The 69,355-nt window shown below is 57.1% G+C and overlaps 1 long non-coding RNA gene across 1 annotated transcript; it reads left to right on the top strand.

The window, feature by feature from the left end:
* Nucleotides 1-29,950: 29,950 nt before the first annotated feature.
* On the top strand, nucleotides 29,951-32,205 carry LOC146758114 (uncharacterized). Its single transcript, XR_014935111.1, has 3 exons — nucleotides 29,951-30,054; nucleotides 30,357-30,480; nucleotides 31,381-32,205. It is a non-coding gene; the product is annotated as an uncharacterized LOC146758114 (long non-coding RNA).
* The last annotated feature ends 37,150 nt before the right edge of the window (nucleotides 32,206-69,355 follow it).

Below are 69,355 nucleotides of genomic sequence, written 5' to 3'. Positions count from 1 at the left end.
GGCAGAAGGTGGAAGTTCTAGGGCGGGAGGTGGCACTTGTGGGGTGGAAGGTGGCATTTGTGGGGCAGGAGGTTGCACTTGTGGGGCAGGGGGTGGCACTTGTGGGGCGGAAATTGGATCTTGTTGGGAGGGAATAGGTACTTGTGGGGCAGGAAGTGGCTCTTGTCGGGCAGGAGCTTGCACTTGTGGGGCAGGAGGTTGCAGTTGTGTGTCAGGAGGAGGAAGCTGGGCGGTCAGTGACACTTGTGGGGCAGGAGGTGGATTATTTTGGGGGGGAGGTGGCAGTGGTGTGGCAAAATGTGGCACTTGTGGGGCAGGAGCTGGCACTTCAGGGGAATGAGCTGGCACTTGTAGGGCAGGAATTGGCATTGTGGTGCAGGGGGTGGTCGTTGTGGGGCAGGAGGTGGCACTTGTGTGGCAGGGGGTGGATGATGTGGGGCAGGAGGTGGCACTTGTGGGGCAGGGGGTGGATGATGTGGGGCAGGAGGTGGTCTTTGTCGGACAGGAGGTGGCACATGTGAGCAGGAAGTGGATGATGTGGGGCAGGAGCTGGCACTTGTGAAGCATGAGCTGGAATTTGTGGGGCAGGAATTGGTACTTGTGGGGCAGGAGGTGGAAGTTGCAGGGCTGGATTTGGCATTTGTGGGGCGGGAGGTGGCACTTGTGGAACAAGTATTGTCACTTGTGGGGGAGGAGGTGGATGATGTGGGGCAGGAGGTGGTCTTTGTGGGGCAGGAGGTGGCACTTGTGAAGCATGAGCTGGCACTTGTGGGGCAGGAGCTGGACTTGCAGGGTGACAGTTGGAACTGGCGGGGCAGGAGGTGGCACTTGTGGGGCAGGTGTTGGCACTTGTGGGGCAGGTGTTGGCACTTGTGTGGCAGGAGGTGGAAGTTGTGGGGCGGTAGGTTGCACTTGTGCGTGGGAGGTGGATGTTGTGGGGCAGGAAATGGCACCTGTGGGGCAGGAGGTGGCGCTTTTGGGGGAGGTGGTGGCATTTGTTGGGCGAGAGGTGAAACTTATGGGGCAGGAGGTGGCACTTGTAGGTCAAGAGGTGGAACTAGTTGGGCAGGAGGTGACACTTGTGGGGCAGGAGGTGTCAGTTGTTTGGCGGGAGATGGCACTTGTAGGGCAGGAGGTGGCACTTGTGGGGCAGGAGGTGGCACTTGTGGGGAAGGAGGTGGCACTTGTATGGCAGGAATTGAAACTTGTGGGGTGGGATGGGGTACCTGTGGTGAAGGAATTGGCACTTGTGGGGCAGGAGCTGGCACTTGTGGAACAGGAGGTGGATGATGTGGGGCAGGAGGTAGCAATTTTGGGCCGGGACGTGGCACTAGTGGGGCGAGATGTTGCACTTGTTGGGCGGGAGGTGGCACTTTTGGGGCATAAGGTGAAAATTGAGGGACATGAGGTGGCACTTGTGGGGCAGGAGTTGGCACTTGTGTGGTAGGAGGTGGCAATTGTGGGGCAGGAGCTTGCAGTTGTGAGGCGGGATGTGGAAGTTGTGGGGCGGGTTGTGGCAGCTGTGGGGCTGGAGGTGTCACTTGTGCAGCGGGAAGTGGCACTTGTAAGGCAGGAAGTAGCACTTGTGGGGCAGGAGGTGGCACTTTTGGAGCGTGAGGTGGACGATGTGGGGCAGGAGTTGGCACTTGTGGGGCGAGAGTTGGCACTTGTGGGGCAGGAGGTTGCACTTGTGGGGTGGGATGTGGTACTTGTGGGGCGGGAGGTGGCACTTGTTGGGGGGGTGGTGGCAATTGTGGGGCAGGAGGTGGCACTTGTTGGGCGAGAGTTGCAATTGTGAGACGGGAGGTGGCAATTGTGGGTCACGTAGTGGCACTTGTGGGTCAGGAGGTGGTACTTGTGGGGCGGGCGGTGGAACTGGTGGGGCTGGAGGTGGCACTTGTGGGGCAGGAGGTGGCAATTTTGGAGCAGGACGTGGATTATGTGGGTCGGGAGGTGGCACTTGTGGGGTGGGAGGTGGAACTTGTGGGGCGGGAGGTGGAAATTGTGGGGCGGGAGGTGGAACTTGTGGGTCAGCAGTTGGATTTGTGGGGCGGGTTGTGGCACTTGTGGGGCGGGAGGTGGCACTTGTGGGGCGTGAGGTGGAAGTTGTGGGGCAGATGCTGACACCTGTGGGGCGGGAGGTGGATGTTTTGGGGAAGGAGGTTGAAGTTGTGGGGAGGGTGGTGGCACTTGTGGGGCGGGAGGTGGCACTAGTGGGGCAGGAGTTGGCACTTGTGGGCTGGGTCATAGCACTTGTTGGGCAGGGGTTGGCACTTGTGGGGCAGGAAATGTTACTTGTGGGGCAAGAAGTGGCTCTTGAAGGGCAGGAGGTGGCACTTGTGGGGCAGGAGTTAATTCTTGTGGAACAGGAGGTGGCACTTGTGGGCCTGGAGGTTGCACTTGTGAGGCGGGAGGTGGAAGTTGTGGGGCGGGTGGTGGCAGTTGTGGGGCTGGAGGTATCACTTGTGCGGCAGGAAGTGGCACTTGTGGAGCAGAAGGTGGCACTTGTGGGGAAGAGGTGACACTTGAGGGGCAGGAGCTGGCACTTGTGGGGCAGAAGTTGGCACATGTGGGTCGGGAGGTGGCACTTGTGGTGCGGGAGGTGGAACTTGTGGGGCGGGAGGTGGAACTTGTGGGTCAGGAGTTGGATTTGTGGGGCGGGTTGTGGCACTTGTGGGGCGGGAGGTGGCACTTGTGGGGCGTGAGGTGGAAGTTGTGGGGCGGCAGGTGGCAATTGTGGGTCAGGAGGAGGCATTTGTGAGGCAGGAGGTGGATGATGTGGGGCAGGAGGTGGCACTTGTGGGGAAGTAGGTAGCACTTGTGGGGCAGGAAGTGGCACTTGTGGGGCAGGAGGTGGCACTTGTGGGGCAGGAGGAGGCACTTGTGGGGCAGGAGGAGGCTGTTGTTGGGCGGGAAGTGGAAGTTGTGGGGCGGGAGGTGGCACTTGTGGGGCTGGATGTGGAAGTTGTGTGGCAGGATTTGACACTTCTGGGGCTGCAGGTGGCACTTGTGGGGTGGGTGGTAGAACTTGTGGGGGGTGAGGTGTAACTTGTGGAGCGGGAGGTGACAACTGTGGGACAGGAGGAGGCACTTGTGGGTCGGGAGGTGGCACTTTTAAGGCAGGAGGTGGCAGTTGTGGGGCGGGAGGTGGAAGTTGTCGGCACGATTTAGCACTTGTGTGGCTGGAGGCGGCACTTGTGGGGCGGCAGGTGGCACTTGTGGGGCGGGAAATGGAACTTGTGGGGCAGCACGTGGCACTAGTTGAGCAGGAGGTGGAAATTGTGGGGCGGGAGGTGAATGATATGAGGCAGGAGGTAGCAGTTGTGGGGCAGGAGGTGGCACTTATGGGGCAGGAGATGGTATTTGTTGTGCAGTAGGTGGCACTTGTGGAGTGGGAGATGGAAGTTGTGGGGCAGGAGGTGACACTTGTGGGGCGGTTGGTGGATGATGTGGGGCAGGAGTTAGCACTTGTGGGGTAAGGGTTGGCACTTGTGGGGCGGGAGGAGGCACTTGTGGGGCGGGGGGTGGCAATTGCTGGGTGGGAAGTGGCAGTTGTGGGCAGTAGGTTGAAGGTTTGGGGCAGGAGGTGGCACATGTGGGGTGGAAGGTAAGAAGATTTGGGGTGTGACGTGGAAGTAGTGGGGCGGGAGGTGGCACTTGTGGGGCGGGAGGTGGCACTTGTGGGGCGGGAGGAGGCACTTGTGGGGCAGGAACCGGCACTTGTGGGGCAGGACGCGACAAATGTGGTGCAGGAAATGGCACTTGTGGGGCAGGAGTTGGCACTTGTGAGTCAGGTGGTGGCACATGTGGGGCGGGGGTCGACGTTGTGGGGCAAGAGGTGGAACTTGTGGGGCAGGAGGTGGCCATAGAGGGGCGGGAGGTGGCACTTGTGGGGCAGGACGTGGCACTTGTGGAGCTGGAGGGGGCACTTGTGGGGCCTGAGGTGGCACTTGTAGGGCAGGAGGTGGCATTTGTGGTGCGGGAGGTGGAAGTTGTGATGCAGGAGGTGGTACATGTGGGGCGGGAGGTGGAAGTTGTGATGCAGGAGGTGGTACATGTGGGGCGGGAGGTGGAAGTTGTGATGCAGGAGGTGGTACATGTGGGGCGGGAGGTGGAAGTTGTGATGCAGGAGGTGGTACATGTGGGGCGGGAGGTGGAAGTTGTGATGCAGGAGGTGGTACATGTGGGGCGGGAGGTGGAAGTTGTGATGCAGGAGGTGGTACATGTGGGGCGGGAGGTGGAAGTTGTGATGCAGGAGGTGGTACATGTGGGGCGGGAGGTGGAAGTTGTGATGCAGGAGGTGGAACTTGTGGGGCGGGAGGTGGAAGTTGTGATGCAGGAGGTGGTACATGTGGGGCGGGAGGTGGAAGTTGTGATGCAGGAGGTGGTAAATGTGGGGCGGGAGGTGGAAGTTGTGATGCAGGAGGTGGTACATGTGGGGCGGGAGGTGGCACTCGTGAGCAGGGAGGTGGCACTTGTGGAACTTGTAGCAGGTGTAACTTGTCTGGCAGGAGGCGGCTCTTGTGGGGCTGGAGATTGATGTTGTGGGTCAGGAGGTGGCACTTGTGGGGCAGGAGGTGGATGATGAGGGGCAGGAGCTGGCACTTGTGAAGCATGAGCTGGCACTTGTGGGGCAGGAATTGGCACTTGTGGGGCAGGAGGTGGCACTTGTTGGATGGGAGGTGGACGATGTGGGGCAGGAGTTGACACTTGTGGGGCAGGATGTGGCACACGTTGACAGGAGTCGGCACTTGTGTGGCGGGATGTTGAAGTTGTGGGGCTGGAGGTTGCACTTGTCTAACAGGTATTGTCAATTGTGGGGGAGGAGGTGGATGATGTGGGGCAGGAGGTGGCACTTGTGGGGTAGGAGGTGGCACTTGTGGGGCATGAGCTGGCACTTGTGGGGCAGGAATTGACACTTGTGGGGCAGGAGGTGGATGATGTGGGGCAGGAGGCTGTCTTTGTGGGGTTAGAGGTGGCACTTGTGGGGCTGGAAGTTGATGATGTGGGGCATAAGCAGGCATTTGTGAAGCATGAGCTGGCACTTGTGAAGCAGGAATTGGCACTTTTGGGGCAGGAGGTTGAACTTGTGGGGTGGGAGGTGGAATTTGTGGGGTGGGAAGTGAAACTTGTAAGGCAGGAGTTGGCACATGTGGGGGGGGAAATGGCACTTGTGGGGCAGGAAATGGCACCAGTGGGGTAGGATTTGGAACCTGTGGGGTAAGAAATGGCACTTGTTCGGCGGGAGGTGGCACTTGTGGGGCAGGAGGTGGTAATTGTGGGGCGGGAGGTGGATGATGTGGCGCAGGAGGTGGCACTTGTGGGGCGGAAATTGGAACTTGTTGGGAGGGAAGAGGTACTTGTGGGGCAGGAAGTGGTTCTTGTGGGGCAGGAGCTGGCACTTGTGGGGCAGGAGGTGGCACTTGTGGGGCAGGAGCTGGCACTTGTGGGGCAGGTGGTGGCACTTGTTGGGTGGGAGGTGGACGATGTGGGGCAGGAGGTTGCACTTGTGGGGCAGGAGGTGGCACTTGTGGGGTGGAAATTGGAACTTGTTGGGAGGGAAGTGGCTCTTGTGGGGATGGAAGTGGCTCTTGTGGGGCAGGAGCTGGCACTTGTGGGTCAGGAGGAGGAAGTTGGTCAGTCAGTGACACTTGTGGGTCAGGAGGTGGATTATTTGGGGGGGGAGGTGGCAGTGGTGTGGACAAATGTGGCACTTGTGGGGCAGGTGGTGGCACTTGTGGGGCAGGTGGTGGCACTTGTTGGGTGGGAGGTGGACGATGTGGGGCAGGAGGTTGCAATTGTGGGGCAGGAGGTGGCACTTGTGGGGTGGAAATTGGAACTTGTTGGGAGGGAAGAGGTACTTGTGGGGCAGGAGCTGGCACTTGTGGGGCAGGAGCCGGCACTTGTGGGGCAGGAGGAGGAAGTTGGTCAGTCAGTGACAGTTGTGGGGCAGATAGTGGATTATTTGGGGGGAGGAGGCAGTGGTGTGGACAAATGTGGCACTTCAGGGGAATGAGCTGGCGCTTGTGGGGCAGAAATTGGCACTTATGGGGCAGGAGGATGTCTTTGTCGGTCAGGAGGTGGCACTTGTGAGCAGGAAGTGGATGACGTAGTGCAGGAGCTGGCACTTGTGAAGCATGAGCTGGCACATGTGGGGCAGGGATTGGCACTTGTGGGGCAGGTGGTGGCACTTGTTGGGTGGGAGGTGGACGATGTGGGGCAGGAGGTGGCACTTGTGGAGCAGGAGGTGGAAGTTGCATTGCAGGATTTGGCATTTGTGGGTTGGGAGTTGGCACTTGTGGGGCATGAGGTGGAATTTGTGGGGTGGTAGGTGGAACATGTGGGGCTGGAGCTGGCACTTGTGGGGCAGGATGTGGCACACGTTGCCAGGAGTCGGCACTTGTGTGGCGGGATGTTGAAGTTGTGGGGCTGGAGGTTGCACTTGTCTAACAGGTATTGTCACTTGTGGGGGAGGAGGTGGATGATGTGGGGCAGGAGGTGGCACCTGTGGGGGGGGAAATGGCACTTGTGGGGCAGGAAATGGCAGCAGTGGGGTAGGATTTGGAACCTGTGGGGTAAGAAATGGCACTTGTTGGGCAGGAGGTGGCACTTGTGGGGCGGAAGTGGAACTTGTTTGTCATGTGGCCACAATTGTTGGGCGGGAGGTGGCACTTATGGGGCAGGAGGTGGAAGTTGTGGGGCGGGAGGTGGCACCTGTGGGGCTTGAGGTGGATCTTTTTGTGCAGGAGGTGGCGCTTGTGGGGCTGGAGTTGGATGATGTGGAGCCGGAAATTTGTAGGGCACAGGTGGATGTTGTGGGGCATGATTAGGCACTTATGGGGCTGGAGGTGGCACTTGTGGGGCGGAAGTGGAACTTGTAAGACAGGAGGTGGAAATTGTTGTGGTGGGAGTTGGAAGTTGTGAGGCAGGAGGTGGCACTTGTGGGGCGGGAGATGTAACTTGTGGGGCAGGAGGTGGCACTTGTGGGGTGGGAGGTAGATGATGTGGGGCAGGAGGTGGCACTTGTGGAGCAGGAGTTGGAAGTTGCAGAACAGGATCTGGCACTTGTGGGGCAGGAGGTGGCACTTGTGTGGCGGGATGTTGAAGTTGTGGGGCGGGAGGTGGCATTTGTGGGGCAGGAGCTGGCACTTCAGGGGAGTGAGCTAGCACTTGTAGGGCATGAATTGGCACTTGTGGTGCAGGGGGTGGATGATGTGGGGCAGGAGGTGGTCGTTGTGGGGCAGGAGGTGGCACTTGTGGGGCAGAAGGTGGATGATGTGGGACAGGACCTGGCACTTGTGGGGCATGAGCTGGCACATGTGGGGCAGGAATTGGCACTTGTGGGGCAGGAGGTGGCACTTGTTGGGTGGGAGGTGGACGATGTGGGGCAGGAGTTGGCACTTGTGGGGCAGGATGTGGCACACGATGGGCAGGAGTCGGCACTTGTCTGGCGGGATGTTGAAGTTGTGGGGCAGGAGGTTGCACTTGTGTGTCAGGAGGAGGAAGTTGGGCGGTCAGTGACACTTGTGGGGCAGGAGGTGGATTATTTGGGGGGGGAGGTGGCAGTGGTGTGGCAAAATGTGGCACTTGTGGGGCAGGAGCTGGCACTTCAGGGGAATGAGCTGGCACTTGTAGGGCAGGAATTGGCACTTTTGGTGCAGGGGGTGGTCGTTGTGGGGCAGGAGGTGGCACTTGTGGGGCAGGAGGTGGAATTTGTGGCGTGGTAGGTGGCACTTGTGGGACAGGAACTGGCACTTCTGGGGCGGGAGGTGGAAGTTGTGGGGCAGGAAATGGCACTTGTGGGGCAGGAGTTGGCACATGTGGGACAGGAGGTGGCACTTGTGGGGCAGGAAATGGCACCTGTGGGGCAGGAGTTGGAAACTGTGGGGTAAGAAATGGCAATTGTTGGGCAGGAGGTGGCACTTGTGGGGCGGGAAGTGGATGATGTGGTGCAGGAGCTGGCACTTGTGAAGCCTGAGCTGGCACTTGTGGGGCAGGAAGTGGAACTTGTAAGACAGGAGGTGGAAATTGTGGGGCGGAATGTAAAGTTGTGGGGCAGGAGGTGGCACTTGTGGGTCAGGTGTTGGCAATTGTGGGGCAGGAGATGTAACTTGAGGGGAGGGGGTGGAAGTTGTGGGGCGGGAGGTGGCACTTGTGGGGCAGGAGTTGGCACTTGTGGGTCAGGTGTTGGCACTTGTGGGGCAGGAGATGTAACTTGAGGGGAGGGGGTGGAAGTTGTGGGGCGGGAGGTGGCACTTGTGGGGCATGAGGTGGCATTTGTAAGGCGGGAAGTGGCACTTGTGGGGCAGAAATTGGCACTTATGGGGCAGGAGGTGGCACTTGTGGTGCGGGAGGTGGCACTGATGGGGCAGGAAATTGAGCTTTTGGGGCAGGAGATGGCACTTGTGGGGCGTAAGGTGGAACTTATGGGGCAGGAGGTGGAACTTGTGGAGCAGGAGGTGGTACTTGTGGGGCGGGAGGTTGGAGTTGTTGGGCAGGAGGTGGCATTTTGAGGCAGAAGGTGGCATTTGTGTGGCAGGAGGTGGCAATTTAAGGGCACGAGTTGGAAATTGTTGGCAGGAGGTGGAAGTTTTGGGGCAGGGTTTGGCAGTTGTAGGGCGGGAGGTGGCACTTGTGGGCCAGGAGGTGGAAGTTGTAGGGCAGGAGGTGGCACTTGTGGGGCAGGAAATGGAGCTTTTAGGGCAGGAGGTGGAACTTGTGCAGAAGGAGGTGGTACTTGTTGGGCGGAAATGGGAACCTGTTGGGAGGGAAGAGGTACTTGTGGGGCAGGAAGTGGCTCTTGTGGGGCAGGAGCTGGCTCTTGTGGGGCGGGAGATGACACTTGTGTGTCTGGAGGTTAAACTTGTGGGGTGGGAGGTGGCAAATGTGGGGCACGAGGTGGCAAATGTGGTGCAGGAAATGGCACTTGTGGGGCTGGAATTGGCACTTGTGCCACAGGAGGTGGCACTTGTGGGGTGGCAGGTGGATGTTGTGGGGCAGGAGGTGGTACTTGTTGGGCGGAAATTGGAACTTGTTGGGAGGGAAGAGGTACTTGTGGGGCAGGAAGTGGCTCTTGTGGGGCAGGAGCTGGCACTTGTGGGGCAGGAGGTTGCACTTGTGGGTCAGGAGGAGGAAGCTGGTCAGTCAGTGACACTTGTGGGGCAGGAGGTGCATTATTTGGGGGGGAGGAGGCAGTGGTGTGGAATAATGTGGCACTTCAGGGGAATGAGCTGGCACTTGTGGGGCAGAAATTGGCACTTGTGGGGCAGGAGGATGTCTTTGTTGGTCAGGAGGTGGCACTTGTGAGCAGGAAGTGGATGACGTAGTGCAGGAGCTGGCACTTGTGAAGCATGAGCTGGCACATGTGGGGCAGGAATTGGAACTTGTGGGGCAGGAATTGGCATTGTTGGGTGGGAGGTGGACGATGTGGGGCAGGAGGTGGCACTTCTGGGGCATGAGCTGGCACTTGTGGGGCAGGAATTGGCACTTGTGGGGCAGGAGGTGGATGATGTGGGGCAGGAGGCTGTCTTTGTGGGGTTAGAGGTGGCACTTGTGGGGCAGGAATTTGATGATGTGGGGCATGAGCTGGCATTTGTGAAGCATGAGCTGGCACTTGTGAAGCAGGAATTGGCACTTTTGGGGCAGGAGGTGGAACTTGTGGGGTGGGAGGTGGAATTTGTGGGGTGGTAGGTGAAACTTGTAAGGCAGGAGTTGGCACATGTGGGGGGGGAAATGGCACTTGTGGGGCAGGAAATGGCACCTGTGGGGCAGGAGTTGGAACCTGTGGGGTAAGAAATGGAACTTGCTGGGCAGGAGGTGGAACTTGTGGGGCAGGAAGTGGAACTTGTTTGTCATGTGGCCACAATTGTTGGGCGGGATGTGGCACTTGTGGGGCTGGAGGTGGCACTTGTATGGAGGGATGTTGAAGTTGTGGGGCGGGAGGTGGCATTTGTGGGGCTGGAACTGGCTCTTGTGGGGCAGGAGGTGGAAGTTGTAGGGCAGGAAATGGCACTTGTGGGGCAGGAATTGGCACTTGTGGGGCAGGTGGTGGCACTTGTTGGGTGGGAGGTGGATGATGTGGGGCAGGAGGTGGCACTTGTGGAGCAGGATGTGGACGTTGCATGGCAGGATTTGGCACTTGTGGGGTGGGAGGTGGAACTTATGGGGCAGGAGGTCGAATTTGTGGCGTGGTAGGTGGCACTTGTGGGGCAGGAGGTGGCACTTGTGGGGAGGGATGTGGCACTTGTGGGGCAGGAGTTGGCACTTGTGGGGCTGGAGGTGGCACTTGTGGGGCAGGAGGTGGATGATGTGGGGCAGGAGTTGGCACTTGTGGAGCAGGAGGTAAAAGTTGCGGGGCAGGATTTGGCACTTGTGGGGCAGGATGTGGCACACGTTGGGCAGGAGTTGGCACTTGTATGGCGGGATGTTGAAGTTGTGGGGTGGGAGGTGGCACTTGTGGGGCTGGAACTGGCTCTTGTGGGGCAGGAGGTGGAAGTTGTAGGGCAGGAAATGGCACTTGTGGGGCAGGAGGTGGCACTTGTGGGGCAAGAAATGGCACTTGTGGGGCAGGAGTTGGCACTTGTGGGTCAGGTGGTGGCACTTGTGGTGTGGGAGGTGGCACTTGTGGAATTGGAGTTGGCACTAGTGCGGCAGATGGTGGAAGTTGTGGGGAAGTATTTGGCACTTGTGGGGCAGGAGGTGGAACTTGTGGGGCAGGAGGTGGTCCTTGTGGGACGAGAGGTGGCACTTGTTGGGCGGGAGGTGGAACTTATGGGGCGTTACGTGGAAGTTGTGGGGTGGGAGGTGGCTCTTTTGAGGAAGGAGGTGGCACTTGTGGGCCAGGAGATGGAAGTTGTAGGGCGGGAGGTGGCACTTGTTGGGTGGGAGGTGGTAGATGTTGGGCGTGAGGTGGCACTTGTGGGTCGGGAGGTGGCACTTGTGGGGCAGGAGGTGGAAGTTGTGGAGCGGGAGGTGGCATTTGTGGGGCGAAAGGTGGCATTTGTGGGGCAGGAGGTTGCACTTGTGGGGCAGGAGGTGGCACTTGCAGGGCGGAAATTGGAACTTGTTGGGAGGGAAGAGGTACTTGTGGGGCAGGAAGTGGCACTTGTCGGGCAGGAGGTGGCACTTGTGGGGCAGGAGGTGGCACTTGTTGGGCAGGTGTTGGCACTTGTGGGGCAGGAGGTGGAAGTTGTGGGGCGGTAGGTTGCACTTGTGCGTGGGAGGTGGATGTTGTGGGGCAGGAAATGGCACCTGTGGGGCAGGAGGTGGCGCTTTTGGGGGAGGTGATGGCATTTGTTGGGCGAGAGATGAAACTTATGGGGCAGGAGGTGGCACTTGTAGGTCAAGAGGTGGAACTTGTTGGGCAGGAGGTGACACTTGTGGGGCAGGAGGTGTCAGTTGTTTGGCGGGAGGTGGCATTTGTCGGTCGGGAGGTGGCACTTGTGGGGCAGGAGGTGGCACATGTGGGACATGAGGTGGCACTTGTGGGGCAGGAGTTTGGACCTGTGGTTTAAGAAATGGCATTTGTTTGCAGGAGGTGGTACTTGTGGGGCAGGTGGTGGTATCTGTGGGGTGGGGGTGTAACTTGTGGGGCAGGAGGTGGTGATAGAGGGACGGGAGGTGGCATTTTATGGCGGGAGGTGGCACTTGTAGGGCAGGATGTGGAAGTTGTGAAGCGGGAGGTGGCACTTGTGTGGCGGGAGGTGGAATTTGTGGGGTGGTATGCAACAGATGTGGGGCAGGAAATGGCACTTGTGGGGCAGGAGTTGGTAAATGTGGGACAGGAGGTGGTACTTGTGGGGCAGGAAATGGCACCTGTGGGGCAGGAGTTGGAACCTGTGGGGTAAGAAATGGCACTTGTTGGGCAGGAGGTGGCACTTGTGGGGCGGGAGGTGGTAAATGTTGGGCAGGAGGTGGCACTTGTTAGACGAGAGTAGGAACTTGTGGGGCAGGAGGTGGCACTTGTGGGGCGGGATATGGAACTTATGGGGCAGGAGTTGACACTTTTGGGGCAGGAGGCAGATGTTGTGGGGCTGGACATGTCAGTTGTGGGTCGGGAGTTGGATGATGTGGAGCAGCAGCTGGCACTTGTGGGGCAGGAGGTGGAAGTTGTGGGGTGGGAGGTGGCATTTGTGGGGCGAAAGGTGGCACTTGTGGGGCAGGAGGTTGCATTTGTGGGGCGAAAGGTAGCACTTGTGGGGCAGGAGGTTGCATTTGTGGGGCAGGAGGTGGCACTTGTGGGGCGGAAATTGGAACTTGTTGGGAGGGAAGAGGTACTTGTGGGGCAGGAAGTGGCTCTTGTCGGGCAGGAGCTGGCACTTGTGGGGCAGGAGTTGGAATTTGTGGGGTGGTAGGTGGAACATGTGGGGCAGGAGTTGGCAATTGTGAGGCAGGAGGTGGCACTTGTGGGGCATGAGCTGGCACTTGTGGGGCAGGAATTGGCACTTGTGGGGCAGGAGGTGGAACTTGTGGGGCGGGATGTGGCACTTGCGGGATGCGAGGTGGCACTTGTGGGGCAGGAGTTGGCACTTGTGGGTCAGGTGGTGGTACTTCTGGGGCAGGATCGGGCACTTGTGGGGCAGGATGTGGAAGCTGTGGGACGGGAGGTGGAAGTTATGGGGTGGGAGGTGGAAGTTGTGGGGCAAGAATTGGCAATTGTGGGGCAAGAAGTGGCAATTGTGGGGCAGAGGGTGGCACTTGTACGGCAGGAGGTGGCACTTGTGGGACAGGACGTGGCAATTGGGAAGGACGTGGCACTTGTGGGGTGGGAGGTGGCACTTGTGGGGCAGGAGGTGGCACTTGTGGGGCAGGAGGAGGCTATTGTTGGGCGGGAGGTGGGACTTGTGTAACAAGAGGTGGAAATTGTGCGGTGGGATGTGGCACTTGTGGGGCAAGGGGTGGCACTTGTGAGGCAGAAGGTGGAACTTGTGGGGCAGGAGGTGGCACTTGTTGGGCGAGAGTTGCAATTGTGAGACAGGAGGTGGCAATTGTGGGTCACGTAGTGGCACTTGTGGGTCAGGAGGTGGTACTTGTGGGGCGGGCAGTGGAACTGGTGGGGCTGGAGGTGGCACTTGTGGGGCAGGAGGTGGCAATTTTGGAGCAGGACGTGGATTATGTGGGTCGGGAGGTGGCACTTGTGGGGCGGGAGGTGGAAATTGTGGGGCGGGAGGTGGAAATTGTGGGTCAGCAGTTGGATTTGTGGGGCAGGTTGTGGCACTTGTGGGGCGGGAGGTGGCAGTTGTGGGGCGTGAGGTGGAAGTTGTGGGGCAGATGCTGACACCTGTGGGGTGGGAGGTGGATGTTTTGGGGAAGGAGGTTGAAGTTGTGGGGAGGGTGGTGGCACTTGTAGGGCGGGAGGTCGCACTAGTGGGGCAGGAGTTGGCACTTGTAGGCTGGGTCATAGCACTTTTTGGGCAGAGGTTGGCACTTGTGGGGCAGGAAATGTTACTTGTGGGGCAAGAAGTGGCTCTTGAAGGGCAGGAGGTGGCACTTTTTGGGCAGGAGTTAATTCTTGTGGATCTGGAGGTGGCACTTGTGGGCCTGGAGGTTGCACTTGTGAGGCGGGATGTTGAAGTTGTGGGGCGGGAGGTGGCACTTGTGGAAAAGGTATTGTCACTTTTGGGGGAGGAGGTGACACTTGATGTGGGGCAGGAGGTGGCACTTGTGGGGCAGGAGGTGGCACTTGTGTGGCAAGAGGTGGCACTTGTGGGGCATGAGCTGACACTTGTGGGGCAGGAATTGGCACTTGTGGGGCAGGAATTGGCATTGTTGGGTGGGAGGTGGACGATGTGGGGCAGGAGGTGGCACTTGTGGAGCAGGAGGTGGCACTTCTGGGGCATGAGCTGGCACTTGTGGGGCAGGAATTGGCACTTGTGGAGGAGGAGGTGGATGATGTGGGGCAGGAGGCTGTCTTTGTGGGGTTAGAGGTGGCACTTGTGGGGCAGGAAGTTGATGATGTGGGGCATGAGCAGGCATTTGTGAAGCATGAGCTGGCACTTGTGAAGCAGGAATTGGCACTTTTGGGGCAGGAGGTGGAACTTGTGGGGTGGGAGGTGGAATTTGTGGGGTGGGAGGTGAAACTTGTAAGGCAGGAGTTGGCACATGTGGGGGGGGAAATGGCACTTGTGGGGCAGGAAATGGCACCAGTGGGGTAGGATTTGGAACCTGTGGGGTAAGAAATGGCACTTGTTGGGCAGGAGGTGGCACTTGTGGGGCGGAAGTGGAACTTGTTTGTCATGTGGCCACAATTGTTGGGCAGGAGGTGGCACTTGTTAGACGAGAGTTGGAACTTGTAAAACAGGAGGTGGAAATTGTGGGCTGTAGGTGTAACTTGTGGTGCAGGAAGTGGAACTTCTGGGGCAGGAGGTGGCGATAGAGGGGCAGGAAGTGGCACTTTTGGGGCGGGATGTGGCACTTGTTTGGTAGGAGGTGGCACTTGTGGGGCAGGAGGTGGATGATGAGGGGCAGGAGCTGGCACTTGTGAAGCATGAGCTGGCACTTGTGGGGCAGGAATTGGCACTTGTAGGGTGGGAGGTGGAAGTTGTGGGGCAGGAGGTGGAAGTTGTGAAGTGGGAGGTGGCATTTGTGGGGCGAAAGGTGACACTTGTGTGGCAGGAGGTTGCACTTGTGGGGCAGGAGGTGGCACTTGTGGGGCGGGAGGTGGATGATGAGGGGCAGGAGCTGGCACTTGTGAAGCATGAGCTGGCACTTGTGGGGCAGGAATTGGCACTTGTAGGGTGGGAGGTGGAAGTTGTGAGGTAGGAAATGGCACTTGTGGGGCAGGAGTTGGCACATGTGGGACAGGAGTTGGCACTTGTGGAACAGGAAATGGCACCTGTGGGGCAGGAGTTGGAACCTGTGGGGTAAGAAATGGAACTTGCCGGGCAGGAGGTGGAACTTGTGGGGCAGGAAGTGGAACTTGTTTGTCATGTGGCCACAATTGTTGGGCGGGATGTGGCACTTGTGGGGCTGGAGGTGGCACTTGTATGGAGGGATGTTGAAGTTGTGGGGCGGGAGGTGGCATTTGTGGGGCTGGAACTGGCTCTTGTGGGGCAGGAGGTGGAAGTTGTAGGGCAGGAAATGGCACTTGTGGGGCAGGAATTGGCACTTGTGGGGCAGGTGGTGGCACTTGTTGGGTGGGAGGTGGATGATGTGGGGCAGGAGGTGGCACTTGTGGAGCAGGATGTGGACGTTGCATGGCAGGATTTGGCACTTGTGGGGTGGGAGGTGGAACTTATGGGGCAGGAGGTCGAATTTGTGGCGTGGTAGGTGGCACTTGTGGGGCAGGAGGTGGCACTTGTGGGGAGGGATGTGGCACTTGTGGGGCAGGAGTTGGCACTTGTGGGGCTGGAGGTGGCACTTGTGGGGCAGGAGGTGGATGATGTGGGGCAGGAGTTGGCACTTGTGGAGCAGGAGGTAAAAGTTGCGGGGCAGGATTTGGCACTTGTGGGGAAGGATGTGGCACACGTTGGGCAGGAGTTGGCACTTGTATGGCAGGAGGTGGAAGTTGTGGAGCGGGAGGTGGCATTTGTGGGGCGAAAGGTGGCATTTGTGGGGCAGGAGGTTGCACTTGGGGCAGGAGGTGGCACTTGTGGGGCGGAAATTGGAACTTGTTGGGAGGGAAGAGGTACTTGTGGGGCAGGAAGTGGCTCTTGTCGGGCAGGAGCTGGCACTTGTGGGGCAGGAGGTTGCACTTGTGTGTCAGGAGGAGGAAGTTGGGCGGTCAGTGACACTTGTGGGGCAGGAGGTGGATTATTTGGGGGGGGAGGTGGCAGTGGTGTGGCAAAATGTGGCACTTGTGGGGCAGGAGCTGGCACTTCAGGGGAATGAGCTGGCACTTGTAGGGCAGGAATTGGCACTTGTGGTGCAGGGGGTGGTCGTTGTGGGGCAGGAGGTGGCACTTGTGGGGCAGGGGGTGGATGATGTGGGGCAGGAGGTGGCACTTGTGGGGCAGGGGGTGGCACTTGTGGGGCAGAAGATGGATGATGTGGGACACGACCTTGCACTTGTGGGGCATGAACTGGCACTTGTTGGGCAGGAGGTGGCACTTGTGGGGAAGGAGGTGGCACTAGTATGGCAGGAATTGAAACTTGTGTTGTGGGATGGGGTACCTGTGGTGAATGAAGTGGCTCTTGTGGGGCAGGAGCTGGCACTTGTGAAGCATGAGCTGGCACATGTGGGGCAGGAATTGGCACTTGTGGGGCAGGAGCCTACACTTGTGGGGCAGAACGTGGCACTTGTTGGGCAGGAGGTTGAAGTTGTGGTGCAGGATGTAGCACTTGTGGGGCAGGAGCTGTAAATTGTCTGGCGAGATATGGCACTTGTGGGGCAGGAGGTGGCACTTGTGGGGCAGGAGGTGGCACCTGTGGGGAAGGAGGTGTCACTTGTATGGCAGGAATTGAAACTTGTGGGCTGGGATGGGGTACATGTGGTGAAGGAAGTGGCTCTTGTGGGGCAGGATGTGGCACTTGTGGGGCAGGAGCTGGCACTTGTGGGGCATGAACTGGCACTTGTGGGGCAGGAATTGGCACTTGTGGGCAGGAATTGGATGATGTGGTGCAGGACCTGGCACTTGTGAAGCATGAGCTGGCACATGTGGGGCAGGAATTGGCACTTATGGGGCAAAACGTGGCACTTGTGGGGCAGGAGGTTGAAGTTGTGGTGCAGGATGTAGCACTTGTGGGGCAGGAGCTGTAAATTGTCTGTCGAGATATGGCACTTGTGGGGCAGGAGGTTGCACTAGTTTGGAAGGAGGTGGCACTTGTGGGGCGGGATGTGGCACTTGTGGGGCGAGAGGTGGCACTTGTGGGGCAGAAGGTGGATGATGTGGGGCAGGAGCTGGCAATTGTGAAGCATGAGCTGGCACATGTGGGGCAGGAATTGGCACTTGTGGGGCAAAACGTGGCACTTGTGGGGCAGGAGGTTGAAGTTGTGGTGCAGGATGTAGCACTTGTGGGGCAGGAGCTGTAAATTGTCTGTCGAGATATGGCACTTGTGGGGCAGGAGGTTGCACTAGTTTGGAAGGAGGTGGCACTTGTGGGGCGGGATGTGGCACTTGTGGGGCGAGAGGTGGCACTTGTGGGGCAGAAGGTGGATGATGTGGGGCAGGAGCTGGCAATTGTGAAGCATGAGCTGTCACTTTTGGGGCAGGAATTGTCAGTTGTGCGGCAGGAGTTGGCACTTGTGGGGCAGGATGTGGCACACGGGCAGGAGTTGGCACTTGTGTTGTGGGATGTTGAAGTTGTTGGGCGGGAGGTGGCACTTGTGGGGCTGGAAGTGGCAGTTGTAGGGCTGGAGGTGGCACTTGTGGAATTGGAGTTGGCACTAGTGGGGCAGAAGGTGGAAGTTGTGGGGAAGTATTTGGCACTTCTGGGGCAAGAGGTGGAACTTGTGGGGCAGGAGGTGGCATTTGTGGAGCATGAGTTGACACTTGTGGGGCAGGAGGTGGCACTTGTGGGGCAGGAGGTGGCACTTGTGGGGCAGGAGGTGGTCGTTGTGGGACGAGAGGTGGCACTTGTTGGGCGGAAGGTGGAACTTATGGGGCGTTACGTGGAAGTTGTGGGTGGGAGGTGGCTCTTTTGAGGCAGGAGGTGGCACTTGTGGGCCAGGAGATGGAAGTTGTAGGGCGGGAGGTGGCACTTGTTGGGTGGGAGGTGGAAGTTGTAGGGCGGGAGGTGGCACTTGTGGGGTGGGAGGTGGTAGATGTTGGGCGTGAGGTGGCACTTGTGGGTCGGGAGGTGGCACTTTTGGGGCAGGAGGTGGAAGTTGTGGAGCGGGAGGTGGCATTTGTGGGGCGAAAGGTGGCATTTGTGGGGCAGGAGGTTGCACTTGTGGGGCAGGAGGTGGCACTTGTGGTGCGGAAATTGGAACTTGTTGGGAGGGAAGAGGTACTTGTGGGGCAGGAAGTGGCTCTTGTTGGGCAGGTGCTGGCACTTGTGGGGCAAGAGCTGGCACTTCAGGGGAATGAGCTGGCATTTGTGGTGCAGGGGGTGGATGATGTGGGGCAGGAGGTGGTCGTTGTGGGGCAGGAGGTGGCACTTGTGGGGCAGGGGGTGGATGATGTGGGGCAGGAGGTGGCACTTGTGGGGCAGAAGGTGGATGATGTGGGGCATGAACTGGCACTTGTGGGGCATGAACTGGCATTTGTGGGGCAGGAGGTGGTCGTTGTGGGGCAGGAGGTGGCACTTGTTGGGTGGGAGGTGGACGATGTGGGGCAGGAGATGGCACTTGTGGAGCAGGAGGTGGAAGTTGCAGGGCAGGAGGTGGCATTTGTGGGGTGGGAGGTGGCACTTGTGGGGCAGGAGTTGGAATTTGTGGGGTGGTAGGTGGAACATGTGGGGCAGGAGTTGGCACTTGTGGGGCAGGAGGTGGCACTTGTGGGGCAGGAGCTGGCACTTGTGGGGCAGGAGCTGGCACTTGTGGGGCATGAGATGGCACTTGTGGGGCAGGAATTGGCACTTGTGGGGCAGGAGGTGGATGATGTGGGGCAGGAGGCTGTCTTTGTGGGGTTGGAGGTGACACTTGTGGGGCAGGAAGTTGATGATGTGGGGCAGGAGCTGGCATTTGTGAAACATGAGCTGGCACTTGTGAAGCAGGAATGGGCACTTGTAAGGCAGGAGGTGGAACTTGTGGGGCGGGATGTGGCACTTGCGGGATGCGAGGTGGCACTTGTGGGGCAGGAGTTGGCACTTGTGGGTCAGGTGGTGGTACTTCTGGGGCAGGAACGGGCACTTGTGGGGCAAGATGTGGAAGCTGTGGGACGGGAGGGGGAAGTTATGGGGTGGGAGGTGGAAGTTGTGGGGCAAGAATTGGCAATTGTGGGGCAGAGGGTGGCACTTGTACGGCAGGAGGTGGCACTTGTGGGACAGGACGTGGCAATTGGGAAGGACGTGGCACTTGTGGGGTGGGAGGTGGCACTTGTGGGGCAGGAGGTGGCACTTGAGGGGCAGGAGGTGGCACTTGTGGGGCAGGAGTTGGCACTTGTGGGGCATGAGCTGGCACTTGTGGGGCAGGAATTGGCACTTGTGGGGCAGGAGGTGGATGATGTGGGGCAGGAGGTGGTCTTTGTGGGGTAGGAGGTGGCACCTGTGGGGCAAGAGGTGGCACTTGTGGGGCATGAGCTGGCACTTGTGGGGCAGGAGGTGGATGATGTGGGGCAGGAGGCTGTCTTTGTGGGGTTAGAGGTGGCACTTGTGGGGCAGGAAGTTGATGATGTGGGGCATGAGCTGGCATTTGTGAAGCATGAGCTGGCACTTGTGAAGCTGGAATTGGCACTTTTGGGGCAGGAGGTGGAACTTGTGGAGTGGGAGGTGGAATTTGTGGGATGGTAGGTGAAACTTGTAAGGCAGGAGTTGGCACATGTGGGGGGGGAAATGGCACTTGTTGGGCAGGAAATGGCACCAGTGGGGTAGGATTTGGAATCTGTGGGGTAAGAAATGGCACTTGTTGGGCAGGAGGTGGCACTTGTGGGGTGGAAGTGGAACTTGTTTCTCATGTGGCCACAATTGTTGGGCGGGAGGTGGCACTTGTGGGGCAGGAGGTGGATGATGTGGGGCAGGAGGTGGAAGTTGTGGAGCGGGAGGTGGCATTTGTGGGGCGAAAGGTGGCAATTGTGGGGCAGGAGGTTGCACTTGTGGGGCAGGAGGTGGCACTTGTGGGGCGGAAATTGGAACTTGTTGGGAGGGAAGAGGTACTTGTGGGGCACGAAGTGGCTCTTGTCGGGCAGGAGCTGGCACTTGTGGGGCAGGAGGTTGCACTTGTGTGTCAGGAGGAGGAAGTTGGGCGGTCAGTGACACTTGTGGGGCAGGAGGTGGATTATTTGGGGGGGAGGTGGCAGTGGTGTGGCAAAATGTGGCACTTGTGGGGCAGGAGCTGGCACTTCAGGGGAATGAGCTGGCACTTGTAGGGCAGGAATTGGCACTTGTGGTGCAGGGGGTGGTCGTTGTGGGGCAGGAGGTGGCACTTGTGGCGCAGGAAGTGGATGATGTGGGGCAGGAGCTGGCACTTGTGAAGCATGAGCTGGAACTTGTGGGGCAGGAATTGGCACTTGTGAGGCAGGAGGTGGAAGTTGCAGGGCAGGATTTGGCATTTGTGGGGCGGGAGGTGGCACTTGTGGAACAAGTATTGTCACTTGTGGGGGAGGAGGTGGATGATGTGGGGCAGGAGGTGGTCTTTGTGGGGCAGGAGGTGGATGATGTGGGGCAGGAGGTGGTCTTTGTGGGGCAGGAGGTGGATGATGTGGGGCAGGGGGCTGTCTTTTTGGTTCAGGATCTGGCACTTGTGAAGCATGAGCTGGCACTTGTGGGGCAGGAGCTGGACTTGCAGGGTGACAGGTGGAACTGGCGGGGCAGGAGGTTGCACTTGTGGGGCAGGAGGTGGCACTTGTGGGGCAGGTGTTGGCACTTGTGGGGCAGGAGGTGGAAGTTGTGGGGCGGTAGGTTGCACTTGTGCGTGGGAGGTGGATGTTGTGGGGCAGGAAATGGAACCTGTGGGGCAGGAGGTGGCACTTTTGGGGGAGGTGGTGGCATTTGTTGGGCGAGAGGTGAAACTTATGGGGCAGGAGGTGGCACTTGTAGGTCAAGAGGTGGAACTTGTTGGGCAGGAGGTGACACTTGTGGGGCAGGAGGTGTCAGTTGTTTGGCGGGAGGTGGCACTTGTGGTGCAGGAGGTGTCAGTTGTTTGGCGGGAGGTGGCACTTGTGGGGCAGGAGGTGGCACTTGTGGGGAGGGATGTGGCACTTGTGGGGCAGGAGTTGGCACTTGTGGGGCTGGAGGTGGCACTTGTGGGGCAGGAGGTGGATGATGTGGGGCAGGAGTTGGCACTTGTGGAGCAGGAGGTAAAAGTTGCGGGGCAGGATTTGGCACTTGTGGGGCAGGATGTGGCACACGTTGGGCAGGAGTTGGCACTTGTATGGCGGGATGTTGAAGTTGTGGGGTGGGAGGTGGCATTTGTGGGGCTGGAACTGGCTCTTGTGGGGCAGGAGGTGGAAGTTGTAGGGCAGGAAATGGCACTTGTGGGGCAGGAGGTGGCACTTGTGGGGCAAGAAATGGCACTTGTGGGGCAGGAGTTGGCACTTTTGGGTCAGGTGGTGGCACTTGTTGTGTGGGAGGTGGCACTTGTGGAATTGGAGTTGGCACTAGTGCGGCAGAAGGTGGAAGTTGTGGGGAAGTATTTGGCACTTGTGGGGCAAGAGGTGGAACTTGTGGGGCAGGAGGTGGTCCTTGTGGGACGAGAGGTGGCACTTGTTGGGCAGGAGGTGGAACTTATGGGGCGTTACGTGGAAGTTGTGGGGCGGGAGGTGGCTCTTTTGAGGCAGGAGGTGGCACTTGTGGGCCAGGAGATGGAAGTTGTAGGGCGGGAGGTGGCACTTTTGGGGCAGGAGGTGGAAGTTGTGGAGCGGGAGGTGGCATTTGTGGGGCGAAGGGTGGCATTTGTGGGGCAGGAGGTTGCACTTGTGGGGCAGGAGGTGGCACTTGTGGTGCGGAAATTGGAACTTGTTGGGAGGGAAGAGGTACTTGTGGGGCAGGAAGTGGCTTTTGTTGGGCAGGTGCTGGCACTTGTGGGGCAAGAGCTGGCACTTCAGGGGAATGAGCTGGCATTTGTGGTGCAGGGGGTGGATGATGTGGGGCAGGAGGTGGTCGTTGTGGGGCAGGAGGTGGCACTTGTGGGGCAGGGGGTGGATGATGTGGGGCAGGAGGTGGCACTTGTGGGGCAGAAGGTGGATGATGTGGGGCATGAACTGGCACTTGTGGGGCATGAACTGGCATTTGTGGGGCAGGAGGTGGTCGTTGTGGGGCAGGAGGTGGCACTTGTTGGGTGGGAGGTGGACGATGTGGGGCAGGAGATGGCACTTGTGGAGCAGGAGGTGGAAGTTGCAGGGCAGGAGGTGGCATTTGTGGGGTGGGAGGTGGCACTTGTGGGGCAGGAGTTGGAATTTGTGGGGTGGTAGGTGGAACATGTGGGGCAGGAGTTGGCACTTGTGGGGCTGGAGGTGGCACATGTGGGGCAGGAGCTGGCACTTGTGGGGCATGAGCTGGCACTTGTGGGGCATGAGCTGGCACTTGTGGGGCAGGAGGTGGATGATGTGGGGCAGGAGGCTGTCTTTGTGGGGTTGGAGGTGACACTTGTGGGGCAGGAAGTTTATGATGTGGGGCAGGAGCTGGCATCTGTGAAACATGAGCTGGCACTTGTGAAGCAGGAATGGGCACTTGTAAGGCAGGAGGTGGAACTTGTGGGGCGGGATGTGGCACTTGCGGGATGCGAGGTGGCACTTGTGGGGCAGGAGTTGGCACTTGTGGGTCAGGTGGTGGTACTTCTGGGGCAGGAACGGGCACTTGTGGGGCAGGATGTGGAAGCTGTGGGACGGGAGGGGGAAGTTATGGGGTGGGAGGTGGAAGTTGTGGGGCAAGAATTGGCAATTGTGGGGCAGAGGGTGGCACTTGTACGGCAGGAGGTGGCACTTGTGGGACAGGACGTGGCAATTGGGAAGGACGTGGCACTTGTGGGGTGGGAGGTGGCACTTGTGGGGCAGGAGGTGGCACTTGTGGGGCAGGAGGTGGCACTTGTGGGGCAGGAGTTGGCACTTGTGGGGCATGAGCTGGCACTTGTGGGGCAGGAATTGGCACTTGTGGGGCAGGAGGTGGTCTTTGTGGGGTAGGAGGTGGCACCTGTGGGGCAAGAGGTGGCACTTGTGGGGCATGAGCTGGCACTTGTGGGGCAGGAGGTGGATGATGTGGGGCAGGAGGCTGTCTTTGTGGGGTTAGAGGTGGCACTTGTGGGGCAGGAAGTTGATGATGTGGGGCATGAGCTGGCATTTGTGAAGCATGAGCTGGCACTTGTGAAGCAGGAATTGGCACTTTTGGGGCAGGAGGTGGAACTTGTGGAGTGGGAGGTGGAATTTGTGGGGTGGTAGGTGAAACTTGTAAGGCAGGAGTTGGCACATGTGGGGGGGGAAATGGCACTTGTGGGGCAGGAAATGGCACCAGTGGGGTAGGATTTGGAACCTGTGGGGTAAGAAATGGCACTTGTTGGGCAGGAGGTGGCACTTGTGGGGCGGAAGTGGAAATTGTTTCTCATGTGGCCACAATTGTTGGGCGGGAGGTGGCACTTGTGGGGCAGGAGGTGGATGATGTGGGGCAGGAGGTGGAAGTTGTAGGGCGGGAGGTGGCACTTGTGGGGTGGGAGGTGGCACTTGTGGGGAAGGAGGTGGCACTTGTATGGCAGGAATTGAAACTTGTGGGGTGGGATGGGGTACCTGTGGTGAAGGAAGTGGCACTTGTGGGGCTGGAGCTAGCACTTGTGGGGCATGAATTGGCACTTGTGGGGCATGAACTGGCACTTGTGGGGCATGAACTGGCACTTGTGGGCAGGAAGTGGATGATGTGGTGCAGGAGCTGGCACTTGTGAAGCATGAGCTGGCACATGTGGGGCAGGAATTGGCACTTGTGGGGCAGGAGGTTGAAGTAGTGGTGCAGGATGTAGCACTTGTGGGGCAGGAGCTGTAAATTGTCTGGCGAGATATGGCAATTGTGCGGCAGGAGGTTGCACTAGTTTGGAAGGAGGTGGCACTTGTGGGGCGGGATGTGGCACTTGTGGGGCAAGAGGTGGCACTTGTGGGGCAGAAGGTGGATGATGTGGGGCAGGAGCTGGCAATTGTGAAGCATGAGCTGTCACTTTTGGGTCAGGAATTGTCAGTTTTGCGGCAGGAGTTGGCACTTGTGGGGCAGGATGTGGCACACGGGCAGGAGTTGGCACTTGTGTGGTGGGATGTTGAAGTTGTTGGGCGGGAGGTGGCACTTGTGGGGCAGGAAGTGGATGATGTGGGGCAGGAGCTGGCACTTGTGAAGCATGAGCTGGCACTTGTGGGGCAGAAGGTGGAAGTTGTGGGGAAGTATTTGGCACTTGTGGTGCAAGAGGTGGAACTTGTGGAGCAGGAGGTGGCATTTGTGGAGCATGAGTTGACACTTGTGGGGCAGGAGATGGAAGTTGTAGGGCGGGAGGTGGCACTTGTGGGGTGGGAGGTGGTAGATGTTGGGCGTGAGGTGGCACTTGTGGTTCGGGGGGTGGCACTTGTGGGGCACGAGGTGGAAGTTGTGGAGCGGGAGGTGGCATTTGTGGGGCGAAAGGTGGCATTTGTGGGGCAGGAGGTTGCACTTGTGGGGCAGGAGGTGGCACTTGTGGGGCAGGAGGTGGCACTTGTGGTGCGGAAATTGGAACTTGTTGGGAGGGAAGAGGTACTTGTGGGGCAGGAAGTGGCTTTTGTTGGGCAGGTGCTGGCACTTGTGGGGCAAGAGCTGGCACTTCAGGGGAATGAGCTGGCATTTGTGGTGCAGGGGGTGGATGATGTGGGGCAGGAGGTGGTCGTTGTGGGGCAGGAGGTGGCACTTGTGGGGCAGGGGGTGGATGATGTGGGGCAGGAGGTGGCACTTGTGGGGCAGAAGGTGGATGATGTGGGGCATGAACTGGCACTTGTGGGGCATGAACTGGCATTTGTGGGGCAGGAGGTGGTCGTTGTGGGGCAGGAGGTGGCACTTGTTGGGTGGGAGGTGGACGATGTGGGGCAGGAGATGGCACTTGTGGAGCAGGAGGTGGAAGTTGCAGGGCAGGAGGTGGCATTTGTGGGGTGGGAGGTGGCACTTGTGGGGCAGGAGTTGGAATTTGTGGGGTGGTAGGTGGAACATGTGGGGCAGGAGTTGGCACTTGTGGGGCTGGAGGTGGCACATGTGGGGCAGGAGCTGGCACTTGTGGGGCATGAGCTGGCACTTGTGGGGCATGAGCTGGCACTTGTGGGGCAGGAGGTGGATGATGTGGGGCAGGAGGCTGTCTTTGTGGGGTTGGAGGTGACACTTGTGGGGCAGGAAGTTTATGATGTGGGGCAGGAGCTGGCATCTGTGAAACATGAGCTGGCACTTGTGAAGCAGGAATGGGCACTTGTAAGGCAGGAGGTGGAACTTGTGGGGCGGGATGTGGCACTTGCGGGATGCGAGGTGGCACTTGTGGGGCAGGAGTTGGCACTTGTGGGTCAGGTGGTGGTACTTCTGGGGCAGGAACGGGCACTTGTGGGGCAGGATGTGGAAGCTGTGGGACGGGAGGGGGAAGTTATGGGGTGGGAGGTGGAAGTTGTGGGGCAAGAATTGGCAATTGTGGGGCAGAGGGTGGCACTTGTACGGCAGGAGGTGGCACTTGTGGGACAGGACGTGGCAATTGGGAAGGACGTGGCACTTGTGGGGTGGGAGGTGGCACTTGTGGGGCAGGAGGTGGCACTTGTGGGGCAGGAGGTGGCACTTGTGGGGCAGGAGTTGGCACTTGTGGGGCATGAGCTGGCACTTGTGGGGCAGGAATTGGCACTTGTGGGGCAGGAATTGGCACTTGTGGGGCAGGAATTGGCACTTGTGGGGCAGGAGGTGGTCTTTGTGGGGTAGGAGGTGGCACCTGTGGGGCAAGAGGTGGCACTTGTGGGGCATGAGCTGGCACTTGTGGGGCAGGAGGTGGATGATGTGGGGCAGGAGGCTGTCTTTGTGGGGTTAGAGGTGGCACTTGTGGGGCAGGAAGTTGATGATGTGGGGCATGAGCTGGCATTTGTGAAGCATGAGCTGGCACTTGTGAAGCAGGAATTGGCACTTTTGGGGCAGGAGGTGGAACTTGTGGAGTGGGAGGTGGAATTTGTGGGGTGGTAGGTGAAACTTGTAAGGCAGGAGTTGGCACATGTGGGGGGGGAAATGGCACTTGTGGGGCAGGAAATGGCACCAGTGGGGTAGGATTTGGAACCTGTGGGGTAAGAAATGGCACTTGTTGGGCAGGAGGTGGCACTTGTGGGGCGGAAGTGGAAATTGTTTCTCATGTGGCCACAATTGTTGGGCGGGAGGTGGCACTTGTGGGGCAGGAGGTGGATGATGTGGGGCAGGAGGTGGAAGTTGTAGGGCGGGAGGTGGCACTTGTGGGGTGGGAGGTGGCACTTGTGGGGAAGGAGGTGGCACTTGTATGGCAGGAATTGAAACTTGTGGGGTGGGATGGGGTACCTGTGGTGAAGGAAGTGGCACTTGTGGGGCTGGAGCTAGCACTTGTGGGGCATGAATTGGCACTTGTGGGGCATGAACTGGCACTTGTGGGGCATGAACTGGCACTTGTGGGCAGGAAGTGGATGATGTGGTGCAGGAGCTGGCACTTGTGAAGCATGAGCTGGCACATGTGGGGCAGGAATTGGCACTTGTGGGGCAGGAGGTTGAAGTAGTGGTGCAGGATGTAGCACTTGTGGGGCAGGAGCTGTAAATTGTCTGGCGAGATATGGCAATTGTGCGGCAGGAGGTTGCACTAGTTTGGAAGGAGGTGGCACTTGTGGGGCGGGATGTGGCACTTGTGGGGCAAGAGGTGGCACTTGTGGGGCAGAAGGTGGATGATGTGGGGCAGGAGCTGGCAATTGTGAAGCATGAGCTGTCACTTTTGGGTCAGGAATTGTCAGTTTTGCGGCAGGAGTTGGCACTTGTGGGGCAGGATGTGGCACACGGGCAGGAGTTGGCACTTGTGTGGTGGGATGTTGAAGTTGTTGGGCGGGAGGTGGCACTTGTGGGGCAGGAAGTGGATGATGTGGGGCAGGAGCTGGCACTTGTGAAGCATGAGCTGGCACTTGTGGGGCAGAAGGTGGAAGTTGTGGGGAAGTATTTGGCACTTGTGGTGCAAGAGGTGGAACTTGTGGAGCAGGAGGTGGCATTTGTGGAGCATGAGTTGACACTTGTGGGGCAGGAGATGGAAGTTGTAGGGCGGGAGGTGGCACTTGTGGGGTGGGAGGTGGTAGATGTTGGGCGTGAGGTGGCACTTGTGGTTCGGGGGGTGGCACTTGTGGGGCACGAGGTGGAAGTTGTGGAGCGGGAGGTGGCATTTGTGGGGCGAAAGGTGGCATTTGTGGGGCAGGAGGTTGCACTTGTGGGGCAGGAGGTGGCACTTGTGGGGCAGGAGGTGGCACTTGTGGGGCGGAAATTGGAACTTGTTGGGAGGGAAGAGGTACTTGTGGGGCAGGAATTGGCTCTTGTTGGGCAGGAGGTGGCACTTGTGGGGCAAGAGCTGGACTTCAGGGGAATGAGCTGGCATTTGTGGTGCAGGGGGTGGATGATGTGGGGCAGGAGGTGGTCGTTGTGGGGCAGGAGGTGGCACTTGTGGGGCAGGGTGTGGATGATGTGGGGCAGGAGGTGGCACTTGTGGGGCTGAAGGTGAGTGATGTGGGGCATGAACTGGAACTTGTGGGGCATGAACTGGCATTTGTGGGGCAGGAGGTGGTCGTTGTGGGGCAGGAGGTGGCACTTGTTGGGTGGGAGGTGGACGATGTGGGGCAGGAGATGGCACTTGTGGAGCAGGAGGTGGAAGTTGCAGGGCAGGAGGTGGCATTTGTGGGGTGGGAGGTGGCACTTGTGGGGCAGGAGGTGGCACTTGTGGGGCAGGAGGAGGCTGTTGTTGGGCGTGTGGTGGGACTTGTGTAACAAGAGGTGGAAATTGTGCGGTGGGATGTGGCACTTGTGGGGCAAGGGGTGGCACTTGTGAGGCAGAAGGTGGCACTTGTGGGGCAGGAGGTGGAAGTTGTGGGTCAGGAGGTGACATTTGTGGAACAGGAGGTGGATGATGTGGGGCAGGAGGCAGCAATTTTGGGCCGAGACGTGGCACTAGTGGGGCGAGATGTTGCACTTGTTGGGCGGGAGGTGGCACTTTTGGGGCATAAGGTGAAAATTGAGGGACATGAGGTGGCACTTGTGGGGCAGGAGTTGGCACTTGTGTGGTAGGAAGTGGCAATTGTGGGGCAGGAGCTTGCAGTTGTGAGGCGGGATGTGGAAGTTGTGGGGCGGGTTGTGGCAGCTGTGGGGCTGGAGGTGTCACTTGTGCAGCGGGAAGTGGCACTTGTAAGGCAGGAAGTAGCACTTGTGGGGCAGGAGGTGGCACTTTTGGAGCGTGAGGTGGATGTTGTGGGGCAGGAGTTGGCACTTGTGGGGCGAGAGTTGGCACTTGTGGGGCAGGAGGTTGCACTTGTGGGGTGGGATGTGGTACTTGTGGGGCGGGAGGTGGCACTTGTTGGGGGGGTGGTGGCAATTGTGGGGCAGGAGGTGTCACTTGTTAGGCGAGAGTTGCAATTGTGAGACGGGAGGTGGGAATTGTGGGTCACGTAGTGGCACTTGTGGGTCAGGAGGTTGTACTTGTGGGGCGGGTGGTGGAACTGGTGGGGCTGGAGGTGGCACTTGTTGGGTGGGAGGTGGCACTTGTGGGGCAGGAGGTGGCAATTTTGGAGCAGGACGTGGATTATGTGGGGCAGGAGGTGGCACTTGTGGGGCAGGATGTGGAAGTTGTGGGTCAGGAGGTGACATTTGTGGAACAGGAGGTGGATGATGTGGGGAAGGAGGTGGATGATGTGGAACAGTAGGTGGCACCTGTGGGGCAGGAGATGGCAATTGTGGGGCAGGAGATGGTATTTGTTGTGCAGTATGTGGCACTTGTGGAGTGGGAGATGGAAGTTGTGGGGCAGGAGGTGGCAATTGTGGGCCGGGAGCTGGCACTATTGGGGCAGGAGCTGGAAGTTGTGGGCCAGGAGGTGGCACTTGTGGTGCAGGAGGTGACACTTGTGGGGCGGTTGGTGGATGATGTGGGGCAGGAGTTGGCACTTGTGGGGTAAGGGTTGGCACTTGTGGGGTGGGAGGAGGCACTTGTGGGGCGGGGGGTGGCAATTGCTGGGTGGGAAGTGGCAGTTGTTGTGCAGTAGGTTGAAGGTTTGGGGCAGGAGGTGGCACTTGTGGGGTGGAAGGTAAGAAGATTTGGGGTGTGACGTGGAAGTAGTGGGGCGGGAGGTGGCACTTGTGGGGCGGGAGGTGGCACTTGTGTGGCTGGAGGTTGAGGTTGTGGGGCAAGAGGTAGCACTTGTGGGGCAGGAGCCGGCACTTGTGGGGCAGGACGCGGCAAATGTGGTGCAGGAAATGGCACTTGTGGGGCAGGAGTTGGCACTTGTGGGTAAGGTGGTGGCACATGTGGGGCGGGGGTCGACGTTGTGGGGCAAGAGGTGTAACTTGTGGGGCAGGAGGTGGCTATAGAGGGGCGGGAGGTGGCACTTGTGTGGCGGGAGGTGGCACTTGTGGGGCAGGAGATGGCAATTGTGGAGCAGGAGGTGGAAGTTGCACGTCAGGATTTGCCACTTGTGGGGCGGGAGGTGGCACTTGTGGGGAAGGAGGTGGCACTTGTGGGGCAGGAGGTGGCAAATGTGGTGCAGGAAATGGCACTTGTGGGGCAGGAGTTGGCACATGTGGGATAGGAGGTGGCACTTGTGGGGCAGGAGGTGGATGATGTGGGGCAGGAGCTGGCAATTGTGAAGCATGAGCTGGCACTTTTAGGACTGGAATTGGCACTTGTGCCACAGGAGGTGGCACTTGTGGGGTGGGAGGTGGATGATGTGGGGCAGGAGGTGGATGTTGCGTGGCAGGATTTGGCCATTGTGGGGCGGGACGTGGCACTTGTGGAGCGGGAGGGGGCACTTGTGGGGCCTGAGGTGGCACTTGTAGGGCAGGAGGTGGCATTTGTGGGGCAGGAGGTGGAAGTTGTGAGGCAGGGGGTGGCACTTGTAAGGCAGGAGGTAGAACTTGTGGGGCAGGAGTTGGCACTTATGGGGCACGAGTTGGCACTTGTGGGGCAGGTAGTTGCATTAGTGGGGCAGGAGTTGGCACTTGTGGGTCAGGTGGTGGCACTTGTGGGGCGGGATGTGGAAGTTGTGGGGCGTGAGGTGTCACTTGTGGGGCGGAAGGTGGAACGTATGGGGTGGGAGGTTGGGCTGCTGAGGCCGGGCTGGTTTTCGATTTCTTTATAAACTGGGGTGCATCCACAGCAGCACTTATCTCCTGTTTTTGTTGTTGCTGTTGTTCATGATAATTAAAGGATGCTACGTCTGTGTTTGTTGTCATCCTGCTTTCTTTTCTCTGTCTTGCAGGTCAGCTCGTGCTAGAAGTCGATGGTATCGCTGTATGAATCAAGGGCAGTTTAGGAGCAGCTGCTGATGGAAGAAACGAAGTCCAGGCTAATAAATGGAAGTATCTTCTGGTAAGGTGTCAAAGGTGGCAGTCGTCATTAAAACCAAAGGGGCTGGCTCATCCGAGTGCTTGCTGACTGATGCTTGGGAGTATCTCGTTCTCCAGCTGTATGATACGAAAGCTAAATATGCTGAGCCGTTACAGCTTGTGCTGAAGTTGTGATTGTGCTCCCAGATGTTTCCTTTAGTGGTAAATCATGTTCTGGCACTGTGGTAGTCCTATCTCTGGCATGATCAGGAGCCTGGAGCACCGTGTCTGGTTGCGAGCCTTGTGTGCCTGTTTCCATGAACCTTGCTTTCTTTCTCTCTTCAGAGTAAGGGCAGGGTGCTTCCTTGCTTTTGGTGGATTCATTCAGGAGGCTGTCAGAAGGCCAATTGCAGTGTTCATAACACGGAGGGACACAATGGGAATGGACTCTCGTTACCACCATGCAAAAGTGAGTTTCTTATGAGTGATATAATTTTGATTATTACTTCTGAGCAGTTGCAGTGTGATAGAGGATGTCACGAAACTATTTATTTGGGAGCACAGGGAAGAGTCATGAGAACCGAAAATGTAGTTTCTGTTTTGGCTGTCAAAATGGTGGAGTTTTTTTGGGAGGACAGTGTCTGGTCTTTCTGTTAGCAGGCCCCCTCTGAGAAATTGGGCTTTGCTTGCTGCTTTGCTGTGCCTACCTGCCTGCTCCCTGTGCTTGCTGTGTCTGATACCAGCGGTCATGGAACATGCTCCCTGAGGCTGTGGGCCTGGCCCTGAGCTGCTGCAGCTTAAAGGCCGTTTGAGTTTAGGTTGTCCTTCCTGGAGCATCGGGTTGGACTTGATAATCCTCGTGGTTCCTTTACAACTTGGGCTATTCTGTGGTCTTGGTGGTTTGCCTGGGAAATACCAGATGGTTTTATTCCCCCAATTTTTTATGGCATTTGAACTTGTTTCAATTCTAAATGTGGGAGAGGAGTTGGATAAGGGTAGGGTAAGGGTAAGGGTAGGTTGCTTTTTTCTTTTTCCTATTCTCCTAGGTATTTTCTGCCCATGTTGTGATAACTCTCTAACCAGAAATGTTCTTAATGCTCATGAAAAGGCTTTACTGGCTGCACACAATTTGACCATAGGACTGCTTGCTGGATTAACTTCTATGGATTGATTGTATGCTTTTTGAGATGGTATGTTCAGTTTATCTTTTGAAAGGCTGTCAGCTTTTGAGGTCGCTGAGGTGTCTTGCTTTATCAGTCTCTAGCAGCTTGCTGGAGCTTGAAGTAGTTGAATCGTCCCATACAGAGCTGTTAAATAAAACCTTATAATCACTTTGTTTGTCACCTTACTGCCCTTCTTGTCTCCCTAGAGCCCAGCTGTCTTCCTGGGATTGCTGAGCAGCTGCCTTTCGCTGTCTCCTGCCTATCAGATCAAAAACCAGTGGTGTAAAACTGAGTTGGAATTTGGTGGCCTAAGTCCTTGAGTATTCTTTATTTCTGTAAAAGGCGCTGGATGTCTCAAGATGGAAGTCCAGATACCTACCCAAGTGTATTACAGCAATCACAGAATTTCTATTTCAGAGACTTTTTCAAAGCCCTTCAGATGGAAAGGCAAAGGGAAGTGCAACTTTGGAGTAGTAAATGGTGCTTATTAAAATGTAAAGAGGTCTAATTGGTGTAAATGGACTCCAGTCACACTGGTGTATAGCTTTCTTTATGAGGGTACTCAGGAATTCTTCTGACAATGAGTGATACAGTCCCAGCTCCAGGTGCGTGCTCAGCTTGGAAATGCATGCACATAGCTTTTGCTTGGCCAGCTGCTTTGACTGCATTGCACTACATCATCTTGTCTTGATCTCTTTGCTCCCTCCATCAAAAGTTTTGCTCGGCCTAGACTCGTTGCAGATACTGACTGTGTTATTTTGATCCACATGAGATCAATACAGAAATGAATACAGAAAATTAAGTAGGGTTGTGCAGCACGAATTTGAACGTCTATGGAGACCACCCTTTGTGGGACTCAGACTTGCAGAACTAGCTCCTTGAAGAGAGGGGCTCCCAAGGTATTAACCCATATAAACCGTTGCTCTTCAGCATCTTCCTTCGTCAGTGACATAGATGATGGCAGGTTTGCAGATGATACAAACTGAGCAGTGCAGTCAATATATTGTAGGGGAGGGAAGCCAACCAGAGGGACCGGGACAGGCTGGAGAGGTTGCGGGCGTCCCTTTATTTTCCTTTGTTGTTTCCTTCTGGTTACAGGGAGGTGTCCGTCCCTTCTGCCACTGTGAAGTTGCTGTGGGGAATGAAACCGTCTGCAATTGTGGAAGGAGGGTCACTGCATGAGGAGGGGCTGCACATTCAGACGTATGGAAGTTGATGGGAGTGTTTGCCTACAGATGTGTTCTCAATTTCAGTCGCCCAAACCAATGAATTTCTGTAGGAGGCTAGATGTGCTTTTACAGGCAAGATTCATTGACTTTAAAATGATACTGGTTTTGATGATGACGAGGGGGGCTGGGTGGTTGTACAGGGAAGACAATTGAATGCTGCCAGAGATCTGCGTTTATCAGGCAGGAAACAGTGGGCATTGGCCTCCCGTGAGCTGGGCTTGATACTGATCTACCGGGACTCTTCTGTCCTGGATATCTTCAGAGAACATTGTTCTAGCTGCTTGTAGTTGTAAGGCGTGGGAAAGGAAACAGTGGTAAAGAACTAAGAACCTGCAAGATAGTTTTGGATAGGGCGGTGGATGTAGTTTACCATGATTTCAGCAAGGCATCTGGTACTGTCTCCCAGGACATCCTTATAACAAGCTGAGCAAGCGTGGGATAGATGAGTGGACAGAGAGGTGGGTTGAGAAGTGGCTGACTGGCAGAGCACAGAGAGACGTTGTTGGCAGTGCAGAATCCAGGTGGAGACCTGTAACTAGCGGCGTCCCCCAGGGGTCAGTGCTGGGTCCGGTCTTGTTCAATATCTTCATCAACGACCTTGATGAGGAGATAGTGACCACCCTCAGCAAGTTTGTGATGACACAAAGTTGGGAGGACTGGCTGACACGCCTGAAGGCTGTGCTGCCATTCAGCGAGACCTGGACAGGCTGGAGAGCTGGGCAGTAAGAAACCGGATGAGGTTTAACAAAAGCAAGTGTAGAGTCTTGCACCTAGGGAGCAGTAATTGCATGCACCAGTACAGGCTGGGGGAAGAGCTGCTGGAGAGGAGCTCTGAAGAGAGGAACCTGGGTGTCCTGGTGGACGACAGATTGACCATGAGCCAGCAGTGTGCCCTTGTAGCCAAAAAAGTCGATGGAATACTGGGGTGTATTACAAAGAGCATGGACAGCAGGTCAAGGTGGCACTTGTGGGGAGGAAAATGGAAGTTGTGGGGCAGGGGGTGGCGATTGTGGGGCAGGGGGTGGCACTTGTGAAGCAGGAGGTGGCACTTGTGGGGTAGGATGTGGAAGTTCTTGAGCAGGAAATGGCACTTGTGGAACAGGAGGTGGCATTTGTGGGTCAGGAGGTGGAAGTTGTGAGGTGGGAGGTAAAAGTTGGGGGCAGGAGGTGGAAGTTGTGGGGCGGGAGGTGGAAGTTGTGGGGCGGGAGGTGGAAGTTGTGGGGCGGGAGGTGGAAGTTGTAAGGCGGGAAATAGCACTTGTGGGGTGGGAGGCGGCACTTGTGTGGCAGGAGGTGGGACACTTGTGTGGAGGGAGGTGGCACTTGTGGGGCAGGAGGTGGCACTTGAGGGGCAGGAGGTGGAAGATGTGGGGCAGGAATTGGCATTGCAGTACGGGATGTGGAACTGGTGGGGCAGGAGATGGCACTTGTGGGGCTGGTGGTGGTGCTTGTGGAGCGGGAGGTGGAAGTTGTGGGGTAGGAGTTGGCACTTGTGGGCCGGGAGGTGGATGATGTGGGGCAGGAGGTGGCACTTGTGGGGTAGGAGCTGGTACTAGTGGGGTGGGAGGTGGCACTTGTGGAGCAGGATGTGGATGATGTGGGGCTGGTTGTGGCACTTGTGGGGCTGGAGGTTGAAGTTGTGGGTCGGGAGGTGGCATTTGTAAAACAGGAGGTGGCACTTGTGGGGCAGGAGGTAGAACTTGTGGGGGGTGGATGGGAGGAGGTGGCACTTGTGGGGCAGGAGGTTGCACTTGTGGGGCAGGAGGTTGCACTTGTGGGTCATGAGGAGGATGTTGGGCAGTTAATGACACTTGTGGGGCGGGAGGTGGATGATTTGGGGCGGGAGGTGGCAGTTGTGTGGCAAAATGTGGCACTTGTGGGGCATGAACTGGCACTTGTGGGGCATGAACTGGCACTTGTGGGGCAGAAATTGGAACTTGTGGGGCAGGAGGTGGATGATGTGGGGCAGGAGTTGGCACTTGGGTGGGAGGTGGATGATGTGGGGCAGGAGGTGGCAATTGTGGAGAAGGAGGTGGATGTTGCGGGTCAGGGTTTGGCACTTGTGGGGCAAGAGGTTGAATTTGTGGAGTGGTAGGTGGCTAATGTGGGGCAGGAGTTGGCACATGTGGCACAGGAGGTGGCACTTATGGGGCAGGAAATGGCACCTGTGGGGAAGGAGTTGGAACCTGTGGGGTAAGAAATGGCACTTGTTGGGCAGGTGGTGGCACTTGTGGGGCGGGAGGTGGCACTTGTGGGGCGGGAGGTGGCACTTGTGGGGCAGGAGGTGGCACTTGTGGGGCAGGAGGTGGCAGTTGTGAAACGTGAGCTGGCAATTGTGAAGCATGAGCTGGCACTTTTGGGGCAGGAATTGGCACTTGTGGGGCGGGAGGTGGCACTTCTGGGGCAGGATGTGGAAGTTGTGAAGCGGGAGATGGCAGTTGTGGGGTGGGAGGTGGCACTTGTGGGGCAGGAAGTGGAATTTGTTGGGTGGTAGGTAGAACTTGTGGGGCAGGAGTTGGCACTTGTGGGGCAGGATGTGGCACACATTGGGCAGGAGTTTGCACTTGTTTGACGGGAGGTTGAAGTTGTGGGGCAGGAGGTGGCACTTGTGGGGCAGGAAATGGCACCTGTGGGGCAGGAGTTTGGACCTGTGGTTTAAGAAACGGCATTTGTTTGCAGGAGGTGGTACTTGTGGGGCAGGAGGTGGTGATAGAGGGACGGGAGGTGGCATTTTATGGCAGGAGGTGGCACTTGTATGGCAGGATGTGGAAGTTGTGAAGCGGGAGGTGGCACTTGTGGGGCAGGAGGTGGAATTTGTTTGGTGGTAGGTGGAACTTGTGGGGCAGGATGTGGCACACGTTGGGCAAGAGTTGGCACTTGTGTGGCGGGAGGTTGAAGTTGTGGGGCCAGAGGTGGCACTTGTGGGGCAGGATGTGGAAGTTGTGAGGCGGGAGGTGGCACTTGTGTGGCGGGAGGTGGAATTTGTGGGGTGGTATGCACCAGATGTGGGGCAGGAAATGGCACTTGTGGGGCAGGAGTTGGTAAATGTGGGACAGGAGGTGGTACTAGTGGGGCAGGAAATGGCACCTGTGAGGCAGGAGTTGGAACATGTGGGGTAAGAAATGGCACTTGTTGGGCAGGAGGTGGCACTTGTGGAGCGGGAGGTGGTAAATGTTGGGCAGGAGGTGGCACTTGTTAGGCGAGAGTTGGAACTTGTGGGGCAGGAGGTGGCACTTGTGGGGCGGGAGGTGGCACTTGTGGAAATGGAGATGGCACTAGTGGGGCAGGTAGTGGCACTTGTGGGGCGGGATATGGAACTTATGGGGCAGGAGTTGACACTTTTGGGGCAGGAGGCGGAAGTTGTGGGGCTGGACATGGCACTTGTGGGGCGGGAGTTGGATGATGTGGAGCAGCAGCTGGCACTTGTGGGGAAGGAGGTGGCACTTGTGGGGCAGGAGGTGGAACTTATGGGACGTTATGTGGAAGTTGTGAGGCGGCAGGTGGCTCTTTTGAGGCAGGAAGTGGCACTTGTGGGCCAGGAGATGGAAGTTGTAGGGTGGGAGGTGGCACTTGTGGGGTGGGAGGTGGTAGATGTTGGGCAGGAGGTGGCACTTGTGGGGTGGGAGGTGGCACTTGTGGGGCAGGAGGTGGAAGTTGTGGAGCGGGAGGTGGCATTTGTGGGGTGAAATGTGGCACTTGTGGGGCAGGAGGTTGCACTTGTGGGGCAGGAGGTGGCACTTGTGGGGCGGAAATTGGAACTTGTTGGGAGGGAAGAGGTACTTGTGGGGCAGGAAGTGGCTCTTGTCGGGCAGGAGGTGGCACTTGTGGGGCAGGAGGTTGCACTTGTGTGTCAGGAGGAGGAAGTTGGGCGGTCAGTGACACTTGTGGGGCAGGAGGTGGATTATTTGGGGGGAAGGTGGCAGTGGTGTGTCAAAATGTGGCACTTGTGGGGCAGGAGCTGGCACTTCAGGGAAATGAGCTGGCACTTGTAGGGCAGGAATTGGCACTTGTGGTGCAGGGGGTGGATGATGTGGGGCAGGAGGTGGTCTTTGTCGGACAGGAGGTGGCACATGTGAGTAGGAAGTGGATGATGTGGGGCAGGAGCTGGCACGTGTGAAGCATGAGCTGGCACTTGTGAGGCAGGAATTGGCACTTTTGGGGCAGGAGGTGGAACTTGTGGGGTGGAGGTGGAATTTGTGGGGTGGGAGGTGAAACTTGTAAGGCAGGAGTTGGCACATGTGGGGCAGGAAATGGCACTTGTGGGGCAGGAGGTGGCACCTGTTGGGCAAGAGGTGGCACTTGTGGGGCATGAGGTGGCAATTGTGGGGCAGGAATTGGCACTTGTGGGGCAGGAGGTAGATGATGTGGGGCAGGAGGCTGTCTTTGTGGGGTTGGAGGTGGCACTTGTGGGGCAGGAAGTTGATGATGTGGGGCAGGAGGTGGCACTTGTGGGGCAGGAGGTGGCACTTGTGGGGCAGGAGGTGGCACTTGTGGGGCAGCAGGTGGCACTTGTGGGGAAGGAGGTGGCACTTGTATGGCAGGAATTGAAACTTGTGGGGTGGGATGGGGTACCTGTGGGGCAGGAGGTGGCACTTGTGGGGCAGGATGTGGCGCTTGTGGGGCAGGAGTTGGCACTTGTGGGGCAGGTGTTGGCACTTGTGGGGCAGGAGGTGGAAGTTGTGGGGCGGTAGGTGGCACTTGTGCGTGGGAGGTGGATGTTGTGGGGCAGGAAATGGCACCTGTGGGGCAGGAGGTGGAGCTTTTGGGGGAGGTGGTGGCATTTGTTGGGCGAGAGGTGAAACTTATGGGGCAGGAGGTGGCACTTGTAGGTCAAGAGGTGGAAATTGTTGGGCAGGAGGTGACACTTGTGGGGCAGGAGGTGTCAGTTGTTTGGTGGGAGGTGGCACTTGTGGGGCAGGAGGTGGCACTTGTGGGGAAGGAGGTGGCATTTGTATGGCAGGAATTGAAACTTGTGGGGTGGGATGGGGTACCTGTGGTGAAGGAGCTGGCACTTGTGGGGCAGGAGCTGGCACTTGTGGGGCATGAACTGGCACTTGTGGGGCAGGAATTGGCACTTGTGGGGCAGGAAGTGGATGATGTGGTGCAGGAGCTGGCACTTGTGAAGCATGAGCTGGCACATGTGGGGCAGGAATTGGCACTTGTTGGGCAGGAGCCTACACTTGTGGGGCAGAACGTGGCACTTGTGGGGCAGGAGGTTGAAGTTGTGGTGCAGGATGTAGCACTTGTGGGGCAGCAGCTGTAAATTGTCTGGCGAGATATGGCACTTGTGGGGCAGGAGGTTGAACTAGTTTGGCAGGAGGTGGCACTTGTGGGGCGGGATGTGGCACTTGTGGGGCGGGATGTGGCACTTGTGGGGCGGGATGTGGCACTTGTGGGGCAGAAGGTGGATGATGTGGGGCAGGAGCTGGCAATTGTGAAGCATGAGCTGTCACTTTTGGGGCAGGAATTGTCAGTTGTGCGGCAGGAGTTGGCACTTGTGGGGCAGGATGTGGCACACGGGCAGGAGTTGGCACTTGTGGGGCAGGATATGGCACACGGGCAGGAGTTGGCACTTGTGTGGTGGGATGTTGAAGTTGTTGGGCGGGAGGTGGCACTTGTGGGGCTGGAAGTGGCAGTTGTAGGGCTGGAGGTGGCACTTGTGGAATTGGAGTTGGCACTAGTGGGGCAGAAGGTGGAAGTTGTGGGGAAGTATTTGGCACTTGTGGGGCAAGAGGTGGAACTTGTGGGGCAGGAGGTGGCATTTGTGGAGCATGAGTTGACACTTGTGGGGCAGGAGGTGGCACTTGTGGGGCAGGAGGTGGTCCTTGTGGGACGAGAGGTGGCACTTGTTGGGCGGGAGGTGGAACTTATGGGGCGTTACGTGGAAGTTGTGGGGCGGGAGGTGGCTCTTTTGAGGCAGGAGGTGGCACTTGTGGGCCAGGAGATGGAAGTTGTAGGGCGGAAGGTGGCACTTGTGGGGCAGGAGGTGGAAGTTGTGGAGCGGGAGGTGGCAGATGTGGGGCGAAAGGTGGCACTTGTGGGGCAGGAGCTGGCACTTGTGGGGCAGGAGGTGGCAGTTGTGAAACGTGAGCTGGCAATTGTGAAGCATGAGCTGGCACTTGTGGGGCAGGAATTGGCACTTGTGGGGCAGGAGTTGGCACTTGTGGGGCAGGATGTGGCACACATTGGGCAGGAGTTGGCACTTGTTTGACGGGAGGTTGAAGTTGTGGGGCAGGAGGTGGCACTTGTGGGGCAGGAAATGGCACCTGTGGGGCAGGAGTTTGGACCTGTGGTTTAAGAAACGGCATTTGTTTGCAGGAGGTGGTACTTGTGGGGCAGGTGGTGGTACCTGTGGTGTGGGGGTGTAACTTGTGGGGCAGGAGGTGGTGATAGAGGGACGGGAGGTGGCATTTTATGCGGGAGGTGGCACTTGTAGGGCAGGATGTGGAAGTTGTGAAGCGGGAGGTGGCACTTGTGTGGCGGGAGGTGGAATTTGTGGGGTGGTATGCAACAGATGTGGGGCAGGAAATGGCACTTGTGGGGCAGGAGTTGGTAAATGTGGGACAGGAGGTGGCACTTGTGGGGCGGGAGGTGGCACTTGTGGGGCGGGATATGGAACTTATGGGGCAGGAGTTGACACTTTTGGGGCAGGAGGCAGATGTTGTGGGGCTGGACATGGCACTTGTGGGGCGGGAGTTGGATGATGTGGAGCAGCAGCTGGCACTTGTGGGGCAGGAGGTGGAAGTTGTGGGGTGGGAGGTGGTAGATGTTGGGCGTGAGGTGGCACTTGTGGGTCGGGAGGTGGCACTTGTGGGGCAGGAGGTGGAAGTTGTGGAGCGGGAGGTGGCATTTGTGGGGCGAAAGGTGGCACTTGTGGGACAGGAGGTTGCATTTGTGGGGCAGGAGGTGGCACTTGTGGGGCGGAAATTGGAACTTGTTGGGAGGGAAGAGGTATTTGTGGGGCAGGAAGTGGCTCTTGTCGGGCAGGAGCTGGCACTTGTAGGGCAGGAGTTGGAATTTGTGGGGTGGTAGGTGGAACATGTGGGGCAGGAGTTGGCACTTGTGGGGCAGGAGTTGGCACTTGTGGGGCAGGAGTTGGCACTTGTGGGGCAGGAGTTGGCACTTGTGGGGCAGGAGTTGGCACTTGTGGGGCAGGAATTGAAACTTGTGGGGTGGGATGGGATACCTGTGGTGAAGGAAGTGGCTCTTGTGGGGCAGGAGCTGGCACTTGTGGGGCAGGAGCTAGCACTTGTGGGGCATGAACTGGCACTTGTGGGGCAGGAATTGGCACTTGTGGGGCAGGAGGCTGTCTTTGTGGGGTTGGAGGTGACACTTGTGGGGCAGGAAGTTGACGATGTGGGGCAGGAGCTGGCATTTGTGAAACATGATCTGGCACTTGTGAAGCAGGAATGGGCACTTGTAAGGCAGGAGGTGGAACTTGTGGGGCGGGATGTGGCACTTGCGGGATGCGAGGTGGCACTTGTGGGGCAGGAGTTGGCACGTGTGGGTCAGGTGGTGGTACTTCTGGGGCAGGATCGGGCACTTGTGGGGCAGGATGTGGAAGCTGTGGGACGGGAGGTGGAAGTTATGGGGTGGGAGGTGGAAGTTGTGGGGCAAGAAGTGGCAATTGTGGGGCAGAGGGTGGCACTTGTACGGCAGGAGGTGGCACTTGTGGGACAGTACGTGGCAATTGGGAAGGACGTGGCACTTGTGGGGTGGGAGGTGGCACTTGTGGGGCAGGAGGTGGCACTTGTGGGGCAGGAGGAGGCTGTTGTTGGGCGGGAGGTGGGACTTGTGTAACAAGAGGTGGAAATTGTGCGGTGGGATGTGGCACTTGTGGGGCAAGGGGTGGCACTTGTGAGGCAGAAGGTGGCACTTGTGGGGCAGGAGGTGGAAGTTGTGGGTCAGGAGGTGACATTTGTGGAACAGGAGGTGGATGATGTGGGGAAGGAGGTGGATGATGTGGAACAGTAGGTGGCACCTGTGGGGCAGGAGATGGCACTTGTGGGGCGGGAGGTAAAAATTGTGGGGTGGGAGGTGGAAATTGTGGGGCAAGGGGTGGCAGTTGCGGGGCTGGGGGCGGCACTTGTGGGGCAGTGTGTGGCACTTGAGGGGAGGGAGGTGGCACTTGTGGGGCAGGAGGTGGCACTTGTGGGGCGGGATGTGGCAGTTGTGGGGCAGATGATGACACCTGTGGGGCGGGAGGTGGATGTTTTGGGGAAGGAGGTTGAAGTTGTGGGGAGGGTGGTGGCACTTGTGGGGCGGGAGGTGGCACTAGTGGGGCAGGAGTTGGCACTTGTGGGCTGGGTCATAGCACTTGTTGGGCAGGGGTTGGCACTTGTGGGGCAGGAAATGTTACTTGTGGGGCAAGAAGTGGCTCTTGAAGGGCAGGAGGTGGCACTTGTGGGGCAGGAGTTAATTCTTGTGGATCTGGAGGTGGAACTTGTGGGCCTGGAGGTAGCACTTGTGAGGCGGGAGGTGGAAGTTGTGGGGCGGGTGGTGGCAGTTGTGGGGCTGGAGGTATCACTTGTGCGGCAGGAAGTGGCACTTGTGGAGCAGAAGGTGGCACTTGTGGGGAAGAGGTGACACTTGAGGGGCAGGAGCTGGCACTTGTGGGGCAGAAGTTGGCACATGTGGGTCGGGAGGTGGCACTTGTGGGTCGGGAGGTGGCACTTGTGGTGCGGGAGGTGGAACTTGTGGGTCAGGATTTGGATTTGTGGGGCGGGTTGTGGCACTTGTGGGGCGTGAGGTGGAAGTTGTGGGGCGGCAGGTGGCAATTGTGGGTCAGGAGGAGGCATTTGTGAGGCAGGAGGTGGATGATGTGGGGCAGGAGGTGGCACTTGTGCGGCAGGAGGTGGCACTTGTGGGGAAGTAGGTAGCACTTGTGGGGCAGGAGGAGGCACTTGTGGGGCAGGAGGAGGCACTTGTGGGGCAGGAGGAGGCACTTGTGGGGCAGGAGGAGGCACTTGTGGGGCAGGAAGTGGCACTTGTGGGGCAGGAGGTGGCACTTGTGTGGCAGGAGGAAGCACTTGTGGGGCAGGAGGAGGCACTTTTGGGGCAGGAGGAGGCTGTTGTTGGGCGGGAAGTGGAAGTTGTGGGGTGGGAGGTGGCACTTGTGGGGCTGGATGTGGAAGTTGTGTGGCAGGATTTGACACTTCTGGGGCTGCAGGTGGCACTTGTGGGGTGGGTGGTAGAACTTGTGGGGGGTGAGGTGTAACTTGTGGAGCGGGAGGTGACAACTGTGGGACAGGAGGAGGCACTTGTGGGTCGGGAGGTGGCACTTTTAAGGCGGGAGGTGGCAGTTGTGGGGCGGGAGGTGGAAGTTGTGCGGCACGATTTAGCACTTGTGTGGCTGGAGGCGGCACTTGTGGGGCGGGAGGTGGCACTTGTGGGGCGGGAAATGGAACTTGTGGGGCAGCACGTGGCACTAGTTGAGCAGGAGGTGGAAATTGTGGGGCGGGAGGTGAATGATATGAGGCAGGAGGTAGCGGTTGTGGGGCAGGAGGTGGCACTTATGGGGCAGGAGATGGCAATTGTGGAGCAGGAGGTGGAAGTTGCACGTCAGGATTTGGCACTTGTGGGGCGGGAGATGGCACTTGTGTGGCGGGAGATGGAACTTGTGTGTCTGGAGGTTAAACTTGTGGGGTGGGAGGTGGCACTTGTGGGGCAGGAGGTGGCACTTGTGGGGCGGGAAATGGCACTTGTGGGGCAGGAGTTGGCACATGTGGGATAGGAGGTGGCACTTGTGGGGCAGGAGCTGGCAATTGTGAAGCATGAGCTGGCACTTTTAGGGCTGGAATTGGCACTTGTGCCACAGGAGGTGGCACTTGTGGGGTGGGAGGTGGATGATGTGGGGCAGGAGGTGGATGTTGCGTGGCAGGATTTGGCCCTTGTGGGGCGGGAGATGGCACTTGTGGGGCAGGACGTGGCACTTGTGGAGCGGGAGGGGGCACTTGTGGTGCCTGAGGTGGCACTTGTAGGGCAGGAGGTGGCATTTGTGGGGCAGGAGGTGGAAGTTGTAGGGCAGGAGGTGGCACTTGTGGGTCAGGAGGTGGCACTTGTGGGTCAGGAGGTGACATTTGCGGAACAGGAGGTGGATGATGTGGGGAAGGAGGTGGATGATGTGGAACAGTAGGTGGCACCTGTGGGGCAGGAGATGGCACTTATGGGGCAGGAGATGGTATTTGTTGTGCAGTAGGTGGCACTTGTGGAGTGGGAGATGTAAGTTGTGGGGCAGGAGGTGGCAACTGTGGGCCGGGAGCTGGCACTATTGGGATAGGAGCTGGAAGTTGTGGGTCGGGAGGTGGCACTTGTGGTGCAGGAGGAGGCACTTGTGGGGCGGGGGGTGGCAATTGCTGGGTGGGAAGTGGCAGTTGTGGGGCAGTAGGTTGAAGGTTTGGGGCAGGAGGTGGCACTTGTGGGGTGGAAGGTAAGAAGATTTGGGGTGTGACGTGGAAGTAGTGGGGCGGGAGGTGGCACTTGTGGGGCGGGAGGTGGCACTTGTGTAGCTGGAGGTTGAGGTTGTGGGGCGAGAGGTAGCACTTGTGGGGCAGGAGCTGGCACTTGTGGGGCAGGACGCGGCAAATGTGGTGCAGGAAATGGCACTTGTGGGGCAAGAATTGGCACTTGTGGGTCAGGTGGTGGCACATGTGGGGCGGGGGTCGATGTTGTGGGGCAAGAGGTGGAACTTGTGGGGCAAGAGGTGTAACTTGTGGGGCAGGAGGTGGCTATAGAGGGGCGGGAGGTGGCACTTGTGGGGCAGGAGATGGCAGTTGTGGAGCAGGAGGTGGAAGTTGCATGTCAGGATTTGGCACTTGTGGGGCGGGAGATGGCACTTGTGGGGCGGGAGATGGCACTTGTGTGTCTGGAGGTTAAACTTGTGTGGTGGGAGGTGGCACTTGTGGGGAAGGAGGTGGCAAATGTGGTGCAGGAAATGGCACTTGTGGGGCAGGAGTTGGCACATGTGGGATAGGAGGTGGCACTTGTGGGGCAGGAGGTGGATGATGTGGGGCAGGAGCTGGCAATTGTGAAGCATGAGCTGGCACTTTTAGGGCTGGAATTGGCACTTGTGCCACAGGAGGTGGCACTTGTGGGGTGGGAGGTGGATGATGTGGGGCAGGAGGTGGATGTTGCGTGGCAGGATTTGGCCCTTGTGGTGCGGGAGATGGCACTTGTGGGGCAGGACGTGGCACTTGTGGAGCGGGAGGGGGCACTTGTGGAGCCTGAGGTGGCACTTGTAGGGCAGGAGGTGGAATTTGTGGGGCGGGAGGTGGAAGTTGTGAGGCAGGGGGTGGCACTTGTAAGGCAGGAGGTAGAACTTGTGGGGCAGGAGTTGGCACTTGTGGGGCACGAGTTGGCTCTTGTGGGGCAGGTAGTTGCATTAGTGGGCCAGGTGGTGGCACTTGTGGGGCGGGATGTGGAAGTTGTGGGGCGTGAGGTGGCACTTGTGGAGCGGGAGGGTGCACTGTTGGGGTGTGAGGTGGCACTTGTGGGGCGGAAGGTGGCACTTGTGGGGGGGGGTGTCACTTGTGAGGCATGAGGTGGCACTTGTGGGGCAGGATGTGGCATTCTTGGGGCGGGAGGTGGCAATTGTGGGCAGGGAGGTGGCACTTGTGGGAAGGAGGTGGAACTTGCGGGGCGGGAGGTGGAAGTTGTGATGCAGGAGGTGGTACATGTGGGGCGGGAGGTGGAAGTTGTGATGCAGGAGGTGGTACATGTGGGGCGGGAGGTGGAAGTTGTGATGCAGGAGGTGGTACATGTGGGGCGGGAGGTGGAAGTTGTGATGCAGGAGGTGGTACATGTGGGGCGGGAGGTGGAAGTTGTGATGCAGGAGGTGGTACATGTGGGGCGGGAGGTGGAAGTTGTGATGCAGGAGGTGGTACATGTGGGGCGGGATGTGGCACTCGTGAGCAGGGAGGTGGCACTTGTGGAACTTGTAGCAGGTGTAACTTGTCGGGCAGGAGGCGGCTCTTGTGGGGCTGGAGATTGATGTTGTGGGTCAGGAGGTGGCACTTGTGGAGCAGGAGATGGAAGTTGCGGGGCAGGAGTTGGCACTTGTGGGTCGGGAGGTGGCACTTGTGAGGCGGGAGGTGGCACTTGTGGGGCAAAATGCAACACTTGTGGGGCAGGAGGTGGAAGTTGTGGAACAGAAGCTGGCACTTGTGGGGCGGATGGTGGCACTTGTGGAGCAGGAGCCTACACTTGTGGGGCAGAATGTGGCACTTGTAAGGCAGGACGTTGAAATTGTGGAGCAGGTTGTGGCACTTGTGGGGCAGGAGGTGGAAACTGTGGGGCAGGAGGTGGTAATGGTGGGGCAGGAGGTCGCACTTGTGGGCCAGGAGTTGGAAGTTGTGGGGCAGGAGAATGTTGAACTTGTGAGGCAGGAGGTGGAAGTTGTGGTGCGGGAGGTGGAAGTTGTAGGGCGGGAGGTGGCACTTGTGGGGCGGGAGTTGGAAGTTGAGTGACGTGAGGTGGCCCTTGTGGGGCAGGTTGTGGAAGTTGTGGGGCGGGAGGTTGCACTTGTGAGACAGGAGGTGGCACTTGTGGGGCGGGAGGTGGAAGTTGTGAGGCAGGAGGTGGCACTTGGGCAGATTGTGTCACTCGTGGGCAGGGAGGTTGCACTTGTGGGGCAGGAGGTGAAAGTTGTGGGGCAGGAGGTGGCATTTCTAAGGCGGGAAGTGGCACTTGTGGGGCAGAAATTGGCACTTATGGGGCAGGAGGTGGCACTTGTGGTGCGGGAGGTGGCACTGATGGGGCAGGAAATTGAGCTTTTGGGGCAGGAGATGGCACTTGTGGGGCGTAAGGTGGAACTTATGGGGCAGGAGGTGGAACTTGTGGAGCATGACGTGGTACTTGTGGGGCGGGAGGTTGGAGTTGTTGGGCAGGAGGTGGCATTTTGAGGCAGAAGGTGGCATTTGTGTGGCAGGAGGTGGCAATTGTGGGGCACGAGTTGGAAATTGTTGGGCAGGAGGTGGAAGTTTTGGGGCAGGGTTTGGCAGTTGTAGGGCGGGAGGTGGCATTTGTGGGCCAGGAGGTGGAAGTTGTAGGGCAGGAGGTGGCACTTGTGGGGCGGGAGGTGGCACTTCTGGGGCAGGAAATGGAGCTTTTAGGGCAGGAGGTGGAACTTGTGCAGAAGGAGGTGGTACTTGTTGGGCGGAAATGGGAACTTGTTGGGAGGGAAGTGGCTCTTGTGGGGCAGGAGCTGGCACTTGTGGGGCAGGAGCTGGCACTTGTGGGTCAGGAGGAGGAAGTTGGTCAGTCAGTGACACTTGTGGGGCAGGAGGTGGATTATTTGGGGGGGGAGGTGGCAGTGGTGTGGAATAATGTGGCACTTGTGGGGCAGGTGGTGGCACTTGTGGGGCAGGAATTGGCACTTGTGGGGCAGGAGGATGTCTTTGTCGGTCAGGAGGTGGCACTTGTGGGGCAGGAAGTGGATGACGTAGTGCATGAGCTGGCACATGTGGGGCAGGAATTGGCACTTGTGGGGCAGGTGGTGGCACTTGTTGGGTGGGAGGTGGACGATGTGGGGCAGGAGGTGGCACTTGTGGAGCAGGAGGTGGAAGTTGCATTGCAGGATTTGGCATTTGTGGGTTGGGAGTTGGCACTTGTGGGGCATGAGGTGGAATTTGTGGGGTGGTAGGTGGAACATGTGGGGCAGGAGCTGGCACTTGTGGGGCAGGATGTGGCACACGTTGCCAGGAGTCGGCACTTGTGTGGGGGGATGTTGAAGTTGTGGGGCGGGAGGTGGCACTTGTGGAACAGGTATTGTCACTTGTGGGGGAGGAGGTGGATGATGTGGGGCAGGAGGTGGTCTTTGTGGGGTAGGAGGTGGCACCTGTGGGGTAAGAGTTGGCACTTGTGGGGCAGGAATTGGCACTTGTGGGGCAGGAGTTGGATGATGTGGGGCAGGAGGCTGTCTTTGTGGGGTTAGAGGTGGCACTTGTGGGGCAGGAGGTGGCACTTGTGGGGTAGAAGGTGGAAGTTTTAGGGCGGGAGGTGGCACTTGTGGGGTGGGAGGTGGTAGATGTTGGGCGTTAGGTGGCACTAGTGCGTCAGGAGGTGGCACTTGTGGGGCAGGGGGTGGAAGTTGTGGAGCGGGAGGTGGCATTTGTGGGGCGAAAGGTGGCACTTGTGGGGCAGGAGGTTGCACTTGTGGGGCAGGAGGTGGCACTTGTGGGGTGGAAATTGGAACTTGTTGGGAGGGAATAGGTACTTGTGGGGCAGGAAGTGGCTCTTGTCGGGCAGGAGCTGGCACTTGTGGGGCAGGAGGTTGCACTTGTGTGTCAGGAGGAGGAAGCTGGGCGGTCAGTGACACTTGTGGGGCAGGAGGTGGATTATTTTGGGGGGGAGGTGGCAGTGGTGTGTCAAACTGTGGCACTTGTGGGGCAGGAGCTGGCACTTCAGGGGAATGAGCTGGCACTTGTAGGGCAGGAATTGGCACTTGTGGTGCAGGGGGTGGTCGTTGTGGGGCAGGAGGTGGCACTTGTGGGGCAGGGGGTGGATGATGTGGGGCAGGAGGTGGCACTTGTGGGGCAGGGGTGGATGATGTGGGGCAGGAGGTGGTCTTTGTCGGACAGGAGGTGGCACATGTGAGCAATAAGTGGATGATGTGGGGCAGGAGCTGGCACTTGTGAAGCATGAGCTGGAACTTGTGGGGCAGGAATTGGCACTTGTGGGGCAGGAATTGGCACTTGTGGGGCAGGAGGTGGAAGTTGCAGGGCAGGATTTGGCATTTGTGGGGCAGGAGGTGGCACTTGTAGGTCAAGAGGTGGAACTTGTTGGGCAGGAGGTGACACTTGTGGGGCAGGAGGTGTCAGTTGTTTGGCGGGAGGTGGCATTTGTCGGTCGGGAGGTGGCACTTGTGGGGCAGGAGGTGGCACATGTGGGGCAGGAAATGGCACCTGTGGGGCAGGAGTTTGGACCTGTGGTTTAAGAAATGGCATTTGTTTGCAGGAGGTGGTACTTGTGGGGCAGGTGGTGGTACCTGTGGTGTGGGGGTGTAACTTGTGGGGCAGGAGGTGGTGATAGAGGGACGGGAGGTGGCATTTTATGGCGGGAGGTGGCACTTGTAGGGCAGGATGTGGAAGTTGTGAAGCGGGAGGTGGCACTTGTGTGGCGGGAGGTGGAATTTGTGGGGTGGTATGCAAGAGATGTGGGGCAGGAAATGGCACTTGTGGGGCAGGAGTTGGTAAATGTGGGACAGGAGGTGGTACTTGTGGGGCAGGAAATGGCACCTGTGGGGCAGGAGTTGGAACATGTGGGGTAAGAAATGGCACTTGTTGGGCAGGAGGTGGCACTTGTGGAGCGGGAGGTGGTAAATGTTGGGCAGGAGGTAACACTTGTTAGACGAGAGTTGGAACTTGTGGGGCAGGAGGTGGCACTTGTGGGGTGGGAGGTGGCACTTGTGGGGCGGGATATGGAACTTATGGGGCAGGAGTTGACACTTTTGGGGCAGGAGGCAGATGTTGTGGGGCTGGACATGGCACTTGTGGGGCGGGAGTTGGATGATGTGGAGCAGCAGCTGGCACTTGTGGGGCAGGAGGTGGAAGTTGTGGAGCGGGAGGTGGCATTTGTGGGGTGAAATGTGGCACTTGTGGGGCAGGAGGTTGCATTAGTGGGGCAGGAGGTTGCACTTGTGTGTCAGGAGGAGGAAGTTGGGCGGTCAGTGACACTTGTGGGGCAGGAGGTGGATTATTTGGGGGGGAGGTGGCAGTGGTGTGGCAAAATGTGGCACTTGTGGGGCAGGAGCTGGCACTTCAGGGGAATGAGCTGGCACTTGTAGGGCAGGAATTGGCACTTGTAAGGCAGGAGGTGGAACTTGTGGGGCGGGATGTGGCACTTGCGGGATGCGAGGTGGCACTTGTGGGGCATGAGCTGGCACTTGTGGGGCAGGAATTGGCACTTGTGGGGCAGGAGGTGGATGATGTGGTGCAGGAGGCTGTCTTTGTGGGGTTGGAGGTGACACTTGTGGGGCAGGAAGTTGATGATGTGGGGCAGGAGCTGGCATTTGTGAAACATGAGCTGGCACTTGTGAAGCAGGAATTGGCACTTGTAAGGCAGGAGGTGGAACTTGTGGGGCGGGATGTGGCACTTGCGGGATGCGAGGTGGCACTTGTGGGGCAGGAGTTGGCACTTGTGGGTCAGGTGGTGGTACTTCTGGGGCAGGATCGGGCACTTGTGGGGCAGGATTTGGAAGCTGTGGGACGGGAGGTGGAAGTTATGGGGTGGGAGGTTGAAGTTGTGGGGCAAGAATTGGCAATTGTGGGGCAAGAAGTGGCAATTGTGGGGCAGAGGGTGGCACTTGTACGGCAGGAGGTGGCACTTGTGGGACAGTACGTGGCAATTGGGAAGGACGTGGCACTTGTGGGGTGGGAGGTGGCACTTGTGGGGCAGGAGGTGGCACTTGTGGGGCAGGAGGAAGCTGTTGTTGGGCGGGAGGTGGGACTTGTGTAACAAGAGGTGGAAATTGTGCGGTGGGATGTGGCACTTGTGGGGCAAGGGGTGGCACTTGTGAGGCAGAAGGTGGCACTTGTGGGGCAGGAGGTGGAAGTTGTGGGTCAGGAGGTGACATTTGTGGAACAGGAGGTGGATGATGTGGGGCAGGAGGTAGCAATTTTGGGCCGGGACGTGGCACTAGTGGGGCGAGATGTTGCACTTGTTGGGCGGGAGGTGGCACTTTTGGGGCATAAGGTGAAAATTGAGGGACATGAGGTGGCACTTGTGGGGCAGGAGTTGGCACTTGTGTGGTAGGAGGTGGCAATTGTGGGGCAGGAGCTTGCAGTTGTGAGGCGGGATGTGGAAGTTGTGCGGCGGGTTGTGGCAGCTGTGGGGCTGGAGGTGTCACTTGTGCAGCGGGAAGTGGCACTTGTAAGGCAGGAAGTAGCACTTGTGGGGCAGGAGGTGGCACTTTTGGAGCGTGAGGTGGATGTTGTGGGGCAGGAGTTGGCACTTGTGGGGCGAGAGTTGGCACTTGTGGGGCAGGAGGTTGCACTTGTGGGGTGGGATGTGGTACTTGTGGGGCGGGAGGTGGCACTTGTTGGGGGGGTGGTGGCAATTGTGGGGCAGGAGGTGGCACTTGTTGGGCGAGAGTTGCAATTGTGAGACGGGAGGTGGCAATTGTGGGTCACGTAGTGGCACTTGTGGGTCAGGAGGTGGTACTTGTGGGGCGGGCGGTGGAACTGGTGGGGCTGGAGGTGGCACTTGTTGGGTGGGAGGTGGCACTTGTGGGGCAGGAGGTGGCAAGTTTGGAGCAGGACGTGGATTATGTGGGGCAGGAGGTGGCACTTGTGGGGCAGGATGTGGAAGTTGTGGGTCAGGAGGTGACATTTGTGGAACAGGAGGTGGATGATGTGGGGAAGGAGGTGGATGATGTGGAACAGTAGGTGGCACCTGTGGGGCAGGAGATGGCACTTATGGGGCGGGAGGTAAAAATTGTGGGGTGGGAGGTGGAAATTGTGGGGCAAGGGGTGGCAGTTGCGGGGCTGGGGGCGGCACTTGTGGGGCAGGAGGTGGCACTTGTGGGGCGGGATGTGGCAGTTGTGGGGCAGATGATGACACCTGTGGGGCGGGAGGTGGATGTTTTGGGGAAGGAGGTTGAAGTTGTGGGGAGGGTGGTGGCACTTGTGGGGCGGGAGGTGGCACTAGTGGGGCAGGAGTTGGCACTTGTGGGCTGGGTCATAGCACTTGTTGGGCAGGGGTTGGCACTTGTGGGGCAGGAAATGTTACTTGTGGGGCAAGAAGTGGCTCTTGAAGGGCAGGAGGTGGCACTTGTGGGGCAGGAGTTAATTCTTGTGGATCTGGAGGTGGAACTTGTGGGCCTGGAGGTAGCACTTGTGAGGCGGGAGGTGGAAGTTGTGGGGCGGGTGGTGGCAGTTGTGGGGCTGGAGGTATCACTTGTGCGGCAGGAAGTGGCACTTGTGGAGCAGAAGGTGGCACTTGTGGGGAAGAGGTGACACTTGAGGGGCAGGAGCTGGCACTTGTGGGGCAGAAGTTGGCACATGTGGGTCGGGAGGTGGCACTTGTGAGGCAGGAGTTGGATTTGTGGGGCGGGTTGTGGCACTTGTGGGTCGGGAGGTGGCACTTGTGGGGCGTGAGGTGGAAGTTGTGGGGCGGGAGGTGGCAATTGTGGGTCAGGAGGAGGCATTTGTGAGGCAGGAGGTGGATGATGTGGGGCCGGAGTTGGCACTTGTGCGGCAGGAGGTAGCACTTGTGGGGAAGTAGGTAGCACTTGTGGGGCAGGAGGAGGCACTTGTGGGGCAGGAGGAGGCACTTGTGTGGCAGGAGGAGGCACTTGTGGGGCAGGAAGTGGCACTTGTGGGGCAGGAGTTGGATGATGTGGGGCAGGAGGCTGTCTTTGTGGGGTTAGAGGTGGCACTTGTGGGGCAGGAGGTGGCACTTGTGGGGTAGAAGGTGGAAGTTTTAGGGCGGGAGGTGGCACTTGTGGGGTGGGAGGTGGTAGATGTTGGGCGTTAGGTGGCACTAGTGCGTCAGGAGGTGGCACTTGTGGGGCAGGGGGTGGAAGTTGTGGAGCGGGAGGTGGCATTTGTGGGGCGAAAGGTGGCACTTGTGGGGCAGGAGGTTGCACTTGTGGGGCAGGAGGTGGCACTTGTGGGCTGGGTCATAGCACTTGTTGGGCAGGGGTTGGCACTTGTGGGGCAGGAAATGTTACTTGTGGGGCAAGAAGTGGCTCTTGAAGGGCAGGAGGTGGCACTTGTGGGGCAGGAGTTAATTCTTGTGGATCTGGAGGTGGAACTTGTGGGCCTGGAGGTAGCACTTGTGAGGCGGGAGGTGGAAGTTGTGGGGCGGGTGGTGGCAGTTGTGGGGCTGGAGGTATCACTTGTGCGGCAGGAAGTGGCACTTGTGGAGCAGAAGGTGGCACTTGTGGGGAAGAGGTGACACTTGAGGGGCAGGAGCTGGCACTTGTGGGGCAGAAGTTGGCACATGTGGGTCGGGAGGTGGCACTTGTGAGGCAGGAGTTGGATTTGTGGGTCGGGAGGTGGCACTTGTGGGGCGTGAGGTGGAAGTTGTGGAGCGGGAGGTGGCATTTGTGGGGTGAAATGTGGCACTTGTGGGGCAGGAGGTTGCATTAGTGGGGCAGGAGGTTGCACTTGTGTGTCAGGAGGAGGAAGTTGGGCGGTCAGTGACACTTGTGGGGCAGGAGGTGGATTATTTGGGGGGGAGGTGGCAGTGGTGTGGCAAAATGTGGCACTTGTGGGGCAGGAGCTGGCACTTCAGGGGAATGAGCTGGCACTTGTTTGGCAGGAATTGGCACTTGTAAGGCAGGAGGTGGAACTTGTGGGGCGGGATGTGGCACTTGCGGGATGTGAGGTGGCACTTGTGGGGCATGAGCTGGCACTTGTGGGGCAGGAATTGGCACTTGTGGGGCAGGAGGTGGATGATGTGGTGCAGGAGGCTGTCTTTGTGGGGTTGGAGGTGACACTTGTGGGGCAGGAAGTTGATGATGTGGGGCAGGAGCTGGCATTTGTGAAACATGAGCTGGCACTTGTGAAGCAGGAATTGGCACTTGTAAGGCAGGAGGTGGAACTTGTGGGGCGGGATGTGGCGCTTGCGGGATGCGAGGTGGCACTTGTGGGGCAGGAGTTGGCACTTGTGGGTCAGGTGGTGGTACTTCTGGGGCAGGATCGGGCACTTGTGGGGCAGGATTTGGAAGCTGTGGGACGGGAGGTGGAAGTTATGGGGTGGGAGGTTGAAGTTGTGGGGCAAGAATTGGCAATTGTGGGGCAAGAAGTGGCAATTGTGGGGCAGAGGGTGGCACTTGTACGGCAGGAGGTGGCACTTGTGGGACAGTACGTGGCAATTGGGAAGGACGTGGCACTTGTGGGGTGGGAGGTGGCACTTGTGGGGCAGGAGGTGGCACTTGTGGGGCAGGAGGAGGCTGTTGTTGGGCGGGAGGTGGGACTTGTGTAACAAGAGGTGGAAATTGTGCGGTGGGATGTGGCACTTGTGGGGCAAGGGGTGGCACTTGTGAGGCAGAAGGTGGCACTTGTGGGGCAGGAGGTGGAAGTTGTGGGTCAGGAGGTGACATTTGTGGAACAGGAGGTGGATGATGTGGGGCAGGAGGTAGCAATTTTGGGCCGGGACGTGGCACTAGTGGGGCGAGATGTTGCACTTGTTGGGCGGGAGGTGGCACTTTTGGGGCATAAGGTGAAAATTGAGGGACATGAGGTGGCACTTGTGGGGCAGGAGTTGGCACTTGTGTGGTAGGAGGTGGCAATTGTGGGGCAGGAGCTTGCAGTTGTGAGGCGGGATGTGGAAGTTGTGCGGCGGGTTGTGGCAGCTGTGGGGCTGGAGGTGTCACTTGTGCAGCGGGAAGTGGCACTTGTAAGGCAGGAAGTAGCACTTGTGGGGCAGGAGGTGGCACTTTTGGAGCGTGAGGTGGATGTTGTGGGGCAGGAGTTGGCACTTGTGGGGCGAGAGTTGGCACTTGTGGGGCAGGAGGTTGCACTTGTGGGGTGGGATGTGGTACTTGTGGGGCGGGAGGTGGCACTTGTTGGGGGGGTGGTGGCAATTGTGGGGCAGGAGGTGGCACTTGTTGGGCGAGAGTTGCAATTGTGAGACGGGAGGTGGCAATTGTGGGTCACGTAGTGGCACTTGTGGGTCAGGAGGTGGTACTTGTGGGGCGGGCGGTGGAACTGGTGGGGCTGGAGGTGGCACTTGTTGGGTGGGAGGTGGCACTTGTGGGGCAGGAGGTGGCAAGTTTGGAGCAGGACGTGGATTATGTGGGGCAGGAGGTGGCACTTGTGGGGCAGGATGTGGAAGTTGTGGGTCAGGAGGTGACATTTGTGGAACAGGAGGTGGATGATGTGGGGAAGGAGGTGGATGATGTGGAACAGTAGGTGGCACCTGTGGGGCAGGAGATGGCACTTATGGGGCGGGAGGTAAAAATTGTGGGGTGGGAGGTGGAAATTGTGGGGCAAGGGGTGGCAGTTGCGGGGCTGGGGGCGGCACTTGTGGGGCAGGAGGTGGCACTTGTGGGGCGGGATGTGGCAGTTGTGGGGCAGATGATGACACCTGTGGGGCGGGAGGTGGATGTTTTGGGGAAGGAGGTTGAAGTTGTGGGGAGGGTGGTGGCACTTGTGGGGCGGGAGGTGGCACTAGTGGGGCAGGAGTTGGCACTTGTGGGCTGGGTCATAGCACTTGTTGGGCAGGGGTTGGCACTTGTGGGGCAGGAAATGTTACTTGTGGGGCAAGAAGTGGCTCTTGAAGGGCAGGAGGTGGCACTTGTGGGGCAGGAGTTAATTCTTGTGGATCTGGAGGTGGAACTTGTGGGCCTGGAGGTAGCACTTGTGAGGCGGGAGGTGGAAGTTGTGGGGCGGGTGGTGGCAGTTGTGGGGCTGGAGGTATCACTTGTGCGGCAGGAAGTGGCACTTGTGGAGCAGAAGGTGGCACTTGTGGGGAAGAGGTGACACTTGAGGGGCAGGAGCTGGCACTTGTGGGGCAGAAGTTGGCACATGTGGGTCGGGAGGTGGCACTTGTGAGGCAGGAGTTGGATTTGTGGGGCGGGTTGTGGCACTTGTGGGTCGGGAGGTGGCACTTGTGGGGCGTGAGGTGGAAGTTGTGGGGCGGGAGGTGGCAATTGTGGGTCAGGAGGAGGCATTTGTGAGGCAGGAGGTGGATGATGTGGGGCCGGAGTTGGCACTTGTGCGGCAGGAGGTAGCACTTGTGGGGAAGTAGGTAGCACTTGTGGGGCAGGAGGAGGCACTTGTGGGGCAGGAGGAGGCACTTGTGGGGCAGGAAGTGGCACTTGTGGGGCAGGAGTTGGATGATGTGGGGCAGGAGGCTGTCTTTGTGGGGTTAGAGGTGGCACTTGTGGGGCAGGAGGTGGCACTTGTGGGGTAGAAGGTTGAAGTTTTAGGGCGGGAGGTGGCACTTGTGGGGTGGGAGGTGGTAGATGTTGGGCGTTAGGTGGCACTAGTGCGTCAGGAGGTGGCACTTGTGGGGCAGGGGGTGGAAGTTGTGGAGCGGGAGGTGGCATTTGTGGGGCGAAAGGTGGCACTTGTGGGGCAGGAGGTTGCACTTGTGGGGCAGGAGGTGGCACTTGTGGGCTGGGTCATAGCACTTGTTGGGCAGGGGTTGGCACTTGTGGGGCAGGAAATGTTACTTGTGGGGCAAGAAGTGGCTCTTGAAGGGCAGGAGGTGGCACTTGTGGGGCAGGAGTTAATTCTTGTGGATCTGGAGGTGGAACTTGTGGGCCTGGAGGTAGCACTTGTGAGGCGGGAGGTGGAAGTTGTGGGGCGGGTGGTGGCAGTTGTGGGGCTGGAGGTATCACTTGTGCGGCAGGAAGTGGCACTTGTGGAGCAGAAGGTGGCACTTGTGGGGAAGAGGTGACACTTGAGGGGCAGGAGCTGGCACTTGTGGGGCAGAAGTTGGCACATGTGGGTCGGGAGGTGGCACTTGTGAGGCAGGAGTTGGATTTGTGGGTCGGGAGGTGGCACTTGTGGGGCGTGAGGTGGAAGTTGTGGGGCGGGAGGTGGCAATTGTGGGTCAGGAGGAGGCATTTGTGAGGCAGGAGGTGGATGATGTGGGGCCGGAGTTGGCACTTGTGCGGCAGGAGGTAGCACTTGTGGGGAAGTAGGTAGCACTTGTGTGTCATGGTTTAATAATTTTGTATTTTTTGCTATCAGTATTCCACATCATAACATCATATAAAGCATGAATAATTTTACTGAATCTGCAACTTACAGAAGAAGACTACATCTCCCAGGGAACAACACGATGGGTCACGGGACCTGGACTCTATATTAACTCTGTCGCAGAACAGACTGACGTCTTTCGAGTTCTGGCGTTCAGGGGAGTGTGTGGGAGCCTTCAGCCGTTCGCCTAGATTCACAGTAGGCCTCTCGGTTACGGGACTCATTCTCTCTCCTATTTTGCTTGATTCGTTAGCTCAATTTTCAATTATATTGTATTATATTGTGTTATCCTGTATTTCGATATAGTATTTAGTAAATAAGTGTGCCTCCTTAGATCGTTGCCGCTGTTTTCTTTTCCTAATTAACTTTTTCCTTTCGGCCTAGGGCCCCTCCGGGGCCTACGGCCCCTGTCACGGACGCAGGTGGATTTTTAGTCCAAACCGTGACAGATTTTGGTGGAGAATGCGGGCAAATTGAGTTGCTGTTTTTCTGTGTTTTCTTCTGTTGCTCTTTTAGCTTTTAACAGAGCTACGAGTTTTTTTCCCTGTTAAGGAGCTATCTCGTGTTTGCGATTCTGCACCTGCGAGCTTGACCTTGAAAGTCCAGGCGGACTGCCAATACTCCGGTATATTTTATAAATACTGCTGAGCTTTGTTTTCTTTTACTTTTTTCTCTCTATTGGAGGAAAAAAAAAATGTTTTCTCTACTAAATTTGTTTTACCAGGGACTGTGTGCCATTGGTTCCTTTTTTGAGACGCTCCGAACATATTGGGCCATGTTTAAGCTAGCCACTTTTTCTTATGGAGCTATACAATTGTATAATGGATTGAAAGCATGGTTAGCAATGCTCACTTCGTATCTGTATACAGCTCCAGAGGGAGCAACTAATGCAACTAATTATACAGAAATGGTGATTTTTAAGCGTGCTCCTCTTTCTTTCTATGAATCCTTTATGCAGTTTTTGAATGATCAGTGGGTCACACTCTTAATCTCCCTGATCTTACTGTTGATTATTGTAATAATCTCACTCAGTATCTGGATTTATAACATCCGGAGGAAGTCTACCCTAGAACCAGAGAATACTGAGTGGCAGGGAATTGAAGAGATTCTCAAAGGACAGACATCTTCAGTGTTATGGAGCTTCACTCCTGAACACTTGAAGAATCCTGAGAGTTTGATTGCATATTTGAGGCAGGAATGTTGTGGCTCAGGCAGATCTCAGGAGGCACAAATGATTTTGGGCCTAGCTAATGCTTATCGGGCCTTAGTCAATACCATTCCTGAGAGGGAAGTTTTTGAAGCTGAGAGAGAGAGTCTCAGGGCCGAGAAGGAGAGTCTTAGAGCTGAGGCAGAAAAACTTTGGACTGAGAAGGTAGAGAGAGAAAAAGCTTTTGAAGCTGAGAGAAAAGATCTCCTGTACCAACGAGACTCAATCTGGTACGAGAAAGAGAGTCTTAGAGCTGACGCAGAAAAACTTTGGGATGAGAAGGTAGAGAGAGAAAAAGTTTTTGAAGCTGAGAGAAAAGATCTCCTGTACCAACGAGACTCAATCTGGTACGAGAAAGAGAATCTTAGAGCTGACGCAGAAAAACTTTGGGATGAGAAAAGCTCCCTGCAATCCCAACTCAACACTCTCCAGTCCGAGCACAGCGCCCTCCGGTCCGAGCACGACACTCTCCAGTCCGAGCACGGCGCCCTCCAGTCCGAGCATGACACTCTCCAGTCCGAGCACGGCGCCCTCCGGTCCGAGCATGACACTCTCCAGACTGAGCGCGATGCCCTCCGGTCCGAGCACGACACTCTCCAGTCCGAGCACAGCGCCCTCCAGTCCGAGCACGACACTCTCCAGTCCGAGCACAGCGCCCTCCGGTCCGAGCACGACACTCTCCAGTCCGAGCACAGCGCCCTCCGGTCCGAGTACAACACTCTCCAGACTGAGCGCGATGCCCTCCGGACCGAGCACAATGCCCTCCAGACCGAGCACAACACTCTCCAGTCCAAGTATGACGCCGTCCAGTCTGAGTGCGGCACCCTCCAGGCCAAGCATGATGCCTTCCAATCCAACTGCGACACCCTCCAGTCCGAGCACAACACTCTTCAGTCTGTGCATAATGCCCTCCGGTCCGAGCATAACGCTCTTCAGACTGAGCACAATGCCCTCCGGACCGAGCACAACACTCTTCAGTCCGAGCATAATGCCCTCCAGTCCGAGCATAACGCTCTTCAGACCGAGCACAATGCCCTCCAGATCAAGCTCAACACTCTCCAGACTGAGCACACTGCCCTCCAGGCCGAGCATAACGTCCTCCGGCTCGGGTACAACACTCTCCAGTCCAACTACAACAGCCTCCAGACTGAGCTTGGTGCTGTCCAGTTTGAGCGGAACGCTCTCCGAGACCAGCTATGTGCCCTCCAGGGTGAGTTGAATGTATTTAACCAACTACCAGGGGCACATGTAGTCCAATTTGGCCAGCCATTGGGGGCACATGTAGTCCAATCTGACCAGCCACCGGGGGCACAGGTAGTCCAATTGGACCAACCATCTGGGACACCAGATACAATGTTGGTTGCCCCTGTAAGAGGGCGAAAGACAAAACAAGTTTCAACTCAGTTAGAGAAAATGCAGAAGGAGTTAGAAGAGCGGAGGGAGTTAGGAGAGCAGGACTCAGGAGACTCAGGGGAGCAGGGGGAGTCAGAAGACCAGAAGAAGTTGGAGGAGCAGAGGATGTTAGAGGGGTATAAGAAGATGATAGAGGAGCAGAAGATGATAGAGGAGCAGAAGATGATAGAGGAGCAGAAGAAGTTAGAGGAGCAGAGAAAGTTAGGAGAGAGGAAAAAGAAGGAGGGTTACCTGGAGGAAATAACACAAGCATCAGGGTCAGGGTCAGAGTCAGAAGAGGAGCCAAAAGCTACTTTTTCTTTACGAGAATTTCTCAAGTCCAAACTTGTAGATGGGGCAGCCTCATCAACACAGTTGCCACCATCAACACCTGGGACTATTGATAGAGCAAAAGGTGAGCAAAGTATTACGACCATTATTGATCGATCTTTTAAACTGAGTGAAATTCGAGATCTAAGAAAGGATTACACACGTCAGCCAAAAGAAAATATGGTCACTTGGTTACTTCGCTGCTGGGACAATGGTGCCAACAGTGCATGGCTCGATGGCAGTGAAGCTCGCCAACTGGGTAGCATTTCCAGGGACCCACGTGTGGACAGAGGTATTGGCACATGCCAAAATCGGTCCTACACCCTCTGGAAGCGGATGTTGATAGCGGTAAGAGATAGATTCCCCTTTAAACGGGACTTGGAGCCTGAGAGAAAGAAATGGACTGATATTGAGAAAGGTATCCAATTTTTGAGAGAAAATGCTCTGGTGGAAATGCTATACAGCCGCGAGTTCAATCGTAATGATCCAGACCAATTACATGATCCTGAAGCAGTCCGCGTTCCACGACAAATGTGGCGTGACTTTACAAAAGCAGCTCCAGAAAAGCATGCCAGTGCACTTGCATTAGTATATGGCAAAGGGGACAGGAAACCCTTTGTGAATGAACTAATTGGCAGACTTCAGGAACTTGAATTATTTATAAGCGCCACAGAAGTTAATCTGTATACTTCAGCCATTGTCAAAATTGTGGAAAGGTTAAACGAAGTGGAGGGAACACAAAATGATATTATTGACAAATTGGCTAATGTGCCTGATGTAGATGAATCCACGGTGGTACAAGATGATGGAAACCAGGATTTCCACAATCGCCTATTGAGGAAGCTAAACAACATGAGTTCCTCTCGACCTGTATCATCGAAAATCTCAACCATTAAAAAGAGACGTCCTCGTATTCAAGCAAATGACGATGATAAGTCACCTCGAATCAACAATGAGACTACACGTCTTGCCTTGTTGCTTTTCCTCTGTAGTCATGGGGAGGACATGAAGAAGTGGTGTAATTCATCCACTTCTGCACTTCAGGCACGAGTGAAAGAATTACAAGGTGAAACAACTACCAAGGTGAACTCTTCCAAGAAGGGGAGAGTTCCAGTTGCTGCAAGTCAACGAGGTAAACAATAGAGGGGCCCTGCCCCCAGCCAGGGGGGGGAAAGGGACAACAGAGTATACTGGACTGTGTGGATTAAGTGGCCTGGCACATCTCAACCACAGAAATATAAAGCCTTGGTGGACACTGGTGCACAATGCACCCTAATGCCCTCAAGTCACCAAGGGACACAACCAATATATATCCATGGAGTGACTGGGGGTTCCCAAGAATTGACTATGTTGGAGGCCGAAATAAGCCTCACTGGTAAAAACTGGCGAAGGCACCCTATTGTGACTGGTCCAGAGGCTCCATGTATACTGGGAATCGATTACCTTAGGATGGGATATTTCAAGGATCCCAAGGGGTATCGATGGGCCTTTGGGATAGCTGCTGTAAACACAAATGGTGTTAAGCAGCTGTCAACTTTACCTGGTCTGTCAGATGATCCTTCTGCTGTGGGGTTGCTCCAGGTAAAAGACCAAGAGGTACCAATTGCCACCAAAGTGGTTCACAGACGGCAGTACCGCACCAATAGGGACTCATTGCTCCCCATTCAAAAGCTAATTCGCCAATTAGAAAATCAGGGAGTGATTAGCAAAACGCACTCGCCTTTTAACAGCCCCATATGGCCAGTGCGTAAAACCAGTGGGGAATGGAGGCTGACGGTAGATTACCGTGGCCTGAATGAAGTCACACCTCCATTAAGTGCTGCTGTACCAGACATGCTAGAACTCCAGTATGAATTGGAGTCAAAAGAAGCTAGGTGGTATGCCACCATTGACATTGCTAATGCCTTCTTTTCCATCCCATTGGCTGCAAAATGTAGGCCACAGTTTGCTTTTACCTGGAGAGGTATTCAGTATACCTGGAACCGTTTACCCCAGGGGTGGAAGCACAGCCCAACAATTTGCCATGGATTGATCCAAGCTGTTTTGGAACAGGGTAATGCTCCTGAGCACTTGCAGTATATTGATGACATTGTGGTGTGGGGCCATACAGCAGCAGAGGTTTCCAAGAAAGGGAAACAGATAATCCAAATTCTTTTGAAAGCTGGTTTTGCCATTAAGCGCAGCAAGGTGAAGGGGCCTGCCCAGGAAATCCAGTTCTTAGGCATAAAATGGCAAGATGGACGTCGTCACATCCCAGCAGATGTGATTGACAAAATCACTGCTATGTCTCCGCCCACAAATAAAACAGAGACCCAATCTTTTCTGGGAGTAGTGGGCTTTTGGAGAATGCATGTCCCAAACTACAGCCACATAGTGAGCCCTCTCTATCAGGTAACACGGAAGAAGAATAATTTCTCATGGGGTCCTGAGCAGCAGCAGGCTTTTGAGCAGATAAAACAAGAAATAGCCCGTGCCGTGGCCTTGGGGCCAGTACGGACGGGACAGGATGTGAAGAACATCCTCTACACTGCTGCTGGAGAGAAAGGTCCCACCTGGAGTTTGTGGCAAAGAGCCTCAGGAGAGACCCGAGGCCGACCCCTAGGATTTTGGAGTCGAGCATATAAAGGGTCTGAGGAGCACTACACTCCGACTGAGAAGGAGATCTTAGCCGTGTATGAGGGGGTTCGGGCTGCTTCTGAAGTAGTTGGGACAGAGGTTCAGCTTCTTCTAGCACCTCGCTTGCCAGTAATAAACTGGATGTTTAAAGGACAGGTTCCCTCCACCCATCATGCTACTGATGCCACTTGGAGTAAGTGGATTTCATTAATTACTCAACGAGCTCGAATGGGAAAACTCAGCCGTCCTGGAATTCTAGAAGTGATCATGGACTGGCCTGAGAGTAAAAAAATTGAAATACCACCTACAGAAGAGGTATCACGTGCTAAAGAGGCACCACCATACAATGAGCTACCAGAAAACGAAAAGAAATTTGCCCTATTCACAGATGGATCATGTCGTATTGTAGGGAAGCATCGCAGATGGAAAGCTGCTGTATGGAGCCCCACACGACAAGTTGCAGAGGCCACTGAAGGTAAAGGAGAATCAAGTCAATTTGCAGAGGTAAAGGCTGTTCAGCTGGCTTTAGATGTGGCTGAACGGGAGAGGTGGCCAATGCTTCATCTTTATACTGATTCATGGATGGTGGCAAATGCCTTATGGGGGTGGTTGCAACAGTGGGAGGATGATAATTGGCAACGAAAGGGTAAACCTGTTTGGGCTGCTGAACTGTGGAAAGACATTGCTGCCCGAATAAGGAACATTGTTGTAAAGGTGCGCCATGTAGATGCTCATGTGCCTAAAAGTAAGGCTACTGAAGAACATAAAAATAACCATCAGGTTGATCGAGCTGCCAAAATTGAGGTGGCTCAAATAGACTTGGACTGGCAGAACAAGGGTGAGTTATTCCTAGCTCGGTGGGCCCATGAGACTTCAGGTCATCAAGGAAGGGATGCAACATATAAGTGGGCCAGAGACCGAGGGGTGGACTTAACTATGGACGCTATTGCTCAGGTTATTCATGATTGTGAAACATGCGCCATAATTAAACAAGCCAAGAGGATGAAACCTCTTTGGGGGGAAGGGCGATGGCAAAAGTATAAATATGGAGAGGCATGGCAGGTTGATTATATCACCTTGCCACGATCTCGCAATGGTAAGCGGTATGTACTCACCATGGTGGAGGCAACCACTGGGTGGCTTGAAACATACGCAGTACCCCATGCTACCGCCCGAAACACCATATTAGGGTTGGAAAAGCAAATCCTGTGGCGGCATGGCACTCCAGAAAGAATTGAATCAGATAATGGGACCCATTTTAAAAATTCCCTTGTAACCACTTGGGCCAAAAATCATGGCATCGAGTGGATTTACCATATTCCCTATCATGCACCAGCTTCTGGTAAGATTGAACGATTCAATGGGTTGTTGAAAACTATGTTGAAAGCAATGGGTGGCGGAACGTATAAAAATTGGGAGAACCATTTAGCAGAAGCCACCTGGTTGGTCAACACTCGAGGATCTAGTAATCGTAATGGTCCTAACCAATCCAGCTCCCTACGTACTGTGGAGGGAGATAAGGTTCCTGTAGTACACATAAAGAGTGTGTTGGGAAAAACAGTTTGGGTCCTTCCAGCATCTGGAAAGGGCAAACCTCTCCGGGGTACTGTCTTTGCCCAGGGACCTGGGTGCACATGGTGGGTGATGGACAAAAATGGGAATGTTCAGTGTGTACCACAAGGGAATTTGATGTTGGGGGAGTGCAGCCAATGATTTTCCTGTAAATATATAGGTAGAGTCTCAGAAAATATTTCAATTAGGTACAGAATAGTTCAATTAGGTATAGGACTTAAGATAGAGTGGATTAATGTTAAGGAAACACTTTTTCTCTATATACCTTAATTAGGCATTCTGTAAGCAAGTTTTCCATCTGGACTCTATATCCTGCACTGGCCATGCATGTGTAGAGCACACATGGAAAGAAGTATAAGTCAAAAGGAAATCTGCTGTGGTGGCTGGGAAATGATGAGTGCACCTTGATGTGGGGGACGCCCTACTAGCGCTGCCTTTCCCCTCTACCGCTGACATGTTTTCCTTGACATTGTGGGGCAGGAGGAGGCACTTGTGGGGCAGGAGGAGGCACTTGTGGGGCAGGAAGTGGCACTTGTGGGGCAGGAGTTGGATGATGTGGGGCAGGAGGCTGTCTTTGTGGGGTTAGAGGTGGCACTTGTGGGGCAGGAGGTGGCACTTGTGGGGTAGAAGGTGGAAGTTTTAGGGCGGGAGGTGGCACTTGTGGGGTGGGAGGTGGTAGATGTTGGGCGTTAGGTGGCACTAGTGCGTCAGGAGATGGCACTTGTGGGGCAGGGGGTGGAAGTTGTGGAGCGGGAGGTGGCATTTGTGGGGCGAAAGGTGGCACTTGTGGGGCAGGAGGTGGCACTTGTGGGGTGGAAATTGGAACTTGTTGGGAGGGAATAGGTACTTGTGGGGCAGGAAGTGGCTCTTGTCGGGCAGGAGCTGGCACTTGTGGGGCAGGAGGTTGCACTTGTGTGTCAGGAGGAGGAAGCTGGGCGGTCAGTGACACTTGTGGGGCAGGAGGTGGATTATTTTGGGGGGGAGGTGGCAGTGGTGTGTCAAACTGTGGCACTTGTGGGGCAGGAGCTGGCACTTCAGGGGAATGAGCTGGCACTTGTAGGGCAGGAATTGGCACTTGTGGTGCAGGGGGTGGTCGTTGTGGGGCAGGAGGTGGCACTTGTGGGGCAGGGGGTGGATGATGTGGGGCAGGAGGTGGCACTTGTGGGGCAGGGGGTGGATGATGTGGGGCAGGAGGTGGTCTTTGTCGGACAGGAGGTGGCACATGTGAGCAATAAGTGGATGATGTGGGGCAGGAGCTGGCACTTGTGAAGCATGAGCTGGAACTTGTGGGGCAGGAATTGGCACTTGTGGGGCAGGAATTGGCACTTGTGGGGCAGGAGGTGGAAGTTGCAGGGCAGGATTTGGCATTTGTGGGGCGGGAGGTGGCGCTTGTGGAACAAGTATTGTCACTTGTGGAGGAAGAGGTGGATGATGTGGGGCAGGAGGTGGATGATGTGGGGCAGGAGGTGGATGATGTGGGGCAGGAGGCTGTCTTTGTGGGGCTGGAGCTGGCACTTGTGAAGCATGAGCTGGCACTTGTGGGGCAGGAGCTGGACTTGCAGGGTGACAGGTGGCACTGGCGGGGATGGAGGTGGCACTTGTGGGGCAGGTGTTGGCACTTGTGGGGCAGGTGTTGGCACTTGTGGGGCAGGAGGTGGAAGTTGTGGGGCGGTAGGTTGCACTTGTGTGTGGGAGGTGGATGTTGTGGGGCAGGAAATGGCACCTGTGGGGCAGGAGGTGGCGCTTTTGGGGGAGGTGGTGGAATTTGTTGGGCGAGAGGTGAAACTTATGGGGCAGGAGGTGGCACTTGTAGGTCAAGAGGTGGAACTTGTTGGGCAGGAGGTGACACTTGTGGGGCAGGAGGTGTCAGTTGTTTGGCGGGAGGTGGCATTTGTCGGTCGGGAGGTGGCACTTGTGGGGCAGGAGGTGGCACATGTGGGGCAGGAAATGGCACCTGTGGGGCAGGAGTTTGGACCTGTGGTTTAAGAAATGGCATTTGTTTGCAGGAGGTGGTACTTGTGGGGCAGGTGGTGGTACCTGTGGTGTGGGGGTGTAACTTGTGGGGCAGGAGGTGGTGATAGAGGGACGGGAGGTGGCATTTTATGGCGGGAGGTGGCACTTGTAGGGCAGGATGTGGAAGTTGTGAAGCGGGAGGTGGCACTTGTGTGGCGGGAGGTGGAATTTGTGGGGTGGTATGCAACAGATGTGGGGCAGGAAATGGCACTTGTGGGGCAGGAGTTGGTAAATGTGGGACAGGAGGTGGTACTTGTGGGGCAGGAAATGGCACCTGTGGGGCAGGAGTTGGAACATGTGGGGTAAGAAATGGCACTTGTTGGGCAGGAGGTGGCACTTGTGGAGCGGGAGGTGGTAAATGTTGGGCAGGAGGTAACACTTGTTAGACGAGAGTTGGAACTTGTGGGGCAGGAGGTGGCACTTGTGGGGTGGGAGGTGGCACTTGTGGGGCGGGATATGGAACTTATGGGGCAGGAGTTGACACTTTTGGGGCAGGAGGCAGATGTTGTGGGGCGGGACATGGCACTTGTGGGGCGGGAGTTGGATGATGTGGAGCAGCAGCTGGCACTTGTGGGGCAGGAGGTGGAAGTTGTGGAGCGGGAGGTGGCATTTGTGGGGTGAAATGTGGCACTTGTGGGGCAGGAGGTTGCATTAGTGGGGCAGGAGGTTGCACTTGTGTGTCAGGAGGAGGAAGTTGGGCGGTCAGTGACACTTGTGGGGCAGGAGGTGGATTATTTGGGGGGGAGGTGGCAGTGGTGTGGCAAAATGTGGCACTTGTGGGGCAGGAGCTGGCACTTCAGGGGAATGAGCTGGCACTTGTAGGGCAGGAATTGGCACTTGTAAGGCAGGAGGTGGAACTTGTGGGGCGGGATGTGGCACTTGCGGGATGCGAGGTGGCACTTGTGGGGCATGAGCTGGCACTTGTGGGGCAGGAATTGGCACTTGTGGGGCAGGAGGTGGATGATGTGGTGCAGGAGGCTGTCTTTGTGGGGTTGGAGGTGACACTTGTGGGGCAGGAGGTGGATGATGTGGTGCAGGAGGCTGTCTTTGTGGGGTTGGAGGTGACACTTGTGGGGCAGGAAGTTGATGATGTGGGGCAGGAGCTGGCATTTGTGAAACATGAGCTGGCACTTGTGAAGCAGGAATTGGCACTTGTAAGGCAGGAGGTGGAACTTGTGGGGCGGGATGTGGCACTTGCGGGATACGAGGTGGCACTTGTGGGGCAGGAGTTGGCACTTGTGGGTCAGGTGGTGGTACTTCTGGGGCAGGATCGGGCACTTGTGGGGCAGGATTTGGAAGCTGTGGGACGGGAGGTGGAAGTTATGGGGTGGGAGGTTGAAGTTGTGGGGCAAGAATTGGCAATTGTGGGGCAAGAAGTGGCAATTGTGGGGCAGAGGGTGGCACTTGTACGGCAGGAGGTGGCACTTGTGGGACAGTACGTGGCAATTGGGAAGGACGTGGCACTTGTGGGGTGGGAGGTGGCACTTGTGGGGCAGGAGGTGGCACTTGTGGGGCAGGAGGAGGCTGTTGTTGGGCGGGAGGTGGGACTTGTGTAACAAGAGGTGGAAATTGTGCGGTGGGATGTGGCACTTGTGGGGCAAGGGGTGGCACTTGTGAGGCAGAAGGTGGCACTTGTGGGGCAGGAGGTGGAAGTTGTGGGTCAGGAGGTGACATTTGTGGAACAGGAGGTGGATGATGTGGGGCAGGAGGTAGCAATTTTGGGCCGGGACGTGGCACTAGTGGGGCGAGATGTTGCACTTGTTGGGCGGGAGGTGGCACTTTTGGGGCATAAGGTGAAAATTGAGGGACATGAGGTGGCACTTGTGGGGCAGGAGTTGGCACTTGTGTGGTAGGAGGTGGCAATTGTGGGGCAGGAGCTTGCAGTTGTGAGGCGGGATGTGGAAGTTGTGGGGCGGGTTGTGGCAGCTGTGGGGCTGGAGGTGTCACTTGTGCAGCGGGAAGTGGCACTTGTAAGGCAGGAAGTAGCACTTGTGGGGCAGGAGGTGGCACTTTTGGAGCGTGAGGTGGATGTTGTGGGGCAGGAGTTGGCACTTGTGGGGCGAGAGTTGGCACTTGTGGGGCAGGAGGTTGCACTTGTGGGGTGGGATGTGGTACTTGTGGGGCGGGAGGTGGCACTTGTTGGGGGGGTGGTGGCAATTGTGGGGCAGGAGGTGGCACTTGTTGGGCGAGAGTTGCAATTGTGAGACGGGAGGTGGCAATTGTGGGTCACGTAGTGGCACTTGTGGGTCAGGAGGTGGTACTTGTGGGGCGGGCGGTGGAACTGGTGGGGCTGGAGGTGGCACTTGTTGGGTGGGAGGTGGCACTTGTGGGGCAGGAGGTGGCAAGTTTGGAGCAGGACGTGGATTATGTGGGGCAGGAGGTGGCACTTGTGGGGCAGGATGTGGAAGTTGTGGGTCAGGAGGTGACATTTGTGGAACAGGAGGTGGATGATGTGGGGAAGGAGGTGGATGATGTGGAACAGTAGGTGGCACCTGTGGGGCAGGAGATGGCACTTGTGGGGCGGGAGGTAAAAATTGTGGGGTGGGAGGTGGAAATTGTGGGGCAAGGGGTGGCAGTTGCGGGGCTGGGGGCGGCACTTGTGGGGCAGTGTGTGGCACTTGAGGGGAGGGAGGTGGCACTTGTGGGGCAGGAGGTGGCACTTGTGGGGCGGGATGTGGCAGTTGTGGGGCAGATGATGACACCTGTGGGGCGGGAGGTGGATGTTTTGGGGAAGGAGGTTGAAGTTGTGGGGAGGGTGGTGGCACTTGTGGGGCGGGAGGTGGCACTAGTGGGGCAGGAGTTGGCACTTGTGGGCTGGGTCATAGCACTTGTTGGGCAGGGGTTGGCACTTGTGGGGCAGGAAATGTTACTTGTGGGGCAAGAAGTGGCTCTTGAAGGGCAGGAGGTGGCACTTGTGGGGCAGGAGTTAATTCTTGTGGATCTGGAGGTGGAACTTGTGGGCCTGGAGGTAGCACTTGTGAGGCGGGAGGTGGAAGTTGTGGGGCGGGTGGTGGCAGTTGTGGGGCTGGAGGTATCACTTGTGCGGCAGGAAGTGGCACTTGTGGAGCAGAAGGTGGCACTTGTGGGGCAGGAGGAGGCACTTGTGGGGCAGGAAGTGGCACTTGTGTGGCAGGAGGTGGAAGTTGTGGGCAGGATTTGGTACTTGTGGGGTGGGAGGTTGCACTTGTGGGGCTGGAGTTGGCACTTGTGGGGCGGGAGGTGGCACTAGTGGGGCAGGAGGTGGCACTTGTGGGGAGCGATGTGGCACTTGTGGGCGGGAGGTGGAATTTGTGGAGAGGGAGGAGGCACTTATGGGGCGGGAGCTGGAACTTGTGGGGCGAGAGGTGGCACATGTGGAGCAGGAGCTGGCACTTTCGGGGCAGGAGCTGGCACTTGCACGGCAGGAGGTGGCACTTGCACGGCAGGAGGTGGCACTTGTGGGTTGGGAGGTGGCACTTGTGGGTTGGGAGGTGGCACTTGTGGGTTGGGAGGTGGCACTTGTGGGTCGGGAGGTGGCACTTGTGAGATGGTAGGTGGAACTTGTGGGGCGAGTCTTGGAACTTGTGGTGCAGGAGATATCACACGTTGGGCAGGAGTTGGCACTTCCTCAAAGAAACCCATAGCGACCCCATAGTCACCCATAGCGCCCCATAGGAACACAAAGATACCCCATGGAGCCCCATAGACACCCCATAGTGACCCATAGGGGCCCAAAGAGACCCCATAGCACCCCATAGCTACTCCATAGTGCCCCATAGCAGCCCATGGAGCCTCATAGACACTCCATTGTGCCCCACAGCACCCCATTGCACCCCACAGGGACCCATAGACACAGCATACTGCTCCATAGAGCCCCATAGACACCCCATAGTTCCCCACAGCACCCCATAGTAACCCACAGTGCCCCATAGACACCACATAAGGCCATACAGCCACACCATAGAGCCCAATTGAACCACATAGACACCCCACATCGCCCCATAGTGCCTGTAGACACCCCATAGAGCCCCATAGAGACCCACTGAACCCCATACAGACCCCATGCAGACCCCATAGAGCCCCACAGACAACCCATAGATCCCCAAAGACACCCCATAGACTCCCCATAGAGCCCCATAGAGACCCCATTCTTCCGCATAGAGCCCCATAGCAAACCATAGCACCCCATAGTCACCCATAGCGCCCCATAGGAACCCAAGGATACCCCAAAGCACCCCATAGCCACCCTACAGCACCGCATAGCCACCCCATAGAGCCCCATAGACACCACATAGTGACACATAGTGCCCCATAGGGGCACAAAGAGACCCCAAATCATCCCATAGCTACTCCACAGTGCCCCATAGCAGCCCATGGAGCCTCATAGACACTCCCTTGTGCCCCACAGCGCCCCATTGCACCACATAGGGACCCATAGACACCCTATACTGCTCCATAGAGCCCCATAGCACCCCATAGTGCCTCACAGCACTCCATAGCACAACATAGTGCCACATAGACACCACATAAGGACATATAGCCGCGCCATAGAGCCCCATAGACATCCCATAGAGCCCCGTAGGCAACCCATTGTGCCCCATAGAGCTCCCATAGCCACCCATAGAAACTCATTTTGCCACATAGACACACCATAGCGTTCCATAGACACCCCATAGAAACCTCAGAACGCCCCATAGAACCCCATAGAGCTCCATAGGCACCCCATAGAGCCCCATAGAGAACCCATAGAGGCACATAGCAACCCATAGGGGGGACATTGGGACACATATGGACACATAGTGACCCTTAGGGAGACACTGGGACCCATAAGGTGACATTGGGACACATAGGGACACCATGGATTACAGTGGGGGACAGTGATACCCGTAGAGACACACAGAGACTCTGCTGAGACCCATAAGAGACCCCATAGAGGCACATAGGGACCACACTGAAACCCATAGGTACCCATAGGAGAACATTTAAGCCCATAGATACGAATAAGAGACCCCATAGAGGCACATAGCTACCCATAGGGGGGATATTGGGACACATAGGGACACATAGTGACCCATAGGGAGACATTGGGACCCATAGGGGTATATTGGGACACATAGGGACCCCATGGAACATAGTGGGGGACAGTGAGACCCATAGAGACACATAGGGACTTCGCTGTAACCCTTAAGAG

This window comes from Coturnix japonica, chromosome 17, assembly GCF_054131305.1.
Source record: "Coturnix japonica strain WE chromosome 17, WE-NBRP24, whole genome shotgun sequence".
NCBI lineage: Eukaryota > Metazoa > Chordata > Aves > Galliformes > Phasianidae > Coturnix > Coturnix japonica.
The sequence above is the reverse complement of the archived record's forward strand: the minus strand, read 5'-3'. Positions and strand labels throughout refer to the sequence as shown.